Source organism: Mixophyes fleayi, chromosome 6 (assembly GCF_038048845.1).
Source record: "Mixophyes fleayi isolate aMixFle1 chromosome 6, aMixFle1.hap1, whole genome shotgun sequence".
NCBI lineage: Eukaryota > Metazoa > Chordata > Amphibia > Anura > Limnodynastidae > Mixophyes > Mixophyes fleayi.
In genome coordinates this window covers 47727451-47799539 of record NC_134407.1, presented here as the reverse complement: position 1 = coordinate 47799539, position 72089 = coordinate 47727451, and the positions used below count along the sequence as shown (strand labels likewise).

The 72089-nt window shown below is 38.3% G+C and overlaps 1 protein-coding gene across 3 annotated transcripts; it reads right to left on the bottom strand.

Annotated features, from left to right (window-relative positions):
* Positions 1–12420: 12420 nt before the first annotated feature.
* KIF20B (kinesin family member 20B) lies at positions 12421–71850 on the bottom strand. 3 transcript variants are annotated; one of them, XM_075216417.1, is made up of 34 exons: positions 71705–71850; positions 67189–67365; positions 66605–66808; positions 65512–65650; positions 59659–59843; positions 59113–59188; positions 53915–54124; positions 52688–52799; positions 52364–52435; positions 51806–51952; positions 51118–51280; positions 50558–50845; positions 50308–50447; positions 49166–49319; positions 47910–48117; positions 47732–47793; positions 47513–47632; positions 46074–46200; positions 37684–38776; positions 37260–37398; positions 35666–35788; positions 32974–33034; positions 29223–29348; positions 28687–28823; positions 27368–27523; positions 26386–26562; positions 24882–25013; positions 24314–24430; positions 23703–23906; positions 22168–22236; positions 15462–15557; positions 14096–14216; positions 13854–13984; positions 12421–12745 (listed from the first exon to the last, which is right to left on the bottom strand). In XM_075216417.1, the coding sequence occupies exons 2-34, from the start codon at positions 67348–67350 to the stop codon at positions 12668–12670; spliced, it is 5529 nt and encodes a 1842-aa protein (XP_075072518.1). In that variant the 5' UTR covers positions 67351–67365; positions 71705–71850; the 3' UTR covers positions 12421–12667. The 3 variants fall into 3 exon arrangements, with proteins under 3 accessions (XP_075072518.1, XP_075072519.1, XP_075072520.1); XM_075216418.1 differs by having other exon boundaries at positions 47910–48069; XM_075216419.1 differs by lacking the exon at positions 22168–22236.
* Positions 71851–72089: the final 239 nt, after the last annotated feature.

Sequence of the window (72089 nt, the reverse complement as noted above, 5' to 3'; positions counted from 1 at the left end):
AGTGGCAGAAATGTCTACGTTTTCCGAGTCTGGTATTAGGCAGGGGTGAAGTGGCATTGGCTTTGCCATGTCTAAAGTTTAAGGTTTTTTAAAGCATGGGAGTCCATGGTATGTGAGAAACCATTGTTTAGTGAGTGCAAATGAAAAAGACAGGATGAGCAAGGAGGAGCATTAGTGCGGTAGGGTAGGGAGTGGGGGTTAGTATCAAGTTATCTAAAACAGAGTGATCAGTGCATTACTAATTGTTATTATTATTATCATTTATTTAAATAGCACCACCAATTTCACAGAGCTCTACAGAGAGTATTTGTCACTCACATCAGTCCCTGTCTCACTGGAGCTTACAGTCTAAATTCCCTAACACACACACACACACACACACTAGTATTAATTTTGTCAGTAGCCAATTAACTCATCAGTATGTTTTTGGAGTGTGAGAGGAAACCAGAGCACCCAGAAGTGCTAACCATTAAGACACTGTGCTGCCCTGTGCAAACATCAAAATTAAATCAACTGAATTTAGTATACACTAAGGTGTAACTTATCCAATTGCCATTACCAGCATTTCTTTAGCACTTGCAGAATAATTAAGCAAGTTCCTAGTCTGTTACAGACAACAGCAGACTGGGGATGCTCATGTTCCTAAGGGCAAACAGAAAGCCACAGAAGATGCAGTGAAAAAAGTTCCATATATGACCCACATTGGATATTAAATGTCACCTGGACCTGGTTAGCAGCTGTCTATTGATTCCTTGAGAAGGACCATGCACATGTTTAATGGATGAAAGATTTAATTATATCTGATCTCCAAATTGGATGCACTATGTCTAAATAAACATACGTGTGTGTGTGTGTGTGTGTGTGTGTGTGTGTGTTAGTTTGTAAGCTCCAATGGGGCAGAGACTGATGTGAATGAGTTCTCTGTACAGCGCTGCGGAATTAGTGGCGCTATATAAATAGCTGCTGCTGATGATGATGAATAAACCTCAGGGATATCCCTGATTTCTAATGAATGGACAAACGTATGTCAAATGTTTGTTCCACCTCCACTGTGTGAGTGTTATAGATGCACTAACATATCTAACTCAGTGCTAATAGTGACCCCTGCAGGCTTAGTATGGTACTGTAACCCTTACTAAGAAGTTTAGTCACTGACTAAAATCTGGCTCTAGACAGGAGCAGCATTAAAGACACTGGTAACAAATTATTATACTAATTTCATTAAATTAAATTACATATTTCCAAGCAATAGAAGACATTTTGTAATAAGTGCACAGTGTAGTGCTGTATATGTGATTTAATATTTCATCTCACATTTCACAAAACTGTAAAATAAAAACAAGTATCAAATGTAACTTTCAACACTTTTAAGTCCGCTGTGAAGGGTCTACAAGAACTGCATAGATTGCCTCTGTGACTGGCAGAGAATCATTAACAGTTTTCACAAATGAGAAGGCAGAGCTGCCCTTACAATGGTTTATGAAAAGAGTGAAGCTCTTCATGCTGGTTAACTAAATATTTTATTTTAATTTTTAATGGAAACATAATTGATCCAAATGTATGGTGTAGTGAAACCTCTAGAATTCCATTACACACAAATGAATATGAGCAGCAAAAGTATAATTTCGCACACAGTAATAACTTTTAGAGCTCAATGCTTAAAGAGTGAACAAGCTACATTATACTCATTTCAAAAAACTCCACTAATAGGATAGTGCTATTTGTGTTGGTTTGATGAGTGCACTTTCTTTTAGTGAGCAGCAAATTTGCTGCAGAGCAAATTTATACAATTATAACACCTTGGAAATAGATTTTCTTGTGCATTTTCGTCTGCAGACCTTTGCTGTTGCCTTAATACGAACAACAAACATTTTTAAAAAGTGTATTTTCTATAGCAAATAGCTGTTTATTGTCCAGTTTAAAGTTTATTTGAAGAGTTGTGTTTGTTTAGATATATGCAGCTTTAGCTTCATTTGTTATTCTGCCAGCTTGTTGTTCTACACAACTTGTAGATTGTAAGCTCTTTTGGGCATGGCGGTTTTTACCTAGTGTTTCATGTATTTGTATGAAATTGATCTGTGTTATCATCCCTTCAATGTACAGTGCTGAATAATATGTCAGCAATTCATAAATAAAGGATAATAATATGGCCTGATACATTAAGGATCTTAAATGAAGAGGCATCTTATTTCTCTCCCTCTACTCCTTCTCCCCACTGTCTTTTTTATCAATAAAATCTTTGGTTTGTGCTTCCCCTCCCTTACCCCCTCCAACCCATTCCCCTTTCACAGCTTGAAGTATTATTGAATGTAATGTCTATTTATGCACCCTTCCCTTTGTGTTTGTCCTCAATAAAAACTTTTTGCTCGTGACTCCCCCACCCTACCCCTCTCACATCCAATGTTTTTTAGTGTAATGTAATATAGTTTAAAGTTTGAATGGTTAGTGCAGTACTTGATGTATATAGTGTAGGATGTCATATCTTGTACTTTATGCCCTGTATTGTACTAAAATGTATGCATGATTATGTCTTACGGTGTACTGTGTACACTTGAATGAAACGTATGACATGTGTTTTTTGAACTTTATACAAATAAAGTTACTTTTTCAATCAAAATCAGTATATCTTACGGATTCTTGATTTTGCCATGCACTATCCGGAAGCCATTCCATTGAGCAATATCAAGTCAAGTACTATACACAAAGAGATTCTACGTCTTTATATAAGGATGGGAATGCCAAAAGAAATTTGACTAACTGACCAAGGCACTCTGTCACGACCTGCATCCTGCAGCTCCTGTCTGCAGGTACTTTAATGGATCTTTGTATATATTTGTATCCTGCCTGTAGTACTACTGTCCACCAAAGGGGCCACTGCTCTTACCTGCCTCGTTATTGCTGGAAGCTTAAACACCTGCTTCTGGCCAATATAAGCCTGCCTGTCCCAAGCAACCTTTTCCAGATCATCTGTTGCATTTACCTGTTTTGCTGGTCCTGTTCCCTGTTATCTGAGTTTCCAGCACGTCTATCTGCAGATCATCTCAGCCACTGTGTCTACTACAGTAACCTGTGGTAACGCTCTGCAGATTATTGCTACCCGTTGTCTGAAGTTCCTAGCACATCTATTCGCAGATCATCTCGGCCACCGAGTCTACTCCAATATCCTGTGGTAACGCTTTGCATATTATTGCTACCTGTTCTCTGACTCTTCAGTGCCTTGCTCCGCAGACAGTCGCACCTTGTGTGCCATCTCCCCAACTTTGTGGTAAAGTCCTGCGGACCACCGCATTCTGCATCTCTTATCCACTGTGTTCTTTAGCCATTTCTGCCATACCCTAGCGTACTGCAACCTGAAACCTGTGTAACCGGTGTTAATAAAAACCACTTCATTTCACTACGTTCTCTCTCTGGTTTTTATTGACACACTCCTTCCATAACAAAGTTAATGACAGAATTAAGTTAATTACTTGGTGTATAAGCCCTCTAATGTTCACAGTACTATAAGTACCACAAGCCTCTATGGGGTTTAGTCCATTTCTGAGCATGCGCATAGCAATTTTATGCAAAATACAGCACGTATCGGCATTTATGTTCCTTTATGAAACAGGCCTTCAGTGCACAGTTATATCAAGAGCTTTAAGCAGTATAGTGTAGTCAAACTAATACCTGATTGTTGCTATGGGTACAGCATATGTTCTGCTTGCACCAATTTCATAAATATTATTATATGTTATTATAGGGTATATTATCAACTATATAGTGCCACCAATTAAATAGTGCTGTAAAGAGAATATTTCTCTTTCACATCAGTTCCTGCCCCATTGGAACTTACAGTGTAAATTTCCTACCACACACACACAATTTTGTCAGCATCCATTAACCTACCAGTATGTATTTAGAGTGTGGGAGGAAACTCGAGGACTAAGATGAAAACCATGCAAACACAGAGAGAACATGCAAACTCCACATATATAAGGCCCTATTCATGGATCTAACCACATCGCTGTGAGGCAGAATGCTAACTACTGTGCATAGCATCTGGACATTGTTTGGATGGAACGTTGGAGGAGCTTATTTGTTACTTGTTATATGTCACTTATTAATTACTTTCACAGAATTCCACTTCTCTGCTAAATGTTCAGCCAAATTAGAAGCTATTGTAAGTGATATGGCCACAGCCACTAAAGTAGTAACATATGTAAAAAAATTACGATATTGCTATTTGAACCCTCAATCTCTGGGCTCCAATGCATCTAAGCTGGACACATTCAGACTATATTTCACTCCCAGTCTTAAGAGGTTATGTATATTGTATTTATCCATTTAATTAAAGTTTAAGTTTGTTAATTACTTATAATACCTATGATCTAATTGGACTGGTTTACATCAGTATATCATGTCGACACTTCTCAGTCTAACTCACCACTTGGTGATCAATTGTCATAATCAAATTTGTCTTCTATGCAGAAACTGAGCTATTTACATAGGTTTCAGGTAATTTTGGTCCCCATTTGTATAACGTACATACTGTACAATAGAAGTTAATGCATCTGGCAAAACTTTATTTAGGAACTTCTCAGCAGAATGAACAAACCAGGAGTTCTACTATTAATTCCTTCATTGTTCAAAACCATTCTCATGACACAAGTTACTTTAGCGATAGAGACAGATTTCTGCATGCTGGATGGTGGGTGGGTGTGGTGTTTGCGGCATGGGAGAGGTGAGAGACACAGGTCCCTAATATTAGATGCTGTTTAAGAATATTTAGTAGTATACAAACACAGTAAGAATTTTCTCTTAATATGTCTTTGCATTTTATTAAATAGTCTGAAAAAGTAAACGGAGGGCTAAAATGAATTGAAACTCAATTCAAAATCCTTAAAGATTTGGAACTAGGCAGCCCATACAATTCAGTTATATTTACCACACTACCACTAAATGTCCACTTTGACCACTGCTTATGACTCATGGATCTCTAAGAGTTTCCCAAAATATATATATTTCCAAAAGTTTAAATTCATGTTGCAACAAATGAGTACAGATATGGGACCTATTATCTGGAAACTTCTTATTCTGCGTAATTCTACAAAGAAAACAAAAGTTGAAAAAGTAAATGCCTGGTGATAATATCATACACACTGCAATAATCACCGTGAGGAGCACTGCTAAATAATTTAAGAAGCTAGGGAAAGTTTGGAGAAAGACAGGTGCAATTTTCAATGTATATTTTAGGAATGGTGCCCAAGTCCCAAGCTGTTTAGATAATGGAGCACATACCTATACGTTTTATTGATGGATTTCTGACAAATATATTAAATGTATAAGTAAAGCACTTAACATCCCATTCCTAGTTTTATATATTCAAAATGTATAATGCATAGTATAAAAATTGCTGAAACAGTGTAATGAATAAATATCATGTTGGCCGCTGTTCTTGCTTATGAATCAAATAAACACATATAATAGTTTCCTGTGTACTGAATAGTGCTGATGAAGTTCTTATACATTCTGGTTGTAAATTAGTACCATTAGTAAGTTATAAATGCAACAAAATGAAATGCTGTATTTTAACAATTGGAGCTCATTTGTGTCCATACATTGATGTGTGACTATGGAGCCTTCGCTTCCTCTACAGCTATATCTCCATTCCTCTGAATACACAAACATTTCAATTGGAATTTCTTTAAGTACATAAGATACTGCCCTTTATACATCAACCAGACAATAAAATTGGTAAGATTGAGCTGTTTATACTTTGATTTTGGTAGCCTGTTTAAACAACCTTCATCCTTAGTATTGTATGTGGCCTACCGACATCCAATAAGGTATGATGGGAAACTGCTGAATAGTGACCCCCAATGCCGTGTGTGTCTGGTTTATTACTCGATTATCACCACGCTGTTTGGGGACTTAAAAAAAATAGATTGGTGAAATTGGTGATGTATATCATAGGCAAACCGAGGGGGAATTTCCTAGTGCCTGGAAACCCCCCTTCAAGCCTGGGGCACTGTACAATTGAGGTGGCTGGAACCTGCTCCCGCTCACACAGCTCTGCTTGAAAAGGGAGAGATGCGTGCACCTAACAGTAGTGAACGCAGCATTGCCTATGTATATTATGGGGATAGAGTTGGAGAGCAGCCAAGCACTGTTTAAAATTATAGCCACGCCCCCATGCATGCTGATCACGCCCACTGGTGTGGAAACCCCCTTCTACAAATCCTGCGTTTGTCCCTGTATATATGAGGACACTTCAGACGATTTCAAGGGTGGAACATGGAAGGGAAGGAGCGTATGCACGTAGTCAATGTACAGTAAGGACGTACCAAGGTTGACTGCCCCCACATCTGTCCGATTCAAGCTCTGGGCATCTCTCAAGTACATGATTTTCAGCCGTATCACTTGCAATAGCTACAGTGGGGGGGGTGTAAATGCCAATTTATAGTGATGATGGTTGCAATGCATACTAGAACATGTGTACAATCAAAAGCAACTGTAAAAAAAAAAAAAAAAGAGCATTTTATGGACAGTAAGCATTAAGAACATCCTGATAAATGTAGTCTACATTAAAAAATCAAACGTTTTTTCATTGATTATAGCAGGCTATTGAGAAGTGTTTATGTATTTAAATACTTTTTCTGTGCGTCCGGATGGGACTTTCTATATACATATGCATTGTGCGTATCATGCAGTGCGTTGTGTCTGTCTGCAGGAGGCAAGTGCCACATAGGAAGAGGGTACTTATGTTCGTATTCAATGAGAAACGTTTCTTGAGAGCCACTTCTTGTTGAATATGGTTGTACCTATGTAAAAGGGTTACGGAATAGATTGGAGTAAAATATGGTACTGTAAATAAGGATATTACAAATGACTAAGGATTATGACCATATCAATGGAATAGAACAGGGACTGTTAGTTAGTGGCAGGATAAGTGGATTTAAAGATTGCACTTGTACAATACTGGGGCGGATTCAACAGTTTGTGGTGTATGGCAAGTAGTATAACCTCCTAATCTAACAAAGCTTTGGTGATAGCTTGAACTTGTCTGGTAGTTGACCAGATGTACCATGAGCTGAGAGCTGATCGCAGAGATGGAAAGATACATTAAGCAGAGTTCCCATTGTTAGAATAGTGCGCCCAGCCTTACCCTGTTGAGAAAACCCATTGTGTAACATTGTAAAGCTTGGGAGCCCAGGCATAACAATAGAGCTCGGGCACATGTAATCTATGTATTATTCCAGTAAAGAGATAAAGCAGGCCTGTCCAACCTGCGGCCCTCCAGATGTTGTGAAACTACAAGTCCCAGCATGCCCTTCCAGCTATCAACTGGTTGTCTACTGGCAAAGCATGCTGGGACTTGTAGTTTCACAACACCTGGAGGGCCGCAGGTTGGACAAGCCTGAGATAAAGGATCACTTATGCTTAGAGATGCTCACTGACCCCCGTGAACTGGTTTTGGTTTTAGATCTGGATTAGCTTTGTGTTTTGGTTTTAGCAAAACCACCCTCGTGTGGTTTGGTTTTAGATTTTTATTAGAAAAATCCTAAAATATGCTAAAGTCACATCAAATTAACTATTCTTAACCACCAGAAGCTCCATTGGCTTTATATTTGCTGACTTAGGAGATGACTTCAGTAAATTGATTTCAGTTTACCCAGGAATTTCCTAGTTCTGTAGCAGAGAGCATTATCTTGCTGAAAAAATTCCAGTTGCAGATGGGTACATAGCTGCAGATTAGGTACATTCTTTAAACGCATACATGTTTATATATTCTGTAACATTTAAACTTTGCTCTATTTGTTAAGATATCCATTGTGCCATGAAAATAAACCAAGCATGATTACACCACCAGCCTACATTGTTGAAATCCAGCAGGATGGACTTGTGGTTTATACCATCGTTTAGTGCTCCCACCAGCATGAGGACAATAGGAACCAGGATTCATCAGGCTAAGGGATGTTTTATCTAAAGCACCTGTATTTCAGTTTCTCAGCCCACTGCAACACACCATCTTATTTTTCACTGACAAAAGTGGAACTTGGTGAAGATGTTAGCTCTTAGAGACGGAGAATTGAACATGCTTCTATGTCTTTCAGCACCGCAATTGTTCCCAACTGTTAGATGACTGTAGGCTGCCTGTTATCAATAGTGTTTCTATGTGGCTCGTTCTTGATAGACCTGTGACAGTCATATTTGGATACCCCAGCAATGTTTATAGATCTACTTATGTGACCCTGTCACAACCAGTTGTGACAAGGTGAAAATCTCAGACACTTATAATAATCACTTATACCAGGTTACAGTACTTAATGTTCATGGTATTTGTGTTTCCTCACTTGGGATTACTTTTGATACCTATTTTGTCTGTCTGTTCCACAAGTTTTAGTGGAACTAGTGAATTACTCCCAGCATATCATCATAGGTAGAACAGTGAACCCCAAATAGCATGAAGGACATTTGTTTTTCCTGTTGGAAGTACCTAAACATCAATTTACATGTTTGAACAAGTGAAGAGAATAGATTATAATCACCAATAACTCATTTTTCGAAAGACTGTATGGCAGCAACAACTCTGGGTAGATTCCCTTTCTAGCTTCGGTAGATAAAGGTTACAAAAACACAACCTGGATGGTATATAAAGTGTCCCTCCTTGTTATATTGTTTTGTTTTTTCATTAAAAAAAAAAGCTTAGGAAGTACCTCAAACATTGGAGAGTAATCAGGCTGCCATGGAGTCTTCATGGAAAAGGAATTATCAGTAAGTATATTGCACTCTTTTCTCCTTTGGACTCCATGGCAGTCCTAACTCTGGGATGTACCAAAGCAATAGAGTAGAGGGGGCACACAAAAAGCCAAAAATAAAAACAAACAGTCTGTATGCTACAAATTAAGAGTATGAACTTAGCATATGTCTCCCAAACAGAGAATCCAATTCTGATAGGATATTCAGATAATGACTAGCGAAAGTATGAACAGAAAACCACCAAGCTGCTTTGCAAAGGTCCACTGTGAGCCCTGCTTGTCCAAGATGTTGTCACTGCTTGTGGGCACTGATAACCTCTGGCAACTTATGCCCATTACTCTTATACACCTGTTTAATAACATCTCTGATCAATTCAGAAATGGTCTGTTTAAAAGAGTAACCAATTGTAGGTCAGATATAGCGAAAATTGCTCTCACTAAATCCAGTGAATGGTTTTCTTTCATTCTTATATTTTGGATGATGCAGACAGAAAGATGGCAGTATAACTTCCTGGGTAATGTGAAAAATAGACATTACCATGCCCATATAGACATTAAGAAAAGGCTCTATATGCACCAGAGTTTATAAAACAAAGAAAGAAGCACCAAGCAACAAATTCAAAAGTAAAAATGAAAATAAATAAATATTTGGATAGAATGTGGTAGAACAAAAAAAAACAAACATAAAAGTAGGGCTCTTAGCTCAATATAAAAAAATATCCAGTATTTGTTACTATAAGACTAGTTCACAAAACTACAGCATTCTAAAATGACAGTCTCATAAGGGTAATGACCACACAGTATACGGCATTACATCCAGTATATTGACCACTATAAGAGTAATGATCTAATTAGCTTGTATTACAAGAACATTATCAATGTATATACAAAAAACGTATTTAATGCATATATATTTAGAACTTGCTCCAATGCAATTCTTAATGCTGGAATAGAGACAGACCTCAGATTAAATGGTTCGTTATTCACTCACTGCACCTCTGGGAACCTTGATAGTAAAAACGGAATATACGAAAAGTGTGGGGTATGTAGTGTGAATGGCCAGTTCCCCTTACTCTATGTTAATGTCACAGATAAGGGAAACGCTCTGTCCTAATTAACATCCACAGGTAGCTTCTTACGGACACCTTGTCTCACTATAGATGAATTATGGAAACCTCTTTTACCCTGTGTTGTTTATAGCACTAAAGTAGGAAAATAGCAGCACTTAGGGGCATATTCAATTGTCCGAAAGTCCCGCAGCATTAAAACTATTACAGTTAATATGGTAATTTGTAGCTGGATTTCAGCTCACGGCTCAGGGTTCTGCGAGCTGAAATCCAGCGAGTAAATTACCATATTAATTGTTTTTCCGCGCACGATTACCATAATAACGCGGACCGAGATTTTCGGCGTTTCCGCCGACAATTGAATATGCCCCTTAGAGTTGTTGTGCGTCCCGACACAGTATCCAATCTTCCCTAAGCAGGATCCCTGCTGTCGGCTGTGCCAGTGTAAAACTTCAGATCAATGTTTTTGAGCTATTGGAAATTGCTGTGAGTGCTCAATAGATGTTATAACGAAACATCCATTCTCCATTGTATCAAAACCCAGCTGAGGAGAAGTCACACTGACAATGCAAACGATAGAAAAAAGTTCAAAATAAAACGTCAAATCTCATGTAGTCTTGCCTCATAAGTTATCGTTCATGTTTCGTCACTTTTTACCCAGTGCTTGCAACTCATCAACTCAGGGGTCAGATGTAATTGTTTTCCAGAAAACCACATTCAGTGTCATCCATCTCAAAGAAACTTTTTGCATAGGCTCAAAAAAAGGGTCCTACCTCAATTACCTAAATTAGGATCTCACGAGGCCATGAAGGATCTGATAGAGAAATTAATCCTCTTTACTGCTTGGAAGAATCTCGGTCAAATCTTATGAGGCTAAATATAACAAAACAACGATCTCTGCGCACTAACTATCTAAATAGATAACTAATAAGCGTGCAGCTGCAGTAGGAAATCCCACCTTCCTAAAACTGCTATAAACGATTATCGTTTAAATCTTATGAGGCTAACTTGCTATCTATGAATATACTTAATGCAGACACTTCTACCTTAAGGGTACCTACTGCAAGGTCTTTGCTGAAACCATCCTGGAGGAAGTAAAGGATCTGTAGAATGTTAGCTGCTGCTGGATCTAACCTAGAGGCGCACCAAATGCTATAGAAGATTTCTTCAGATATCTATTTTCTGAAACAGCATATCGATAACCGGATCTAAAACTCCCTTTCTCTTGAGAAACATCTGATAAATCTCAATGTATCAAAGCCAGTCTTTTTTGGAAGATTAGGCCTTGCTTGGTCCAATAGATCTGACTGAAGAGGCAGAAGGCTGATCTCTGAGCATATCTAAGGCTACTGGAAAAACACAGAAGGTGAGGCCAGTAGAATTGTGGTTACTTCTGCCCTTTCTTTTCAGATCTTTCCTATAATACGAGTGAAAAGTGGAAACAGTAAAGACGTACTCCAGATGGAATGCCCATAGAACTCTGAATTCCCTCTGATTCTGGAACCCTGTGGCGAGCAAATAACCTGTGTACTTTCACATTCCTTCTTGTCACTGTGTCGTCTACTTGAGAAAGGCCAAACCTTCCCCTCAATAGCTGAACACTTCCTGATGAGGTAATCTGCTAACATATTGTGTTCTTGTTCCATGTAATGCCAAGAGTGAATTTAGGTTCCTCTCCACACAGGATAGAATTGCAGTGTGCGACCCCTTTGAAGGCTGGAATGCCGCCCCTCACTGTTATATACCTTCTGGTATGAGTTTTTTGTAACCCGTCTCTACCAAAGCTAGAAAGGGAATCTACCCAGGGTTATGGCTGCATTGGAGTTTGAAGAAGAAATGTAAGTGTTCTGCCGATTCAGATATTTTAATTAATTGGATTACATGACAAACAACTGCAATCAATGTCTTGCTGCTCACAGTTGGAAATACAATGTATGCAGTTCGTTTACTTTATTCCGAATAGTATGGAATAAATGTAGATTTGAATGTTCTAAAGAAAAAAAACTTTACAGAAATTGCTACTGGTCTTTACAATACAAATAGGAGTACTTCTCCCCCGACATTAATAGGGCATGCCGCATAGTTTATTGCCTGTCCACGGCAAAATCAATAGAGAGCAAAATCCTGTAGTAACCTCGTGCAAGGCGATACTGTACACTGTATCGTACAGAAATCTGCTCATTTTTGTTCGCATCTCTATGCAGTGCAAGCAAAAAGGAGCGCAGATTTAAAGCAGGAACATGCCATGGAGTATGTATGATTGGATATGAAGTGTTTCAATTACTATAGGAAACTAAGTTCTGATTTTATATGGGGAAAATCGCTTTGTTAATGCTTTTGGCAGTTTAATAAATAGTCTAATGTTGGCATTAGTCCTATAGATTGTAACCTTGCGAGCAGGTCCCTCTTACTTCCCTGTGTGTCTATTATCCAGTATTGTTTTATTACTATTGTTTGTTCCTAACTATAAAGTGCTACGGAATTTGCTGGCGCTATATAGAAGAAAAAAAAAAAAAAGACGATGATTGAGAACTACACACTGGGTTCCTATGGGACTTTGCTCTAATAGTAAAATAAAAAACAAAAAAGCTTTAATAGTAAAAACAATGTTGACACTGTATTACAGTTTGGTGTTTATTAAAAGTAATGTACCAAAAAGTAAATTTAAATGTTGTGTACTTACGAATATATAAGGCTCAAGATATACATTTACATACAAGATAATACTCATGCTTTCATAAGCTTAAAATTATTTGTAAAATAACTATCAATTTGTACAGCAAGGCTCGAAAATAAGCAGCATAACACATATCTACATATTCTTCTATATACCACAGGATAAATGACCAAGAAATAGTTAATTTATTTGGCCGTTCTTGATCTTAGTCGTCTCTTCATTATAAGGTGGTCACTTTCCTTTTCATTAGTGTCCATAATAATCTGAAAGAAGAAAACGTGGTTCAGCTTAACTGAAACATAACAGTAGCCAAAAGTTGGATTCTAGACCATGAGTCATCAATTCCAATTATTAAGTACCAACAGGCCATTTGTTCAGCAAAAGAGATAAGGACCCCTGTTCTCGACAATAGAACCTACCAAATTGCGGCACATTTAAAAAAAACATTAAGAAAGTGGTGCTTGGGGGAAGCCAAATTTGACAGCTCATTTTAAATAAATGGAATTGAGATAAAAGGAAAAGTTTGACACATGTGGATGAAAACTCAAAACTGCACACAATTTCCATAATTCTTCCTTTCTTAAAGAAGCTGATGTGCAGTTTTTATGTATTGGGGAGGGATCACTATTAAGTTGCATCATAAGCACATCCATAATGTTAGATTCTATAAAGAGTGTGTGAGTTAACGAAGGAGTCACGAAAGAAGAGAATTGAATGTATAGTGAGACAATTGTTATTCTTTATAATTGTTTCTAGCACCCAAGGCTAAATACAAACTTTTAAAAAGCTTGGGCAATTGCGTAAGGTACAGCACAAGAGAGATAATTGAAACAGTTTGCGTACTTACAGACCTTCACTTTTGTAACTTAGCTCTTTTATTCCTTTATTTTTGTTAAATGACATAATGACTAAGGTGGTAATTGTAGGTATAAAAACCAAGCCCTACGCACAATCCCCAATCACTAGAACAGACTTTTCATCTCTATGTGCTATTTCTCTACCAACTTGGTGTAATATAATTTCAGTGCCCTAGTGCCAAGCCTTCTTGTTGACGCCTTGATTCTACCTCCTGAAAAAAATTGTTGGGTATGTGATTTTTTTTTGTCTTGCCACACTCTCCAGTAAAAGTAACACTAATTCCATACATTCTCCAATCAATAGTATAGTCTCTACTACAGACAAAAGCAAAAATTGCCCTATGGATCAAGCACGCAGCCACAATTAAGCATGCATGAGGAAAGCAGTTAGGCAGTTTTCCAATATAATTTTTTTTAAGTGGGGATGTTGGTATGTATGTCATACTACCATATTATTTACCCTTCAATGAAAGTACATTACTGTGAGTTTAAATTGTCCATGCCACATACTTACTGAATAAGCAGGGATATCTAGTGGAGCTGAGATTTCAGTAGTGTATAACTTTCTCCTATTCTTCTTGGGCTTATTTTCAGCCTTTACATCTGAGGTCTTTGGAGCCCCAATCGTTTCAAGTATTTTCTTAGCTATAAATAAAAAAAAACAACAAACTTTAAAATGTGTATATTTTACCCATTATAATATCATTCAACATCTATTAAGAACCAAAAGGAGCAAAATCACAAATAGAACAATACCTTTGGTCTGGAATATGGAAGGAGAACTTTGTAAAAATTCACCGAGCTTTTGCAGGGTCCCTTCTTTTTTCCGGCTTGATGCAGTACTTGAAACAGATGGCTGTTTTTTCAATGTGTGTTTCTGAAAATAGAAATTAGAGATTGGAGTGTGTCCATATGTAAATGATAAAGACTTTTTTTTAACCTGTGTAAGAAACAACAATAGCATTTGTATTTATTATTTTCCAATGAAACTTTTTTCAATTACATGTGTCTTGTTTGAACCTACTTAAAAAAATAAATAAAAAAAAAGCAGCAAACAAAACCTATATAAATAAAAGATATAGTATTATCATAAACAACTATAAAAGTAACAGTTTTGGGAAATGATTACAAAAGATTTAAAAAGGGATTCTTTCCACCTTAAGATGACTAATATACTTGTTTGTAAATGCCCTCCTGCAACTTTAAAAATAAATAAATACATAGCAAGCTGTATTAAATAGTTTCCTGTAATAACTTTTCACTATTTCTATCATTAGGCAGAGTTGTTTCTTTTTATTACTCTTGGATACAACACAAGCTGCTCCTTGGGGTGAATGTGTGTTGTGTTTATGGGGATATATCCTGTTGTGGTTCCACAGCTATCATTTTGTACTTGTAGAAGGTACACACAACAGCTCTAGCAGAGTCACACAATGTTATGAGCATCTAGAAAACTTGTTTTTTTCTTTTTAAAGAGTATGAATGTAATTTTTGCACTAATACACTTGATGTCACATTGCACAATGATAAAGATCAAATCAATGCCAGATATGAACAAATACAGAGGATGAACACATGTAGGGTACTGAGTGTGAAAAGAGACCCAAAATTACAGGTGGCAGAAATTTAAAATGTCAAAAATATTAATGTTGTATGGCAGTGCAAAGACAAACCATACATTTTACTAGAATATGCATTTATGTAACTTGGGCACAATGTGCTGACAATTTATTACACTATTATAAGTCACTATGGCAGCACGGTTGGCTTAGTGGTTAGCACTTCTGCCTTACAGCACTGGGGTCATGAGTTCGATTCCCGGCCATGGCCTTATCTGTGTGGAGTTTGTATGTTCTCCCCATGTTCGCGTGGGTTTCCTCCGGGTGCTCCGGTTTCCTCCCACACTCAAAAAAAACATACTAGTAGGCTAATTGGCTGCTGTCAAAATTGACCTTAGTCTCTCTCTCTCTCTGTCTGAGTGTGTATGTTAGGAAATTTAGACTAAGCTCCAATGGGGCAGGGACTGATGTGAGTGAGTTCTCTGTACAGCGCTGCGGAATCAGTGGCGCTATATAAATAGATGATGATGCTGCTGCTGCATGATTACAAAATATATACAGACCTTTGATTCATAGCTGTTAATGGCAGGACTTGGCAAGGGTGATGGGGCCATTTTATTTGTTCTTGTGTTTTTTCTATTTTCATTTCTTACAGAATCCTAAAAAAATAATAAAATACAGTTAAATGTAAAAACCGCTTTCACAAACTGCTATTTGTACAGAACAGTTACATTAACAATAGGACTGTAAGGCAATGACAAGCTGTGCCAAAGATTGTTGCAGCACTATTGTCTGCTTCCTCATGAAGATTATGTAGTGCAGTAGCCCAAAGACTTTGAAGGCAATTTAATCAGATATGTTCACCTTTAATATTTAACTATATAAAAAAAAAAACCATAAAGACCCAAGGTATTCCATTTAGATGAACCAACCTATCTAAACTAGAGACTAACAACTGTAAAGTATCTACAATTAGCCCGTGTTGGGGATGATAACTACTACTACATGGAGACAAAATTTCTACTACATAACTGTGTACCACTGACATAACCCAACATGTCCAAAAGGGACTTTACTAGTCCTTTCAACATTAGTTTTATTTAGAGAAAAAGGTATAGCTAAAACCATTTTAAATTCACGCTCTTTGGCTTTTTAACGTAAATTATCTGATTACTTTCTCCTTTTTTTCATGCCATTCTGAATGCTATCAACTTGATAAGCTGAATTTAATTCAGTCCTTCAAAAGCCAAAGATGGCTGATTCAGAAGGAGATTCATGGATTTAAAATGGTGAAAAACTTTCCTCAAAATGGACATTTGAAACTGGCATTTTGGGGGCCACATTCCTATAATTTGCAGCCCTCAATGTGAATTCCCTGTTGCCACACATTTTTAATATGTTACAGTATATAGTATGTCTTACTGAGGATAGATTAGGTACTCCAACTTAACTTTTTTCCCCATTTAGCCAAAAATAAAAAGAAATCCATATTTTTTGGCCTCTGTTTAGCCAAAAGGTGAGCAGATACCATTTGTCCCTACTGTAAACAGAAAGCCATACTCAAGGTCCCTGTGGTATAGTCACCCTGTTTTCCCTTTCTTTTCACAACAACTGCCTGGTAAAAAAAAGTCTATAAAAAAGTATTTAATCAATTTGGCATTTTCCACATTTTAGGGCCTTACATCATGGAACCAAAATGGATATATTCAGGCATTGCTCCAACTAAGACACAAAATACTCTGAATTATATATTTGTAAGAATTTTTTTTTTTAATGTCAATACAAACATTATTGGGCATACTCAATTCTCACCATTTTCTGTGGCGTTATTACGGTAATAGTAAGCTGGATTTAAGCTTGCAAGCTGAAATCCAGCGTGAAAGCTACCGTAATAACGGTATTTACGCGCACTATTATCCTAATAACGGTGATAGTGCGCCCACCACAGGATTTTTGGCTTTAAACGCCAAGAATTGAATATGCCCCTAGGAGAACAAAATAAGTCAGCGCTTGTTATAGCCCATATTATATATGGTACCAACTGCATGGTAATAAGCCTGTACTCTGTATATCCCATATTATAAATGGTACCAGCTGCATGGCAATATAAATGCCCATAAATGTATACGAAAGACAGTTATCAGCGTTCATCCCTAACATTGCATTTCTGTGTGTATCTAGCAAAATGAAAACATGGAGGTTTTCATTCATATTTTGAGCAAAACATTTAAGTCTGCATCCCAGTGTCAAGGGCACATTACTAGTTCTGCATTATCTTCTCTCCTATCCTAGACTTATTACAGACTGCTTTAAAGATGTTAAATAAGCAGCTGTTAAAACAGGGAAGCTGCCATGTCCCTTGAAATAAAGCAATAAATAGTTAAAGCAACCAAGAAAAGAAACAGCACTGACTGTATCAAGGACAACAATAGATTGTTACTTGGATTGTTTTTAAATTCTGTAGATAAGATTCCCAATGTGTAAAAAGCCTCATTAATTAAGTTTGTGTAAATAACATATACATCAAGGGGTAAGTGTATTAAGATCATATTTCTGCAAATCGACGGAAATCGGCGACTTTGCCATCACTGCTTTAAATTTCCCCTGCAAACTTGCAGAAATCAGAACTTGACACGTTTACCCCCGGTCTTCACCATATTCACTTTTATAATCTCTAACTAAATATATTGTATATACTGATGTAAGTATTGTGTTTAAATGTTGTAATAAATTCTGTTTTTAAACGAGCCAATTATAATCTTCTTACACACACACAAACGCCTTGATTTATAAATATTTCTAAACAATTTTTTTTATAGTCGCTTCTCCCTTTTGAATATTACGGTCAGCAATGTAGTCTTTGTTATCTTTCTAGCTGACTGCCACTGGCTTTCCTCCAGGATTTCCTCCATCCATTTTGCCCTCTGTTCTGACAAGTTTTACAGTTCCTGACGCAGGGAGACATCCCCATAACAGTATGGCCCTGCCATGCTTCACAGTAGGGATAGTCTTTTGATGTTACACCAAACACAGCACATTACACGGAGGCCAAAGTGTTCAAGCTTTTTCCAGTTACACCACAGAAATTGCCTCCACTTAGGATCTGCCACACGATTTCTCAAAACTCTAAGCAAGATTTCATGTAAGTTTTTTTCAACAATTTTTTTCTTCTTGCCACCCTCACATAACGTGCAGGTTTATTTAGTGCCCAGACTATTGTTGTACCATGGACAGTTTCTTTCATTCCTGCCATGTAAAACTAACTCTGAGAGCTGCCACAGACCTTTTGGTGGCTTCCATAATAAGTGCCCTTCTCGCATGGATGCTCACTTTTGAGTTCTAGACTAAACACAGCAAGTTCTAGACAAATTCACAGATGTGCCATATTCTCTCTGAATAATGGACTTGGTAGTGTTCCAAGGGATATTAAAAAATCTTTGGAATCTTCAGTACCGTGATTGGTGCTATTGAAAATCTCTTTATTGGATTTGCTCCGAATGTTCTTTCATCTGCAAGATGAAGCATCTCTTTGCAAATGCACTAACCACCATGTAACTTCTCACAGACAGGTGTATTTTCTTCTAAATCATTAAAAACACTTTAATTGGTGGACTTCTAATTAACAAATTATGTGACCTCCAAAAACAGCCAAATTGCATCAGTATTTATTTTGATTTACCTTAGCAAAAAAGGGTTAATACTTATATGACCAATTACTGCATTTTTGTTTTCTATTTGGAATATTTTCAGAAAAAGCCTTAGCGTTTTTTGTTTTGTGCTAGGCAGTGGTAACAATTCCTGAATAAATCCATTTTGATTCCATGAATAAATATAATAAAAAAAAAATATAAGAAAAAAGGGTAAATACTTTTTATATTATTTTTTTGCAATGTAGTTCTAACACAGAACTTTCAAGTAAATACAAAGTAGTTCAGCCTGTGAGTAGCAGCTGTGTGGAGGGACAGCGTTTTGGTGCAGGAAGAGAATGGTAAATCTAAGAACAGTGAGAAATGGAAGATGGTCAGGTGTCTCCTGTAGCCCACAACGCTACAAAAACAATCCAAGGTGTAACAAAGCTTGCTGTAGAATATTAATGTAAATTATTGTTCACAAATCCTTTAATGAAAGCCTATAGGAAAACATTTAATAAACCTTTAACACAGGAATATATATTATCAATTTACAAAGATCCCAGTAAATTCTCAGGGCAATGATAATTAGAACAAAAGTGTAGATGCAGAAAAATAAAATTCAATTTACTTTTTAGGATTGCCTCTGCTGAACACAAGAACTTGGGAATCTGTATAGCGTTTCTTGAAGGAAAAGCACTTATAAGCAAGACTTAAGATGCATTACAAGATTTTATAACAAGCACTTCTAAAATGTATTTGAAATGTAACATGACGCAATAGGCGTTTGTAAGAGGAGTATAAATAATAAAACAGATGGAGTATATAGAAGATAACAGGCTCTAATGGATAGTGATGGAACACTATGTTCTGTATTAAATTGAAAGGATGAAAAAAACTGCAATTGAAGAAAACCATTTCTATATAGAGTGGCATTAAATTGGACATGAAAAGTGATTTGTAGGTTAAATATATTCGGTAAACTAGCTGCCTCAATCAAAATGATCAACAGCAGCCAAAAATGTTTAGCTTATTTTAGGACTTGTTTAAACTAGAAGTGTGGGTCTATCAAGAGTACCCATTAAAGAGCCAATAAAAACAAAAGAGGCCACTCACGCGGCAGGGCGGATTCTCCGCCGCATGCGGCAAGGTATAAGATACAAGCTGGCAAAAAGCACTAAACAAAACGTCATGAGGGACTTTTAGAAAACTGTTGAGGTGAACAATCTGCAGTAACCCATAGTAAATAATTGGACACATGCTTAATTTTGTAGACTATGTTAGAAACATTGACCTGGCATTTAGTTTCACTTTGAGAGATACCTTTATACCAGTTCTTATAAAAATTTCCATATGATTATTCTATATTAATATATTCTGTTTTCAGAATAAATAGTTTAAGAACAACATCCAAAGAAGAAACTTTGTGCATGTTCATCCCCTGACAGACAAAGTTTTACAATTTGCTTAATTTATCCTGCTGCCAAGCAGAATAATTATTTAAGAGGAGGATATTAATCCATATGAGATTTTGGGGCATGACTACAAAGAGTCTGTACTTCTTAATCTCTGCAAGTGTTTCTCTTAATTAACCTTCATTACTAAAATAATTCTTTATGCAAAACTGTAGGTGATCCTCAATAGATGCATTTTAGATTTTCCACAGTAGAACAGCCAAATATATCTTATACCGCTAATTAAATCAGAAATCATGCAGCTGTTTGTTACAGAAAAGTTTGCATAAGGTAAATTTAGTATGAAAGAGTAAGCTCACCATACAGTTAGTAGTGGGAAGAAAAGATTATATTCAAGACCCTTCACAATAAGCCATAAAATATGGGGACAATTTATTGAATGCCAAATGAAAGAAGTTTATGTCAATTTGTTTACTGACGTAAACTTTTAAAAACAAATTTGCAAATAAATTACTTAATAGCTAAAGCTTAGCAAATTTGTTGACAAAGAAGAAAAACATTGCCAAGGAAAGAAAACGTAACGTGACACCACAAACCTAAGGATGGAATTGATGGGAGTGGAAACGCTGGAGTCAACCATATTGTTGGTGGACGCCAAATTCAGCCAGTTTACAAAATGGTGACATCAAAAGACACTGGTGAATTGATGAACCTTATTCTTATTAAGTGTAGGTCAACAAGTCTACTTTAAAGGACCACTATAGCTAAAATTAGGGTTTACTTACATCCATAAACACACAATGGTGCGAGTTTATATAAGCTACAACTATTCTGTGAAGGAAACAGAGCGTTGTACTGGAACAGTGCTGAAAAATTGGCCTATCCTGGCTCTTGGGTCATTGTTCAGTTTGGCCTCACACTTACATGCAGGTTTATTGTAACTTTTTAGTTGGCTCGCAAGATGACCAACACATGGAGAATAGTGGTCAACTTTCGATCACATTTTCTGCCATATCAGACAACAATTATATTCATTTTCAAAAGATGATTATCTGGCATTCTGGTAACTGTATAAAACAAAACAGTATTCGATTGTCCGGCGCAAACCCTTACTTGCAGCCTTTCACACCAAGGATCTCATTCAATAAAATCCAAGATAGCAACATACAAAAAACTAGTGGAATGAAAGAGTGGCGCTAATAAGGAATATAAAATAAAACTTTTGTATCAAAAACAAGCGAATAGGTAATCACACTGTAATTTGATTGAACTGACTTGAATTTGACTTAGTTTTCTCCGTTCTGTTGTGAATTTTTTTTTTCCAAAAAGTGATTGATTTAATCTTACCCATGATTTCACTGGAACAAGAATAAACAATTTTGCACAATCACGTAGAAACAGTCCTGTTAAATCAACAGTATGCCAACAGCTGCTTCACGGACCCCCGGATCAAGTGATCACGCTCCTTACCTCCGATCCACGCCAATGCGTTTCAATTGTTAAATCTTTAACAAGGTTTAGGGAAAATGCTAATAGGAGTGGTTTATAAATCACTCTTTAACCAATCATCGCGTGGAAACATCATCTGCTGCCAATCACTGTTCCTCTGCAGCGCAGATACTGTGTTTTGGGACAGAATGTTTAGAAGAGTGTACCACTTTTTCACTCCATTTTTTTGTACATTGGCAAAACAATTACATTTTGGGTCAAATGCCCAATTTTGACACTGCTAATTTTGTGTATGGCCATCTTAAATCTACTGAAGGGCCCATCAGAACATTTAAAACCCTAATGGAGCATCAGATGACATGCAGTTGAGCAAAATGGGGTGTTCACCCCTGACATAGGTTGAATCTGTGCTTTGTAATTGATCCATGAGCATAACATTTGCTTGGAGAACTTAGATACGATGGCAATGTTTTTCTACGTGCATATAAACAATGAAGCTAATAAACCATTTTTTTTTTTGCAAATAAACCAATATTTTTTATTTTTTTCTACAAAGGTAAGATACAGTCTGGAAATGAACGGTATATTACTTGATGTATCTTGGATATTACCACTGATTGCAGGATTTTTGTGTTTCAATAAAATAATTCTACATATTGGCTTTAGTCAAGGACCCTTTAATAAACAAAGCAGTCATGTGAAGAAACTAAAGTGGTCTACATGAATAATGATCTACAGGTAATGAATTCACCCACACCATCAAGGACATTCAATACCTGACAGAAGTCCCCAGACCCAACTGTCTCTTTACATGTCATTTTCCAGCAGCTTGAAAGAATTTTATTCTTGAAGAAAATCAATTAAAGAAACAGACATTTATTACAGTGAAAATGTTTGAGACAATGTAATTTCTTTTTCAATAAAATTAAAAAAAGCATTTAACGTGTGACTTTGATAATCTATATAATCCAAAGCAGACAGACAGTGACATTTTGAAAACTTGAGTATTTAGTATTTGTGAATACAATTACAATCATCTTCTTAAAGGACAGCAACATGTTGAAATGCTCTTATGGAATATGAAGTAAAACTGCAGCCTGGCCAAAGGAATGGTGATGGCACCCGAAAAGCATAAAACGTAACACATGCATGTCATGTATATGTCTTCTAGCTTACAGCGACATCACTGGCCCTGTGTGTATTCACCAATTGGTTCACTTCTCTTATACAAGAGACTGCAAAGCATCTACTCAGACTTCACTTGCTCTCTGGTAGAAATACAATAAGCCCAGTGATGGGCCACCTGATGCACTTCAGGGCCCTAGTGTCACCTGTGGCCCATCACAGCCTGTGGGAGATTTATATTTTAAGCAAGATGAGAATAAACTAATTTTATTGAGATGTGGCAACACTAGAATTAAAACACAAGTAATTTCATGGTGGTTGGTCTACTTTAAATGACCTTGGCACAAAAATAAATAATATATATATATATTTATACATTTATACAAGGCTATTAAGGTAATACAGAAGAGACATGATTTTTTGAATGTTCGTAATGTGCTCAACTCACTGCTGGAAGAATTGTTAAATAAGTGCAATAAGGAGATATGTCTACTTTAAGGGGCATATTCAATTCTTGGCGTTAAAGCCAAAAATCTTGCGGCGCGCGTACCATTACTGTTATTACGGTAATAGTGCACGTAAATACCGTTATTACGGTAGTTTTCTCGCTGGATTTCAGCTCGCAGCTCCCTGAGCCGCGAGCTGAAATCCAGCTTACTATTACCGTAATAACGGTAATAGTTTTAACGCCGCGGAAAACGGCGAGAATTGAATATGCCCCTAAGGGGGGTATTCAATTGTTAGCGAGATCCCTGGAAAAATGAGCGCTCAAAATAGATTAGCGTTAATACGGTAGTTTACTCGCTGAATTTTATCTCGCAGCTCAGGGAGCTGCGAGATGAAATTCAGCGAGTAAACTACCGTATTAACGCTAATATTTTTAGAGCGCTCGTTTTCCGGGGATCTCGCTAAATTGAATACCCCCCTAAGTGTTCAACAGCCAAGTGCAGAATAATCACTGCAAGTTATTTAGAAATTCATTGTCACACAATTATTAAATAGGCATTTCACTGAAAACCCAAGACAAACCTATGAGCCGTCTCAAAATAAATCAAATATGTTATTTACAGCAGCCATTTGTGGGGCTGAACCACTGTTCATGAGAATACAGCCTATATAGTTCCACTAGGCACCAGACACATCACTGGGGGCCATAAATATATAAACAAAAACCAATGAACGTTACCTGATCCATCTCATTGCTCTTCCTCTTTCTGGTCGGTCGTGATATTTTCACAGTTATTGGTGAATCGTCCCCATGATGTTTTACTTCCATTCTGTTAGGCTTCACTGGACTGAACCGGATTTCCATCTGAGGCTTTGGAAACCTGCTGGGTTTTCCATTCTCTGTAGAAATCATAGAGGATTCCAACACTGTCCCTGATCCATCCTGTGATTACAAAAAAAACAAGCTGCAGACTTTGTGTAAAACTCATTTACCTCCATAGTTTTCACATGCGTTCATCTTTAGAATATATATGAATGTGGTCAGGAATGAAGGTAGTGTGGACATGGGGGATAATCCGCATTCCAAGAGCTCACCAGCAGCCAAGAAGATTGGGGTTAGAATTACTTCCTTGTCTTGGGGATCAAACATGTGTTGTGAAACCCTTTACATATTTCAATCAGCTGCTATAAACAAATGTGGAGGCTTCTCAACTCTAGAAACACTCCTCTGGTTCTACTGGATTCTAAGAAAAGGGTCTTTAATTCTACTTATGTTAGCTAAACAAGGTGTAAAACCATCACTTTTATTGCTATATCTATTGTCAATATGATTTCTCTCCACATACTGACCTGACTGTCACCTGCAGAAACATCACTGCTTGTGGAAGATTTCTCTTCATGGCAGTTAGTATGTAATGTGTTGACTGTTTCAGATTTTTCAATGATTGTGGTTTGTGTTTTCACCACCTGTGTTATAAAGATGCCAACAGATCAATGTTAAACATTTACTAAAGGACAGTATTGCTCCATATGTTAACGATGTACAAATTTTTGCAATTACGGGTAAAATCCCTTTTTCTTTATGTCCACTTTGGGTTAACAGATAACTATGTATTAATCTCTGTCACTACATGGCAGAAAAATGTTACAGTCCTTTCACGACTGGGACTGAACCCTGTAAATTAGCACAGGGCCTCCCCCATGGCTGTACGACAAATGACTTCATGAGAAGCTTTTATGATTCTGTTGATATTATAGTCACTGCCCATAAACCCAAATTGTTTTTCTTCCATGTCTTTGTCCTAAAGATTTTATCCTACACTATGTTTTTGGGATAATAGATTTACCAAAATGTGCAATTTGCACCAACTGAAATCCAAATGTAGAGATTGTACAGCTTTTTAGATTGTACACCTACCTTTTCCTCTTGTGTTACAGGAGCAGATGAAGATTGTGCATATTCCAACTTTGCTAGTTTGTCCTGTAACTCCTTGACTGTGGCTTCGCTTGCAGCCAGCTGCCTCTTCATTTCTTCCAGGAATGAAGTCTCCTAAGGTTAAAAATTTAAAAATAAATCAGTCAACCGAACCCAAACAAAGGATACATTTAAATCTGTATATAATAATTACTTGCTGTGTAAGCTACACAAATATTAGTCAGGTGACCCATGCTATTTCCATTACCAGTGGGTATATACAGATAACTTTAGAATTAGTGCTTGTGGGGGCAAGCATGATAATATACCTATATTCATGATGCCGATTGTCAAGAGCCTTTCAGTTGCTATCTATCAGCAAACTCCTGGTATGGAGGATACCCTGGAGTTCCTAGGCACGAGTGCTGCCATAGTAACAAAATTACAACTCATAGTTTCCCAGCACTCTGTTAATGCTGTGAGCAGCCTGGCGCCTTTGCAAAGACCATGTATGACTTCCAGCAGGCTATATTATATTATTACGTAGCCACTTTTACGTAGTAACACAGGCGTCTCTCCGCCATGACACCAGATCACCAGCAATAACAGCTGGAAAGCTGCCGGGGTCCAATGTGTGGGAGGTAAGTATATTTTGTGTATTTTAATAACTACCCCAAATGCACTACTTAAAAAAAAATCTAAACATAGTTTTGGGTGAAGAAACCCTTTACATTTGATGGTAAGTAAACACTGTATAATGGATGAGAAATTTACATGTTGTATTTTATTCAAGGCATTAAAAAAGAATGGTAGGAGACTACCTGCGAAGAAGGCACTATTGCTAAAAGAAAAAGGTTACTGACTAAAAATCACATTTCCAGGTCTTGTACCAGGATAAGTTTACCTCCATAATAACAAACCTGCTGTGGTACAAGTTTATGGGCATACCAATATTTACAATTTCTGATAGCATGCAAGAAAGAGAAACCGTATACTTGGATTCTACATAGTGGGAAGAGAACATATATCATTTACTATGTCGCCTTTATTATTTTCAGAACCAAAACTATACACCTAAATGAAGCCGATTCTGTTATAATTATAATGTAAAGTGCACATTATTTACTGAAGGTTTATATAGTTAAATGGTTAAAAATACTTGGCAGAAGTTTACTTAACATTTATATTGTGATTTTTATCCCTATTGTCTCCAGAGGGAAGGGGGGGGGGGGGGGTCCACACATTTTATTCCATAGATACCTTACAGCAAAGTGGTATAAGAACGTGGTATTAGAGGTCACTAATATCAAAGCGGATTTTAAAGCATGAAAACACAAAATTAGGAGCATGAAGGTTTGGGGTTCACGTAATTGGGGGTTGCCTGTTGTGAAATCACCAGGGAATCCCACATTTCATCAAACTTAATAAACATAGAGATCCTCCCTGGACTGGCAGACACTGGTGGCACTAACAGGAGACCTCCAGAGCAGGAAAGTGAAAGTCTCACCCCTTCTGTGTGCACGTTCAGCGATTTTTTGAGATTTTCAATTTCTCGCTCTCTCTCTGCATTGCTGGAGAGTAAGGTCTTCAGCTGCAGCTCCAGTGCCGAGAGGAGGCTGTCCCGGTCTTCACGCCACTTTTGAAGAGTTTTATCTTTCTCAGCCACTTGATTGGAGAGTTGTTCCTGGAATAAGACATGGAAGCAGTGCTGGTTAGAAGCTGGACATGAATTAGAATAAATAAATTAAAAAAAATCTTACCAGAATTTTGTTATGGGATTGTTACTATGATTTAAGCACTGTTGCCAATATATTCATGGGAAAATCTGTTTCTTTTATATTGCATTAGGTGACAGAGAGGTTATGTGATATAACCAATCTTACTGGGGAGTTGGACTATAAAGTTACAAATGAGTCAGATATAAAGTCCCAGGAGCATCAAATAATGCTGCCAGGTTTCTGAGAAGATGACCCAACTGACTGCACCCATACACCATCATTTTATACATTTGTTCTGTAGACTAAACTGTATCTATTATCAATAAAAAAAAAAAAAGCTAGATTCCCAGTGAAAGCTTCTGTTCTCTCCCATTATGAGATTATGTGAATTCATTTTAACTCACCATAAATTACAACAACGGTTTTAGACATAACGCATTAAAAAAAAAAAAAAAAAAAAAAAAAAAGTTTTATCAGAAAGGGGATTTACAGCTGGCAAAGCTCACTATCCCTAAAAAAATAAAAATAAATGAATGAATAAATAGAAACTGAGAATTAAAGAGTAGATTGCCAAAATATACAAAGACAAAGCTCATATAGTCTGGAAATGCTTTAGCTTGACTTATAGTCAATATAAAAGATAGGACAACTACAAGTGGTTTTGGAATAAAACCTTTTTACCACTGAAAATCCTGGTAAACATTTTCCCATATTTCCAGGATAAAATGTAACTGTGTCACAGGTTACAATCTCAAACAGGAATAAACTTACCATCTCTACCTGCTGTTTCACATACCGCTCACGGTCATCTGCAAACTTTCTCATCTCCCTGTTCCGGTGATTCTCCGATTCTTTAGCTTGGGCAATAAGAGACTTTTTCTCTTCTAACCAGTTCTTTCTATCATTGCTGTATTTTTCTTCATACTCCTATACAATAATAAAGAATATACATATAAAACACACAAATTTATCCATACAAAGATAAATAAAATAAAAATCAGGTCAAAAGTACCCCAGACAAAGTCAAACTGTAAATGCAAGGAGATAGTGTTACATTCGTGACATAATGATTAGTCAACATGACCAATTATTAAGTGACAACTTAATACAATAGTTTATCTGGCCACAGGAATAGCTAGCTGTCAAGGCTGATACACACATTAAGCTACGTGAGCTGCAACAAGAAAATACTCATCATATACATATAAGAGAATGGCAAGAAATTTTTTTTTAGTGTGTGCCAAGCAAAGTATTTTGAGTGAAACGTCTTTCCCTGTCCTAGAAAATGCATTTTGATTTGGCTTGCATTACAGATGGCATAGGGGAGAAGTGTTAGGAGAGCTACAGACAAGCAAGGCAACAGGAGGGTCAGGACGGAAGATAATAGTATGACAGCACAGATCACAGGGATTGCTGGACTGAAACAGAACACGCAGGGGAAAGTGCACTTCTATTACACATTTACATCTCCGCAAAGGATTTTAACTGGTGGCAGCCCAAAAAAAAAAAAAATTGTAATAAAAAAAGAAAAAGGAAAAAATAAAAATAAAAAATTAAAATAAATAAAAGCATTTAGTTAATAAGTGCTCACAATTTATTATAGATAATCAGTAAGTTTCCAGTATTTTGTTTTATATAGGAGGCCTTTTGCAAGTTGTATAGGTAAGAGATTTTATATGCACCATCCACCGGAGACAGAGCATAAAAGTAACAGGAATGCTATATAAAACCCCAGACAGTACAGGGCCACATACAGATCTAAACTCAGGGCCAGGTGGATACTTCATTCAATGTCTCCAGAGACAGGGAAGCTGTGATGTAGGAAAGAGGCTGCTCTGGAAATTGCATAGATAAGTATTGAACCTAACTCTGAAGTCAGGGCAGTCACATACAGCTATATTTGTATGTTCCCTCCTGGACAGAAGGGCATATTATGATCACTGCATCCTTTGATAGATACTGACTGGTCACACCAAACAAATAAGACCCTCTTATAATGATGAATATTTAGACTTTTTTTCTAGGACCATTACAGCATGCCCGACTTGTACTACATATTAACATATTTGACGTAATATTTACACATCTACCTTTATTTGGGTCTGTAGCTTGGTCACTTCTGCACTAGCAGTGTCTGTATAATTAGTTCCACAGTGTAGCTTTGTCAGAGTTTCTTTGCAAGAAACCTTCTCGAGCGTTCTATACTTTTGCTTCCACAATTCCAATTCTGTAGAGACAACAGGAAACATTACATGTGGTATAAAAACAGCACAGAGAAAGCAATATAGGAGGATCTCATTTTCATGTGGTCTATGTCATAACATTGTTATGCTGGTACGGCTGGCATAGTGTACACACTCTGGAGGCAGACATTGTGCGCGGAAACAATATCCATGAGATGCGCACTAGTGACTTCATTTAATCATGAAGCCCACACAATGACTGCCTCCAATGAGTTGCAGGACTGGTTCACTTTAAAACAAAACACTACAAATGGGACAGAAACACTTCAATTGCTTAGTGAGCAGTACACACAATAAATGCAGCAGTGTTGTCTGACATATAGTCAATAAAAGAAAACTCGCTCCTGAACACAAATTACCCTTTTCCCAGACAACACACTTACGTTCAGATAATTTTTCTGCTTCTTCTACTTTTGCTTCAAGTGCTCTCTCTTGTTCTTCCTGAGTCTGTTCTTGCTCAACAAGTGTCAGCTTCATGTCTTCAATTATCTTTTCTTTCGCCTTTACATCTATAAACACACAGAAGTCTCAGCTGCTATATGAACATTTTCATGCCTCATAGTTTAGGAGCAACAACATCTGTCCATATAAACAATATTATATACATAGTGTAATTAAGCCTTCTGTCCACACTGCAACGGTTTTAATTAAGAAAGATGTAAATGTGGAAATACTATAAATATACTTTTCGGAAAACATACAATTTTAGATACAAAACAGCCAGAACCAGGTACAAGAACAGCACCCAACATGTGAGTATTGTTGAGAGTCATTTTGATTATTCACATTTACAGTTAAATGTCAGGTGGTTTTCTCCACTGCCACCTTTACATGCCCAATGCTTGATTTAATGGATTTACTGTTGCCTTTTGTGGGAATTACTACATCAATAGAAATTAATCAGGGTTATCACTTCACTTGCCAAATGTGGCTCTGTCATATCTCTGGAGACCTCTCAGTGACGACACGAATATAAGGAAAAGGAAAGCAAGGTGTGTGGGATAATAGAGATTTTTAGATGGAAAAAAAAAATCTGCACAATTTAAGACCTCTGCATTTTAGCAAACTCTAAAATGTATATTATTTAATTGTGCCTATTACAGGATAACACACATGCCAGACAGTTTTAAGCAATTCCTCTGTACAACGAGCAAACCTGGGGATTGTTGCTGCCTCCCCTTTGCCTGCAGACTGTCATATTTCAGACCTGTAATTTAGCCATGTCCCAGTATATCAGACCCTCCTCGTTACTACAGTGTGACCCCAGATATTTGTTGTGGAACATACATTGATAAAATTGATAAGAACATAGGAATTATTGGAGAGACTGTAGCACGCCCATTTAGTATAAAACCTTTGTAGCCGATAGTTTATCTGATACAACAAAATTACATACAAAAGAAAAAATAGTTTAAAAAAGGAAAGTGATCCAACATCCACAAGATATTCTAATTCCCATTCTATTTCCCCAGTAGCAGAAAAACCAAGTGCACACTATCTCACTAACTACCATAGAACTGATTAATCCCAGTACACAAAACACAAGGCTGGGAATTCTGGAACGGATGTTTACTGCAGCTGTCATATTTCCAATGCATTAGATCAGCTAATGCAAAAATCAACAGATTGCTGATACATGCATGATTGAAATACAATCCCAGGTTTTCATTATTTATTTTAATTAAAATGTCTATTAATGTCAGATGCAAGGTAAAATTAGACACTATGGTTATTGGCGGTTTTAAATCCAAAAGAAATACAAATTCTGTACACTTTCATAGCTCAGCCATACTTGGTGTGTCTAGATCATGTGTGTCAGTTTACGTTTATGTACCTTAATGATGACTTCGTGTCCTCTAGAAAAATCTGGAATGCATAAAATGCTTTCCATGTGAACGATAAACTTATTTTGGGTGAGGTTATCTGGCAATTTTCTGAACCTAACATCTTGCCAACGATACTAGTTGATCTTTCATTAGAAACTACTTGAAGTTTAGTTAATACACCAATATGTTATTACGTACAGACCAAGATGGCCATATGTTGCATTTAAATTATTTTTAAGGCTCACATTCCAAAGTTATCTTCATCTGTCAAGGGAAATCACATTACAGAGTATTTTGACAACTGTAGTAAGCATTTTGTCCCATTGATGTAAACACTGCATTAATCTTACAGATAGGAGAATATGTAACTGAAAGAAGAAATATTGAATGGCTTATTGTGAAAGTCCCCTGTGACACTTGCAATTTGTAACTGTATTCTCTCAACAAGCATAAAATGCATTAAATCAGTGTTTTATTTCCAGCACCACTCATGGAAGTCAAGCCTCCTGAATCTAGACTGTAGTAAGCATTTTGTCCCATTGATGTAAACACTGCATTAATCTTACAGATAGGAGAATATGTAACTGAAAGAAGAAATATTGAATGGCTTATTGTGAAAGTCCCCTGTGACACTTGCAATTTGTAACTGTATTCTCTCAACAAGCATAAAATGCATTAAATCAGTGTTTTATTTCCAGCACCACTCATGGAAGTCAAGCCTCCTGAATCTAGACATTTAAAAGACTTAACTCTGCTGGTCTAAGAATACAAGACATTCAGATTTCTGAACAAGGAAATGAGCTTGAGATAGAGGTATATGACAGCACGGTGGCTTAGTAGTTAGCACTTCTAGCTCACAGCACTGGGGTCATGAGTTCAATTCCCAACTATGGCCTTATCTGTGCGGAGTTTGCATGCTCTCCCCGTGTTTGCCTGGGTTTCCTCCGGGGTTCTCCAGTTTCATATCACAATTGAAAAACATACTAGTAGGTTAATTGGCTGCTGACAAAATTAATACTATTGTTTGTGTGTTGGGGAATATAGACTAAGCTCCAATGGGGTAGGGACTGATGTGAATGACAAATACAGAGAGTAGAGCTCAGGCGCTACATAAATGGATGATGAACAACAAAAACATGACAATAGACACTGCCTCTCCTGCAGGCCTTTCATATGGTGGTCTCCAATTCATTAATACCTCCAGGCCAGGATGCAGACAAGAGGAGGTTGGACATCTCTTTTCCCCACACTGCACAATCATTCAGTCTTTTGCCTCCAAAACTACTCACTCTAACATCTTGGCTTCTTTTTCTGATCTTGTTTTCTACAGATTTAGATTCAGTCTGATTTCTTTAGCACATTTTCCTTTCTCAGACCATCAGCTACACGCTTTCCTCCACCACTTTAACCTCTTTGCACTATTACTCTAAAGAGCCTCCTAAAACCCGCAGAAATCTCAACTATACATTTTCACATCTTAATTAAAACCATAGCAACAGTCCTTGATCAAGTGGCTTAAGCTACTCTTTCCCCTCTGTCGATGCCAAGCTCAGCTTCGACGCACTAATGAAACGTGCTGCCTTCAAAAACTCTGCCACAGATAGAACTAATTCCAAAAGCCTCTTTAAATACATTTACATTTCTTCTTAATCCTACCAACCTATACCCTCTGACCACAATCATTGCCCAAAACCTTGCTTCTTGCGTCAAGGACAAGATCAGACATGAAACGGTATCCTCTTCCCTGAGAAATAACCAGGTCAGTTATTACGGTTTGTGTATACAGCGCCAATCATAGTACACAGCACAGTTCACATCAGTCCCTGTCACATTGGAACTTACAGTCTAAATCGCTACCCACACACTATAGGGCTTATTTTGTCAGGAGCAGTGGTCCAACTGGAAATTTAGATGTGACTGTGCGGAGAAAGTAAATTAATGTAATTTACCTATCCCAACCCACTTTCACCATTGGTCAGAAGTCAAAAAATCTGCCAGTATGTATTTTTGGACTGTGGGAAGAAACCTACACAAACATGGGGAGAACATACAAACTGCACAGACATAGGAATCAAACTCATGACCCTGCCTGTTAATACTCAGGTTTGCCATTATTGTTTATTCCAAATTGAATATAGAATACAGAATATAAATAGAATATGCTGGCTATATATATAGCCATTTGTAGTATGCATATTTGCAGTCTTTGGTGTAAAAGCATAACCCAGTTTTAGTAGATCATATTTTATTTTGCTTATGTAAATATCACTTGTCGGTAGGTGTGTAGCTAGAATATCAATCTCATTACCTTCACATGCCTTCTGGTAAAGCGGCTTTGTGTCTTCATTTTTCTCAGGATCACGGTGTTCCTATAGAAGGAAAAAAAAAAAAAAAGGTTTATGAATCTCAGCTTTTCTACAGTAACCTTTTACGAGAACATAAATCAAAGACTGATCAGTAGGTACAAGCTCTTCCATGTCACAATGATTAACCAGCATTATTTTAGAGGATGCCCTAGTTATAAAGTAACAATTTGTAAACTGGAAAAAGAGCGCACAATGAGAGAACATTATTACAATCTGAAACACTCATAAATCATTGTTGTTCTGATCTGTCATTTTATACAATAATCAGGCCTAGTAACCTGGCTCTCCAGCTGTTGTGAAACTACAGGTCCCAGCATGCCTTGTCAGCTTCTAATATATAGAAATCTATACATTTTTATTATTAGGTTGTTGCTACTTTGCATAATGATTTGTGTGTGTATATGTAATGTATGTATATTATATTATAGCAAAGATCACTTGAGATCAATTGGGATGGGGGGGGGGAGATGGGATAGCAAATTCTGTTCTAAACTGCAATTTAGAATGTGTGTGATTTTCAAACTGTGAAATTTAATAAAGTAAAAAAAAATCATCAAGTCACATTTTTTGATCTGGCAGATTCTTTTGATCGCACTAGTTTTTATGATGGTGTTTGTATGCCTGGTTACAGATCTCCCTTTTAGTACAGTTCCATTCATTGGAACTTTCAATGGAAATTGTATATAGAACATTGCATTTTCCTTTATTGTAATCCAACGTTTGCTTTCATTTTCTAAACATTACTAGGAAAATGACGGAATTTAATTGGTTGCTATGGGCAAGCCACATTGTCTGCAGGTACCTGTGGAAATGTCCACTACCATTTATAAACAAGGGCCATGAAATAATGTGTTTTGTACTGAATGTATTAAAAGGAAACATACAATTATAAGCATTTCAATAGATTGGTGCAGACAAAGGTAAAGCTACAAACAGCATATGTACTATTTATACACAGTAAACATAAGCCATGGCCAACACTATATAATGGCTGAAGAATGCGTTCAACAAAAATATATGCTCTGAACAATAAGTTCAGCGACGTTGCTATTCCTTAATGCAGTCAAACTACAAGGAGACATTATACCACAGAATCAAATTTTAAACCAAATGTGGATTCATGGCTTACTAAAGCCAGCTGCACATGATATGATCCACACACAGTTTGAGCCCCACTGGATGAGATCCAGCCATTCAGCATTGAGGCCAATCAGCTGGCTTTGTTCCAGAGACAATGGATCCTGTTAGTCCAGTCAGATGATTACTGCATACACAAGCCTATAGCAGACATCTGCGGCCAACTTCTGACAGCATTTTCCTAGCTGTCCAATAAATTATCTGACCAATTTTGATACAATTTCTATTAGGAATGAAGGTCATTTTATTACCACACCCATTGCAGTACCATGTGAATCAGCCAATATCTCAGTATATGGCCAGCACTCCACAGATACAGCCAGAGATGGAACCCATCCATCCAACTTACTGAAAGTCGTTGAACTTTCATACGTTTCATAATCATCAACAGCTATTTATATAGGGTCAATAATTCTGCAGCGCTGTAGAGAGATCTCATTCACATCAGTCCCTGCCCCATCGGAGCTTAGTCTAAATTCCCTGACAGACCAAGATCAATTTAATAGCAGCCAATTAACCTACTAGTATGTTTTTGGGGTGTAGAAGGAAACCGGAGCACAGAGTGTGTTGGTTTTACCTTCTGATGAAATTAATGGTGTTCAGTGGTGTTAATGCTGATGTTAAGCCACTATGCTCCTGTAACTTAAACAGGTTGCTGTTTATTAAAGATAACACAAATGCAGCTTCTCACAGTTGATAACTTGTAGTACAGCAACCAATAGTTTATGCAGACCTGCTTATACACTCTTGTACTGTAGATATGCAGTTGACACACACACAGCATGTCCATGCAGGAACTTATGTGGGCACAAACTCTCCTCTTATATTAGGAGAGCGACTTTTAGAATATACCAAGTTCGCATCTCCCAACGCTGCCTCAGTTTACTTCAATGATCTGACTGGAAGATTGGCGCGAAAAGCTGAACTTCAGGTTTTGGACATTCGCGCATGCGCAGTAGTGCAAAACATTCCCGGTTTCCTCCTAGACCACCAGGGATTACAGCGGTAGCCATAGCAACCCGATAAGGAGATGGAGCAAAGCGCTCCTATACTAACAGAGCGCTATGTACAAACGGCTTCAGCAAGCGTAGAGGCTTTTACGCTATATGTTACGCTGTGTTTGCATTTTGACTAAAATAATAATTCGCTGAGTTCTGCTGCTTTGGAATTGTACTGCTTCAAATAAATCATTTATTCCCTTTGGGAACAGCGTTTGAAGTAGCTGTTCAGACAAATACAGTGAAACAACTTCAGGTGTTCTCTCCACGTGAGCTGCTGTGATGTCACTGCAATGTGATTAATACCTCTGCAGTGAAAAAGTCTCATATTCCAGACAGCAGAAGGCAGGACTTGTTACCGAAGAGATAGCAGGAAACATTATACAAACATTACTAGAATTAAATAAACATACTGCAGACCCATTGTCTTACCCCCGTTATGCCCTGCAGTAATAAGGATATGCAGAAGTCAAAACGTATTAGAAATATTTATAATAACCTTGCTCAGCTGCTGAATTGTCCGCTGCTTGACATCTAGTTCACAAGACATCTGCTTCTTCACTTTCTCATATTCATTGATTTTGTTGGTTAGGGTCTTCTTCTCTTCACGCATTGTAGAGATCTGAAATGTTTTTTGATAAAGGTTATAAGTTAAAGTAGTTTCCTGTGAGGTCAATGCTTGCAACAGGATTTCCACACACTTACAAGAGCCATTTTGAACTAGTGTTTTTTATGAATGTTATGGATTTAAAGCAGCACGTTATCTAATGCTGGCATTTTGTGCATTATATTAGCCCACAAATGACTGTCTGGATTATCTCATAAAAATCTGATAAAAGGTGTCAATTTAGGCAGAAAGCTAAAAATAGGTCAGGCGATGACTAAAATTTGTGTTTCCGGTCACTGACCCATCTAACTAAATTTACCCTTATGTGATATGATCAGTCGACCCACACACTAAACAGAGATCACTCCAAGTTGGCTATGGATACAGATCTGCTTTTCGACAATCATGCCTGAAAATGCAATCTTCATGTGCGACCGAATTTTCAGGACTTTACTAGAACTAAAAATGTACGAGAATAGGTTCTCATGGGAGAATTTGGTCTACACACAGTAAGGGCCGTTTGAAAAAACAATAAATGTAAAAGTGCAACTGTTTTGCAACAATGTGTGCCTACTTTTGCACACATGACCTGTTTTTAAGGTTAAGTGCATGGGTTTTTAGGCCAAACCTAAGATGTCAACTTGACTGCCTGGGAAGATTTGTGCTGATTAATGGTGTTCTTTGGGAATGTGTATTATGTAGATAGGGACGAGCCTAGTTTTGCATAGAAATGGTAAAATGTGATTGATTTTGTGGGATGGGATTATTTAAAAACAGCTGTCAGGGCAGAGGTGGTTAATTTAGGGGGTTGTTCCCCATTGCACAGGTGAATGCAATTTTTCTCCTCATGCACTTTTGCGGAAACATGCATTTCTAAATGCATTCATCCAATGTAAAAACACAACGGAAAAAAAACCTACATCACTTTGTATGGAGTTATGCTTGAGTAAGGAGAAGTTATGCAAAAACCCCATTATAGCCAAAAAAAGGAGATGATTTTGGCACTTACATCTAATCTTGCTTTGAATCCATCTGAGGGACACTGCTACCATAGGGGTTTGTATGAGGGCGCACACACATCTACATATATATCTATATATACACACACATCTATATCTATATATCTCTATCAGCCCAACTCCTTGGGCACTTAAATTAAACTGAGGCTAGCAGGGGTTGCAGAGGGGAGGAGCCAGCAGCAGTTAGTTAACTATTTAAGTGCCAACTCCGTGCGCCCTCATACAACACCCCATGGTAGCAGTGTCCCCCAGATTGGATGACTGAGAAATCTACCTTTTTATATGTGATTATTTTGCATCTTAAAATGAGGGTCAGAGTATCACATCTTGCTATACAAGATGTTTGCTATTGTGAAGGTTACAGGACTAATATCCACAGTTCTACAAAAACATTTCTCTAGTTACTTAATTCTGTTAACAAAATGTGTACAAAAAAAAAAAAGGAAGAACACAAATAAATCACTGACCTCTTTCTCCACTTGCTGTATTTGTTTTTTGGCATCAGTCAGTTTATCTCTGAACTCTGTGTAGTCCTCCTCTTTTCTCTGAAGTTCCAGCTGTACCAGATTTAGCTGACTGGCTTGTTGTAAGAGCTCTTTCTTTAACCTTAATAACACAATGCGTAAAAGTGAAAGGAAAAACAGCTCGATTATGGCCTTGGTAAGACCGATAAAAACTGAATTTCAACCCTTCTGCAGCAGCAACACTGTCATTGTTCTATAAAAGAAACATTTCTCATGATCTCATTGGAGTCTATTTACTGTTAAAAGGAAAAAACATGAATGAGAGAACTGCATTAGACTACAAAAATCAATAACTAATTTACAACAAATTAAAAGGTAAATTTTGGCTAAAGCTTAAACTTGACATATCAGCTGTCATTAAACTTACAGTTCAGTTTTTTCTGTTGACTCTTTGACTTGTTTCTCTCTCTCGTCCTTAGCGTTTTCAGCAGCTGCAAGCGCTTTCTGTACATCTTTATTCTTTTGTTCTAATTCAGCCATCGCATTGTTTAATGTCTTTTGGTTCTTTTCACAACCCATGTGTTCCATCTGGAGTTCAGCCAATTTTTCTTCCAATCTTTGAAAGGCAACAGATTTTTCTTTGCTCTCTTCTTCTGCAGTGCTAAGCTTTTCACATCGGTCTTTGTAAGAATCCACAAGGAGTCCTAGGTCCTTTATCTGTTTACTATTCAACAATAACTCATTCTTATAGTCATTTTCTTGCTGTTTATGTCTTTCCAAATGGTTGGCGATTTCTAACAATTGTTCTCCGAGCTGGACAATAAGTTCATCTTTTTCCTTCAGAATGGATCCTTGGGAAGACACCTCGCTCTGGTGAACCTCCTTTGCATTTTGAAGCACAATCCTCTCGTTTTGTAGGTCATCAAGTTGTTTTTCGAGATGTATGATCTGCTTGTTCTTTTTGACAGATTCCTGAAAAACTTCTTGACATTTTCTCCACAGACCTTCTACGGCAGTGTAAAATGCACTCTCTCTGCCTGAAACCATTTTTTCAGCCCGATCCTCGCTTCCGCCAAGGATTCTCTTGGATGATTCCTCCATCATATCATCTATATTGAAAAACTCTACCTCAGAGTCCTCCTTTGGATCACTCTTGCCAAAGTCATCCAACTTGCTCTGAATCGTTCTGATTTGAGCAACCTTGCTGGCAACGTTTAATTGATTTTGATCTACCTCCTGCTTTAACATTTCAACAGTTCCCTCTAGTTTGACAGCGAGATCTTTTTGGGCCTGCAGTTCAGTGACCACGTTTTTTTTCCCAGATTCCAAAATAATAATCTGTTTTTTAAATCCGGTAAGTTTTTCTTTCAACTCAGCAATAGTCTGTGTGAGGTTGACTATCTCAACTTTATATTTCTCCTGTTCCAACTTAACATCTTCAAGCTCACGCAGAGTGCTCTGCAAGGCACCATTTGGCTTGTGATTGCTTTCCATGTTAGTGTCATTACTTGCAGCAAGTTCTACAAAGCATAAATTACAGCTTGGTTAAAAGAATCATAATGTTAGAAGATTTTGGATTGTAGTAGAATATAAATCCTACACAACGGACAGTTTCCATTATGTAAAATGTTATGAAACTTTAAAAGAAACGGATTATTCAGACAAATTGAAAGATATTTAACTCTGGGATTCCCAAAGCTGCTGTCAGATACAGTTACATAGCATTTTACAGATCTCCTATAAAAAGTATAAGGGCACTAATTAGTAAATATTTATAAAGGTTCTTCTTGTGCAGTGTTTTATTACACTGGTGAATTTGTGAGATCTGGAAAGCATTGTATAGTTGTGGGCCCCGGAGAAATAGATTAACTGGAATTTAATTTACTAACACAGAGGCTAATAAACCAATACCCCTCAGTTAACTGCTACGGAAAATTGGTCACCTTACTGGGAGAAAAGACTTAAATCAAAAAGAAATATTTGTACACTGAACATATTGATATGGGATCTATAACATCAAAAACAAGGACTGAACACTAATTTTATATTATAGTTAATTTTTATGTTTGTTTATATAAAAACCCACATTTCATTTTCATAAGTGTTCCACAATTGGCAAGGTTATACTAGAAAAAGTATAACCTGTATTCTAAATGTATTCATCATCATATATATCCACACCTTATTAATACTTTATCCAACTTGTTGATACAGAACACAAACCTATCCATACTAAACATTCTCTCTTGAATCATCTTAGATATGTATTATTTTTGCACCAAAAGATACCACTACTTACAGAGCGGACAGGGAACACTAAATACCCTATAGGCAGCACATATGTCATCTCTCTTGAAAACTCCATTATCAGATATTAACTCACTTTGAATCAAAATGTGAAATTCCCACTTTAACTGATATCTATATCTACATATATTAATTAATTCCAACTTGTGTCAGGTGAGTCCCAGGTCTCCAATATCCGTTTTCATATATATATATATATATATATATATATATATATATATATATATATATATATATATATATATATATATATATATATATATATATATATATATATATATATATATATATATATATGACAGACTGTAAATCAAGGAACGTTATACTTTTATAGGATGGAACACTACAGTAATTTATAGTATCTTCATAATATACAATAGGGGCAATATATTAAACATAAAATGTGTACCTGAAGGGTCCAGAGATGGGCAGCTGAATGATTTATTTACGGTGCAGTTCCATTTACGCAGCTTAAAACGGTGCAGATTTTTTTTTTTATTTTTTTTTTAAATGATTGACTAAAATGACTGAAGATTAGAAGATAAATACATGCTGTGCACAAGCAAAAATTGCTGTGGCTTTATTTATGTAACATTTATCTTTTCAAATATATTTAGTAAAATAAAAAAAAGAGTGGGGCAGCACGGTGGCTAAGTGGTTAGCACTTCTGCCTCACAGCGCTGGGGTCATGAGTTCAAATCCCGACCATGGCCTTATGAAGTTTTTATACAGATTTTACTCGCTCATGACAGATTCCATATTAAAGAGGACTTGTCACATCCGAACCAATAATAAGCAATGTAACATTTTATTTTTGTATGCTAGTTTAATTAATTGAAAAGGGTACCACCCATTTTAAATGAAATCAGTCTAATAAGCTTAGTATAGAAGCAAGCTGGCAACATATTAACTGCTGCTACAGACTTCATTAGAAGCGGTGCTCTCTCACCTTGAGCACATTGGCACAGACTTCCCAAAGATGTTACATTCTCCTTTCACCATTATCACTCCCAGTTCCCTCTGAAAGCGAGTGGCGACTAAAAGCAGGGAGCCTAACTGTGGACCACAGACATTTCCCATATCAGACTGTAATAGATAGTCTAACAGAGGTTAAGTGGTCAACATTGATTATACAATGCTCATCTGCCAACTAGCTACCATTGCACCTGCAATATTTTATGACATTTAAAACTTAGCAATTCATTTTAACCCCTGAAACAAAATCACATTCTTTCGAGAAGCAAATATAGATATAAACATACAAACACATGTACATATACACACACTGTATATGTATGCAGAAACAACCGATGACCAACATTCATTCACACATGTTAAATGGTTTTTTGAGTTAGATACCATTTAAAAAAAATTTATATATATATATATATATATATATATATATATATATATATATATATATATATATATATATTTTCACATGTACACACTTAATTTCAATTCTCCAAAACGCAGCCACCTACAGAGCGTATGTACCCAAACTCAAATACTAAAAGCAACATGTTTTTCTTCTTAATAATGCTTGATGAGACGCCATTATAGCAATAACTATAAAAAGGACATTCTGTCCTTCACAATGACTTTACTGCAGAGACGAGGCTTTACAAAAGCTCAGGAAAATTGCAATGCACTATTATATATGGAGATATTATATGTAAGAGTGGACAATTTCCACAAAGGGCACTCCATGCACCCAAAAGGCAGTACAGAATATACAATTGTATTGATCAAACAAAAATCTTCTTTTACATACAATGTAAAAAAAGGTTTGCTACCAAGAATTACCAGTGCTTGTGTAGGGAACAACTTGAAATGCCAAATTAACAGTGGCAAAACGTATACATAAGGTGTCACAATCATGATTGATTCTATTCACAAGAGAATAGAATATAAAAAGTGCCACCTAAAGTGCTAAAAACAAGCCACATGTTTACATATACGTTTTCTCGACTCCAGTCACCACCTTTACATTCCCCTTCTGTACTTCATGGTCTATTATAGAAGAGCCATCAACCACCAGGATCTGTTTTTTACATTTTACCAATTTTTTTTTTTCTAAACAATGCGCATTTGTACACTCAATCTTCTATGTTCATGACTACCTTGATTGGTAAAAGTGGTTTGCAGCCTTTCAAAGTTAAAGGCACACCAAACCATCAAAACCAAATCATCATCAGTTAGGCGCCACAAGGTTTCCGCAGCGCCGTACACAGTACACACAGTAGACCATACAGGGTGACAAAGTATCAATACTTCAGAACTCCAGGCAGACATATGGGTAAAGACTGAGCAGAAGAACAGGTATGGAGACAGGAGGGGAGAGGGGCCCTGCTCATACGAGCTCACATCCTAAGGGAGGGTGAATAAACAGGCACAAGAGGGAGCCATTAAAGTAAGGGAGAGAAAGGCGGGGGCTAGGGGAGAGAGGGAAGAACGAGAGAGGGAGGTTAGCGAAGGAGCAAGAAGGTTAGGGTTAAGTGAATGGTTGGTAGGCTTTGAGGAACAGGTGAGTTTTAAGTGCCCGTTTGAAGGAGCAGAGACTGGGTGAGAGACGGATGGAGCGAGGGAGGTCGTTCCAGTGTAGGGGAGCAGCTTGGGATCAAAACAAACCAAATTGTTTTGATCCTCAAAACACTCAAACCTAAATAAAAAAAAAAAAAACAATTTTCAATTAAGGTAGTTTTGAGCGATTTTACTCTTCTAAGCAAAATTAGATTTTTTTTTCCCCTCAAATTAATTTAAAAATGCAATGCATTGCAATGGTAGTGGAAAGCCCATTGAAATGAATTGTCATACACATATATAGCAAAAGATCAGCTTGTGCCTCTGGCAAATTCTGACACCGCTAAAGCCTTTTGAAAGAATAATATTTAAATATACTAAATTTCACCCACTTTGTTTTATATAGCCCTGGATTGTAGTACACAGGGGATGGCCCATGATGCATATCAAATACAAAGTTAAAAGGTCTATAAAATGCTCACGATAGGACATGCAAAGTTAAAGAACAGGTTAATATACATAAAAAACAGTATTAATAGCATTAGTAGAACGAAGCACATAGGTATGCACAGTAAATATGGCATATTGATAGAGCAAACCAGTACCTAGAGCAACAGGGATGGATATACGGTTTTATAGCCAACAGAGATCAACATAGGGGCAATTTTATGAAAAAAAGTGACAGCAGCAGCAGAGTAAAGCTGTATTTAGAAAACCATCACTCTCTCTTACCCATATTTTGGAAAGATGTTCAAAATTTTGTGACATAAACTTGCCATTGAGGCCTCCTCAAGGTTTACTATTTGGAATTCTAAAAGCCACCAGGTTATATTGCTAGACTTTTCCCATCTGGTTTCATTATGTTAGATGACCCATTAATCTTAAATGGAGAGCTACAGAATCACTTATTTTTCGGAGAAGCTAAGGGCTATTCTCCAAACAAGATGCGTTTCAAAATCAATGTGGAAAGACTCAGGTATCTACTTTTGATAATGCTTTTCTTTTAGTGCACTTTACAATCATACATTAAACACAGACCAGATCATGACGAAGAGCTACAGCCTTCTAGGTTATTCTCAAGACATCTTAGGGAATGGTTCTGGGCTCCTTCACTTATGCAATGATTAAATGGGCTACAATGCAGGAGGTGCAGAGATTTATTTGGGCACTTAAATGCACCCCAACAGAACTTGGCAAGCAACAGGAGAGTTTGTGTCCTTATTTTTCACTGGTGCCGTCTGCAAAGCAGTAAAACCTTTACTTGTATTGCAGCTAGCGTAAATATATTGAATATATTTGCAATCTCAAAAACTATGCTTAGAGCTTAGATAAAACAGTACATGCAAGTTATTCAATGAATTTACATGAAGCTTTTCACCCTGCTCTTAACATTCACTAGCTTGTCACTCCCATTGTCAAGTTTACTATTCAGCCCTGCTGTCCAGGCAGCATAGCAAGGAAATACATTTGTGAGAAGTCCCCACTGTCATGTAAGCAAGAATAAGTTTGGGCCATTTGCTACATGAAGTAAATCAAGTCACATTTGCAAACACCCTTTAAGAAAAGGAAAAAAAAAAAAAAAAAAAGCGAAAGGAGTGGAGCAATAGTTTCCTTATTGATTATATATAAATAGGGAGAATCCTTACTTCTTTTATCCCTCCATGCAGTCTAACTACAGACATTGTCCTCACTTTAACAGAGCGTTATAACATGGTGCTGCAGGGAAGCTTAATTAGCATTCCCATAGAACCCTGTTAAATTTTCAAGAGCATAAACTTCTGAACACTGCAAGAAAAGTTGAAATTGACACATAATGCTAAGCAAATGGTTGCCGGAAAGAGTATGTTACATGTCTATTCACCAACGGCCTTGTACAGGCGTTAATTTGAAACGTCTAACAAATACTCAACATGCATCGATAGCCCCAAAACAATAAAGTGAATGGACCTGCGCACACACACACACACACACGCGCTACCATACCATTAATAAGATTTAACACTTAACATGCTTTGGCGTTCTATGCCTACGCATAGAACACAGTACACCATGCCTTCAAAGTCCTGTTCAAAGGTGACTAAGTAGCAGGCTTGGCCCTAACTAGCCTTGTGTTTCCAATGCCCATGTGTCCAAGCCCTAGAGCAGCAAAAAAATTGCAGATCATTAGTCATTAAAACAAAATCTGCAAGATATTAGTATCCAGTTTCACTTTTAAAAATGCAATTTGTTCGAAAAATCCAGCCAACCTCTTAATCTAGGCCGTCACATAATCCAACCTACTCCTGGATGAGATTATTCTTTCATTACTGGACGATTGTTTCAGCCAGTTTACATCACCATAAGTTTAAGTGGATTCTTGTTACATGCAGATTTGTACCTGCAGTCATCTTTCACATTTGTTAAAGGGAATGTGCAGCTTTCACTTCTGAGTGTTGCATAATTTCAACCCATTAACTAGGAACACAGCAGTTTATCCTTTCAACTGCTTTCTATGTTATATAGGGGCCTATTTAGCAATCAATTTTTTGCTGCAAATCCCCCATAAACAGCCGTTTCCAGGGAATAGCCGCAAGTCCTCTTCAAATTTATTATTGGTGCATCGCAGCAGATATCAGATATCTGCTGCTTTGCATTTTTCTTCAAAATACATAGCAGTCCCCATAGATGTCTATGGGGACTGCTATGTAACGCAATTTATTAACTTTTGTAAAAACTTTTACACATGTGGTAATGTACACCAGCTCATGCTGGTGTACATTAGTTTCTCATTGCTTTCAGCACTGTAAAGCTCTGCTCCGAAGAGCTTTACAGCGCATGTGCATCCCTGTCACATGACCCATGTCCTTCGGGTCACTGCTGTTTGGATGCCTGGAGGCAGGAGGAACAAGGAACCCATCCAGGATCACATTACAAAGATCGAGTGGTAACTTTTTTTTCTTTTTCACAGGAGCAGCAGTTTAATCGGAACTGCTGTACCTGTGTTGGTTTTTTAATAAATTTGAGAAATGGTTCAATCCTTATCAATGCGATAAGGATTGAAAACTATTTTTCATTTTTTGCCAATATTGATAAATGTGCCCCATAGTCACCACAGTTTGAACAGGTTTAGAAGTGAAAGTACTGTCAGGTAGTTATCCAAACTTCCAAGGATTGAGAAAAGAACATACCAGGGAATATTAAGACTAGTATATTTTATATTTCAAACTGTAGAAATCCCAAAAACAAACAAAATCAAAATAAATCGGAACTTTCCATTTAACATTATAAAGAAACTAGGTTATTTTTACGTCTTTCTACTTCAAAACACATTGAAGCTCTTTAAAAACCGATCTCTTTTTTAGAGGTGACCTTATCCCCGATAACACTACTCACACTAATGCCCCCTCACAACTGTCCCAATTCCACTCTGAGCCACACTCGCTCCTCTTGTTCCACCTGTGCCCTCTTCCAATTAGAATGTAAGCTCTCTAATGAGCAATGTCCTCCGTACCCTTTGTTTTCATGTCTGTATTTATTTTGTCTACCTTGTATGTCCCTGTTTTATGTTTTGTTTTCCCTACTGTACGGTGCTGCGGAGCACTGTGGCGCCTTACAAATATATGTTATTAATATTAATAGAAGCAGTTTGTTTATATAGGAGAAAGTTTAAAAAGCTGGTGAGTGGGGTAGTTAGTTTAAAGAGATTAGAAGTCAAAATTTTCCAAGAAAGATGTTAACGCTTAGGGACATGCGGTTAGTTCATGAGCAGAAAAATTAAAAGAAGTAGCAAGTACAAAAGTAAGAGTTTTATTTTAGGTTAATATACAAAAGCATCATTGGAAAGTCCGGCAGTTCAAGATTACAGTTTAGGTCATCTCCATTTTACATCGTTGGAAAACCCAGACTTTCTTCTTTTCAGACGATAAAGCCTGCGATTTGCAGCATTCTGCCTTTGCATTGAGACATAGGGAAACGGGTCTCTGCCACTTGGCTGATCTGAACAGATACCTTTCTTTTTTGATGGAGGTTGTTCCTCAGGGCAATGCTGGTCATCAGGGGGTCGCTTCCGGCTTGTGGAATCTGCATTGCTGCTGTCTTTAACCATTTCTTCTCTAATGCTAATTACAGTTTTCTCCTGTGTAACAAGTAACATAAAACTAGGTGATTTCACAAGAACTGGTGGCGCCAATACACAGAAATTCATTCTACACAACCTACCAGTTTTTAGGTGGCACTGATGACCCTTAACCTTTCAATATATTGGCTAAGTTGGGATGACCAGCAATGTGTCCGAATAATTATTGAAAAGCATTGGCCAATATCTAGTCGCTATATATATTTAAAGGGTATAAGATAGATTTGGATAACCATATTCACATTATTTCAACTTCCTATCAATGAATCAACGCAACATCCTAAGCCAGTGATCGGCACCCTGATACATAAAAGGGCTGTACAGTACACATACATTTCAGTAATACGTTAAAACAATACATTAAATCAAAGACAGACACCATTCTCTAACAACATATCAGCAGGCATTTTAAACAAGTTGTTGTAAGCTATAACGAACAAATCTGACATGAAAGTAAGGATCTGGGGACCGCAGGTGAAGGCTTGAAGGGCCGCTTGTAGCCCATCTAATCAGTAATAGTTTAGAAACAAAGCAGCACTCTGGATTCTGAATACTGATAGAAATATACACACACTGGTTTTTTAGCATTTTCTGGTCAGCGAACCAATGAATGGCTGCGCTCATCACACCCATTAAAAAAAACTGGGGTGCAAGAAGGGTGCCGCATATTACAAACAAGAAAATAAACCTCTCCACTTACATTTTGAACTACAGTAAAGAACATAAATGTTATAAAGCCACTAACATATATTGCAGTATATAAAACGACTGTTTGTTTTAATACAGTGTGCATTTCAAACTAACTAGTTACAGTTTTCCATAACCTGTTATGTCCTTGCACCTATACTAAACTAAATTAGAGACCAGAGAGTTGTCAGAAACTAAAGATCCAATGTCCTGCGGCTCCTTGCAAACGGGCAGTGCCCCATGTGTTTCAGACACTGGTAAATCATTCGCCCCTGTCTGTCCACTATGCTGGAGATTGCATTGCTGTTATAGGCGATTGCCAACACGTGAAACCTGGATTCCTATTAGGTTATACAAAGATTCTTCATTGTGTACTCTACCGTATACAAGAACTCCCCTTTGTAATGTTTGCTATATTTCTGGCTTGAAATGGGTTCTAGAAGAGAAAAGACTTTGCATTTAACAATGTATAATATGTTCATGGTCCATATATGAACAAGTGAATGTAGGGAGTTTAACTCTCATTTACAAGTGGATCAAGGTTGCAGAATAACAATTGCATGGATGTAAATGGTTACAGAAGTGAATGGATGCAAGTTTCTCTTTACAAATGTTGTTTACTTACATGTTCTTCACATTTAGCTTCCAAGTGAGAGACAAGGTCTTTAAGCTTCTCAATTGCTGTATCCTTTTGTTCAATCATGTCGATAAGTTGATCGATCTGTTGTCTTTGTGAGGATAGTTTCTTAAAAAAGTTAAAATGCAAACATACAAGAATTAAAAACAATTATTGTAAAATAAATGCTGCAGCAATAAATCTGACTGTTTATATACCAGATCTTACCTTATCAGACTCTTCCAGTTGAAGGACTGTTTCTGTGCACTGGGCAATCTGATTCTCTAAAACTACAGGAGAAGAAACGTTAAATTATGCACAAAAGCATACCAAGTTCTACAGCTGAACTAGTATGCATGTATACATACACTAACTAAACTATTAGCTCTCCAGCTTTACAACTTACCAGCAGATTGCTTCTTTAGTTCTTCTTGCGTTTTATAAAGATCAGCTGCACCTTGCTTTAATTTCTCCTGCAGGTCCGTGATGGTTTCAGGATCATCTTGGATAGCTGCAATATGATTATGAGCTTCCACTGCCTGCTTTTTGATTACAGTCAGATCATTCTGCATAGAAGAGAAGAATTCTTGAAGAGGCATGTAGGGGTCATCTACCTGGTAAGGAGAAAGCGATATTCATCTCCCACCAGCTCATCTAAAAGACGCTGCAATATGAAAGGTGTCTCATATAGAATAGAAATGTTACAGGGCTTAATCTGTACGTAGTTTTATCATTTTTTTTTGTCCTAAGAAGCTCCTGCCCAGGCATGTATTAATAACAGCAACTTAAAGGACAGCAAAACAACAAGCATTGCACACAGACTAAGAAAAGAAATGTAATAAATGGCATCACACAGCAATCACATTCTTACAAAGTAAAGTTTATCAATGGTTGCCTTTAAAACTTTATCGTGACGTTGAACACATTATACACACACAAGTCTACATACATATATCTTCCTAATGCTCTGTCCAACTCCCTCTCCTCCTCCATGCTCCCATCAGAGGTGGTAGATGCTAATACAGTAGAGCAATTTTAATATGCTTGGGACAGACATACGGAAATCCTTACAAAGAAATAAGGCTCATATAGGGCTGGAGGTTACCATAGGTTAAAAAGTGGGTAGACTAGAAGGGCTAAGGGGTTCTTATCTTCCATCAAAATCTTTTGTTTCGTACACTCAATTATCCCACATCTTCTTTCCAATGTACTCTTACCCCTTTTTCTTCTCAACCTACATCCTAGACCACCGTTTCCCAACTCCAGTCCTCAGGGACCCCTAACAGTGCAAGTTTTCCAGGTCACAAGTGAAATTAGTACCACCTGGGGACCTTTCAAAATGTGTCCGTTAGTAATAAACACACCTGTGCTCCAGCAAAGAGATATGGAAAACATGCACTGTTAGGAGTTCCTGAGGACTGGATTTGGGAAACACTGTCCTAGACTCCACCCATGCATTCCATTGCCTATACCAAGTGTGATGCTGTGAAGCTTCAACAAGGATTGGCAGATACGCAGCAAATTCGTTACAGAGCTTACTTGCCATCGCTAGAGAAGGATGGACACCTGTAGGTGGGCAGCACATCTTGTGGCCCAACTGCCTCAAGCCTAGGGGGCAGAGCTTCCCCGGTTCAGAACCATTGATCCATACAATCTGTATACCTTGACAGCAGGATCTTCTACACTGCACAATTCTTTGGAATCTTCTTTTTCTTCATCTGTTCCACTGGAACATTTTCTCACCAAATCCTGGAAGATCTCTATTCTTTCATCACACCTTTCTTCCATCAGTTCTTTTTCCTTTTGCAAACGTTCACTATTTTACAAGGTATAGAAGACTAATAAAATAGCAATAACTGACGAATTAGCTATGTGCAGAGAACAATTCCAATTCTTTTTATTCCTTTTTTAATTTATAGTTTCAAGTCAAACCAAATGACCATTAGACAATATAGGACTTGTTCACGTGACACTTCCCAATACAGGTTCTAGAATACTGGACATAAACACACTAGCCACCAGAGACCTAGGGAATCCAAATCCCTTTTGTTTGCCGACATTCCCAGATTAAAGTCACACATGGTTAAGATGAACAGGAAGGACATACAATAGTAATAGTTATGTTTGAATCTTTAGTGATGGTACATGTAAGGAAGCAAGCTTTTCAGCCCAAAAACCAAAACTTTGTGTGTAGGTGACAGAAGGGCAGTAAAAACAAAAACAGCAACCTCAGCAAATCTCTATTCTTATATGCAACAATGGACCACAAACAGAAGCATGTTTTTAATCTCAGATAAAAGGCTCCCTAGATCAGCAGTTCCCAAAGTGTGCGCCGCGGTGCGCTGTCACAGGGGTGCCACGGGCAAGCCAGCCCCAAAAAAAAAAAAAAAAAAAAAAAAAAAAAGACTTACCAATCCGTGCGGCTCCCGGGACCCAGCATCCTCCTCTCTCCCGCAGCTGACAGCTGGGTCCCGGGCACCGTACGGATTGGTAAGTTTTTTTTGTCTTTGGCTGGCAGCGTGAGAGGGGGCAGCGTGTGTGGAGATGGAGGGCACAGTGTGAGTTAGCTGTCAATTATTCTTTGACAGAAATAGAATTGACAGAAATAGAATTGAAAAAAATAAAATAAAAATATTATTTTCCCTTGGATTTATGTGTATTATTTTTGCATACAACTAAATAAGTATTTCTGTCCTGACCTAAATACTTATTACAGTTTTTTGAACCAACTACTTCTAAAACAGGACTGCTCAGTAATTATTTTGGAGGGATCAATATTTCATTAATCTGAATGTAGCACTTACCTGAAGTCGTTCTCACGCTGCATGAAGTGTTGCGTAAACTCGTTCGCAACCTCTTCTCGTATTTTAAGTTCCATTAGAAGTTTATCTTTTTTCTCCTTAACCAGTTTGGTTTTTAGGTCTTCTACAAGTTCCAGTAATTTCTGGGTAAATAGATTTATATTGATTTATAAAAAATTTAAAAAAATAATAATCTGCAAAAAGTTAACCAAAACCACATTCGAATAAATAGAACATTTTTAAAGTGACATACCTCATAAGCCTCTTTTTTAATGATGATTTCATCTTCTTCATCATCATCATTTTGCTCCTCTATATTGGTACAGTCAAGACACTCATCATCATCATCAGCGGCGTCTTCCTCATAGTCTCCATCTTCTTGAACATCTTCCAAACGGGAATCCCATAGCACAGTGGCTCGTTTTCTTGATACCCACGTCTTGTTGTCGGCATTATCTATTATAAAGGAAACTTCCCGAGCACTCTTTCTTTGAGCATATGACTCTTTTTCTGAAACCTGGCTTGAATCCAGAATAAGAACCTGATCGTGTGGAGAGAAGATTCACCATTAATAAGAAGTAGAATTAAAAGCACTCACCAAAAATCTTCATTCTACTCCTTGGATTCAGCTCAGACAGAAGCTGGCTGTGCAGATACCCCTACCGCATACCTATGGCTTGTCCTCTCCCCTCCCCAACCCCCCTCACCATTTTCCTGTCCCATTTTCACTTTTTAACCATTATGCAAAAGTGAAACCCCTCACCGGTACGATTGGTGTCAGGCAACATTTTATTGTTTTGTCACTGTACATACCTTCTGTGCAACAGCTGAAAACTTGAGTACGTTAAGAGTCTCATCATAAACAGAGGAAGACTGACTGATATTGACAATCATGGACACTTTTCCTTTGCCGCTGAAAAAGCTTTGAAGGTAGTGCGTTAGCTTGCTTTCTCTAAATGGCACGTGCTGCTGGGTCCTAGGCAGATGCAAGATGAAAGCGTTAAACTTATTACACAAAATACACATAAAAGTTGATCATAAAGAAGCTACTTGTAGATTTAGGCCAAAATTAAATGGGTTTGCTATTGCTATGCTGGATTCCTTTACCCTCAAACACAGACATGTCAAAGCTAACCTTTCATAGCCTCTAAAACTGCAATGAATCAAGTATTTGGAGGTTTATAAAAAAATTCTGCATGTGTAAAAGCTCAAAATGCACATTTACATGCAAAGAAAGTCTGCAGCTATGGAAAGCATTAATAATCCCTTCGATTACACACTGGTTGAAACAGGAAGGAGATGCCACAAAGTTTCATCTTTACTTTCCAGGTATATATTTACACACACACACACACACACACACACACCACAGATTGAAAACAAACCTCTTTGTTTGTAAACAGTGTTTTAGAGATAGAATACACTTGTTGGAGCAATTGCAGCTAGAGATAGGAAAATACAAGTGTAAAAAAAAATGCCAGTAGTCAGAAGGCGTACTTACTTTAAGTGCTGACTGTTCTTCAGTGCATTGATACATTTGCCAAGAATCAGTAAGGAAGTATTTATGTTCCCACTCTCTTTCAGCCTTTCACCCGCATGTTGAGTTTTTGTGCATCTTTCAGAGCCAGCCAAGTCACACAGCGCCAATCTGGAAACAGCGTACATTTTTGGGAAGTCAGAATTGAAATAAAATCTTGCCCATCGAGAAACAAGATGTAAAGGTGAGCAAAGGGGCAGCGAAATTTCATGCAGGTAGAGTTCTGCGGCTTAACTGGCCGCTTCACAGAGGTGCAAACGGCCAGTTAAAGCCTTTGCTTTGTTATTCTGCATTGCACTTGTAAATTCATCGTTGACGTTTTTAGTCTATGAATAGAGCTGGGGTGACAACGATCAATATTTTTTGTAGTGAAGTGGAAAGTGCAAATTTTTGCTTCAAAAGGCGACACGAGGCAACTGTTCTTACAGATGTAGACAGATGCCCAAGTTACTAAACAAATCAATAGTATAAAGGGCAGCACTAAAACACGCAGGCTGGACATTAGAAATTACTCTCACTTACTCGCTGACTTTTACTACTCGAGGAACATCCGCGTCTTCAATTTTTAATAGGCGAACAGTAAATATACTGTGACTGAAAGAAAAAAAGAAAGCCAAAGTTAAAATAATATAAGTTACTGTTCTCTATCTAGAAGGAAAGACCTTCATTTATCACTGTTAAATTATAGCCTTCGATATGTGAAAAACTCATAATTCAGGATTGCAGAACCAATTGTCTATAACACCACTATCAACACATGAATGTTTCGGCTTTTCTCTTTCTTAAAAGTTTCTAAATTGCAAGTTTCAGAAAATATATCGCATAACTAGAGCAAAATCAACTCACCTCCTACTGGAGGAACTATTTAGCTTTGTGAAAGCAAAACGTTGGAACTTTTTTCCCAAAGCAAGAATCCTGCATGCCTCTCTAGCGTCGGAAACGTGTATCCATTGGAGATCTGTAGAAAGAGTGAATACAATAAGGGAGTATACTTCTATACTTTTTGTGCACATGAGGCAAGCCATAGATCACATTTGAGGTCACTTGACATTCAGAGCAAGGTGCCCCTCTGCAGCTGGAGATGCCTGATCTAGAAGGTGGGTATTACTGTAAAGCGGACTGACAACCAATGAAGTCTAAGCATCATAGAGATGCACACTAATGCACTGCTTGGACTGTTATTAATTGGTGTGCATATTTTGAGGTCATACCGTGATACAAACATATACTGAGGCTTCTCTGCAAATGACTAAGTGTGGTGTCTTCGAGAACAAAGTTTACTATGGGAGAATTTTACTTTCTACTATTTCACTAGGATTGCACATTTTCAGTAGGACTGGTTAGATTTATCCATGAAGGACTTCGATAAAAAAAAAAAAAAAAAGGATAGATTTAAATATTTGTTCAGATCAAGTTTTAACAGCCTGATGCATATGGATATACAGAATTATTGGAAAATAACTTCACAACAGTGCTTCAATGTCACAGGTATGAGCTGTACAGAAGATACAATTTACCTTGTACAAGTGATACTTGTTCACATACCTCCACTGGTGTAGTATTTTACATTTCCAAAAAGATTAAATGTGAAGAGCGCAAAAACTAGCAGCCGCACTAAGCCATCCAATGTGGATTTTACCCTTGCACGTAGAATCTCTCCTTACGGCTCCGTCCTGGACTCTCTCTCTTGCAATGCTGATACTACACTTGCCTTAACTAAAAATTTCCATTTTATTACTGCAGTCACCTGCAGGAGAACAATACTTTTCAGGACCACCAAAGCAGTCATAAGTTTAGTCAATATATAGGGATGCATAGCCACAGGCTAAAGTGCTTATTTCTATACCACTGAATGATTAAGAGTGCCCCCCCTTAAGAGTGCACATTTCTATTTTTATTCTACTGAAATGCTTATGCAGCACTGGCAAACCCAGGAAGTTCATGGTTCTGCAAAGAAAATAAGTCTACCTGCTATCCAGAAAAGAACAGAACACTACAGGAAATAGGAGTGGGGAACACACATGAAGTTTTATTTATAACACAGAAAAATATTGTAGGACGACAGTAGCTCACCTTTAACATAAGAGAATCCTTTAATATCCTGGGCAAGCTTTAACGTTTTTCTTTTTAAAAACTTGTCTCCTGCTATGTGATCCAGCAGATCATAAATACACTCATTGTATATTTCACAGAATGAAACCCAAACAGAGAATTTCATACATCCATCTACATCCAATTGGAACTCTTTAGATTCTCTTAAATTGCCTTCAACTTCAGAATGGACTGAGGATGAAAGAAAGAACAAATTCAGAATCAGAAGAAAAGCTTTTAATAAGCCCAGATGACTAGTTCCTTAAAAAAAAAAAATAATCATATAAAAGTTAGAAATTTGCCTATATTGCCCATTTTAGTTTTCGTTTTCATTTTAAAACATTACGGGGGCAACATACACCCTTCTGATGTGAATCATTTTTCACTGTGGCCCTGTACACATTGTTTGTGACCCAAAAGCAATCTAAATAAAAAGGATCAGCCTGTGGTGACGAATCAGCTCTGCTGGAGCATCGAATGGAGAACATTTAAATTTTACCATTCAAGTGTTTGGACAAATTAGTTATATATGTAAACACAAAAATAATAACCTAACTGCTACTTCAGAATGAGGTTACATGTTAGGCATCGGGTATACAAGAGTCTTGAAAACACTTTATTCACCAAGTGGTGAATAGATCACTAAATTAACATTAGGGATCATTCATTCCTGCACTAAAAATAGAACTTTGGTGTACACAGTGTTTATAGATAACATGATACTACCATGCGCTTTTGAAAACTCCTGTGTACAGTAAATGGTTGATAAAGGGATCAATTAAGTTTGTGGTTTGTTTTTAAAAAGGTTAATAAAAAAAAAAGTGGGCAGTGTTCAGTAATCACCTAAAAAACGAGTCAGGTTTATCTAATGAAAGATTTTATTTCATTTGATTAAGAGGACTGCAGCAAACAGACAGTGTCATCTGTACTTTGTTTACATGTTTGATTTGTTGTGCAGGGTCTACTCAGTGTAGCTGAAGAGAAACCTAGAGAAATAACTGCAGCAAAAGTAGGCCCCTCAAATAAAACAAATTACCGTATTTTACGCACTATAAGGCGCACCGGATTATAAGGCGCATGCTAAAACATACAAAATTCTACACTACAAAAAAAAGGTAACGGAGGCAATACAGTGAGTGATGGATTTGTGGGAGAAGATTGATTTAAAAATAATGTGAGTGTATTGTTAATAAAGTTCAACTCAAACTCCTCATCTTCTGTGTCTGACTTGAACAGCTGGGCAATTTCGCCATCAAACATACCGAGTTCCCTCTCATCATTGTCGGAGTCAGTCTCGTTTGTCAGGTGGCTGTTCAGCAATGATGCCGGCTTTCGCGAAAGCTCGGACAACAATTAAGGCAGATACCTTAGCCCAGGCATCCACAATCCATTCACATATGGTGGCGTAACTCGCCCGGCGCTGCCTCCCAGTCTTAGTAAAGGTGTGTTCACCGTCTGTCATCCATCGCTCCCACGCCGCTCGCAACTTCACTTTGAACGCCCTGTTTACACCAATGTCCAGAGGTTGGAGTTCTTTTTTGTTAAACCTCCCAGAATGATGGCAAGCTCCGAATTCATTTGCTTCACGTGGTTTTTCACAGTAGCGGTGAGATGGGCGCGCATGGAGTCGCAGATCAACAGGGACGGTGATGTGTGGAAAAAAACATCCGGTCTCTTTACATACACCTCTCTCAGCCACTCATTTTCTCCTCGTCCATCCAGCCCTTTTGATTGGCCTTAATGAGGACTCCGGCTGGAAACTTTTCTTTTGGCAGCGTCTTCCTCTTAAAAATGACCATAGGTGGTAGTTGCTGTCCATTACCGTGGCAACCAAGAACAACAGTGAAAGTCGACTTCTCATGCCCCGTGGTGCGTATCAATACCGTGCTGGTCCCCTTTTTCTCCACAGTATGGTTCACGGGGATGTCAAAAGTGAGGGGGACCTCGTCCATGTTGGTGATGTGGTTGGGCTGGATCTTTTTGTCGGTAATCTTGCTACTGCAGTAGGTGCAGAAGATGGCCAGCTTTTCTTTGTAATCCGCTGGCAGTTGCTGCGATACGGTAGTCCTAATGCGGATGGAGAGATGACGCCTTTTCATAAAACGAAAGCACCAAGACGGACCTCCTTGAAAGTGTTCGATCTTCATGTCTTGTGCTATCGTTGTTGCCTTTAGTCGAATGGTGACTGTAGAGACTCTTCTCCCGGCTGTTCTTTGTTCAATAATCCATTGCTCAAGTTGGTCTTCTAACTGTGGCCACCTCGCTTTGTTCCCGCGGAAACTCTGTTTCGTCTTCTTAACTTGGCCCAGTTCATTTTCTTGCTTCCTCCACTTCCGAACCATAGATTCATTTATGTTAAATTCTTTCGCAGCTGCTCTATTCCCATTTACAACCGCGTAACTGATGGCCTGTAGTTTGAATTGTGCCTCGTAGGCATGTCTCTTCACTGGTGCCATTTTCGGGGGCCATTAGACAAACCAGCGTACGTAGTGTACATATTACGTCCCTGTGTCAGCCGGAAATGGTCCGACAGTCAATCAAGCGGAGCACTTACCAAAGTCGCAAAACAACATTTTAAGAGATTTTGGAACTCAGTGCACACATAGGGCGCACCGGATTATTAGGCGCACGGCCGTTTTTTTGAGAAAATTTAAGGCTCTTAGGTGCGCCTTATAGTGCGGAAAATACGGTATACATAAGTATTGTATTGTGGTAGTGCTGCAACCCCTAACACAAGAAAAGTCGAACCTAATCAGAGAGTGGGTGAAGGTATCCAGTGTTCTCCCTAGAAAATGTTTCAGCTGGGTGGCATTAACAAGCAACTGGGTGGGGGAAGTGTAATGCTTTGCAATAATAATAAAAAGGATTTTTATACTTACGATAAACCAGTTTCTCCGATTCCATCTGCGGGACACTGCTACCTTGGAGTTGAGAGCGGAGGTGGTGTTGGCACTTATACCCCTGCCCGCTGCAACCCCCTGTAGCCTCTCTAGTCCAAGTATAAAACCCCAAGGAAGGGGAGTCAACCAACCAGACACCATACAGCAGAAGAGCAGAAGGGAGGGAATGCAGTGTCCCCCAGATGGAATCAGAGAAACGGATTTATCGCAAGTATAAAAATCCTCTTTCACCCTGAGGGACACTACTACCATGGGGACGTTCTAGATCAGTCCCCTTAAGGGAGGGACCACTCTGACAGCCCGACAAGTAAAGCACTACTGCCAAAAGCAGAGTCTGCAGACGCATATACATTGAATTGATAAAATGTGGTAAAAAGTATGGACTGAGGACCACATGGCTGCTCTGCACAACTGGTCAGCTGAGGCCCCATTTTGTGCAGCCGAGGGCATTCCCACTGAACGGGTAGAATGGGCTACAATACAATCTGGCACCAACATAAGCCTGCTTAGTAGTAAGCCACCTAGCAATCGATTACTTAAAGGCTGGCCATCCTTGTTTAGAGGAGTCAAACAAAACAAAGACCCAGGACCTGAGCCATAAGGGTCTCCTGACCGCTACTGCGGTTGCAGAAATAGATGAAGAAATGGACGCTGCATTTCGGAGCGGCCTCAAATAAGTATCCGGAAGCCTCCTTAAGATGCAGGGCAATAGGGAACAATTCAGAAATTTTGCAAACCGGCTGCTAATTGGTCAGCGCATGTTTTCTGCAGTTTTCCTGCTCCTCCTCGAGTTTTCTGCCATTAAAGCGATCTGCTACATCTATATTATGCAGATTCCTGGTGGCCCTTTTCCTAGTGGAACAAGTGCCCCCCTCCTTTGCTGAAGATACTTGGCGTATTCAAATATGGTGGCCCCCGGCACTCCGATTACCGGCGCCCTTTGCCGTTTCTGTCAGCGCCAGTATATCAGCCTTTAATCAGCGTGGCAGAAGCTGTAAGCCGCTTGTCAGCGCGAGTAGTTTTTAAAAGAATAAAAGAAAAATTAAACTTCGGATGTTAGTGAGAGCTCTGGTAACTAGTGTATATTTGACAGAGCACGCTGCTGCAAAAATTAAAGTTAAAATTTAGTAGAAAAAGGAATAATTTCATCATGTCATTCATTGCAAGTTCAAGTCCCTTGGGCACTTAACGAAGACTGGAGAGGCTCCAGGGGGAGGGGTTCGTCAGTTTTGATACATTAACAAATTTAACCTGTTAAGTGCCACCTCCACTCACAACCCCATGGTAGCAGTGTCCCCCAAATAGGATGAAAAAGAAATGTTGGAGATTATTGAACACACCTGCCAGGACTGATCAGACTGGTGGTCAGTGGCCTAACACACATTGCTGGATGTAGTGCTCACATAGTGCCTATTATAATAGGAGAAACAGTGGTTTATTCTATCATAATAGGACTCTGTTGGGCGGCTAGTACAAACAGCTCCACCCGGGAAATAGGTGCTGGGGAGAAAACTGGGTATCTAAAAGTGGTTCTCAACCCCTTATAATATTTCATTGTACAATAATAAAATGCAAAGCAATTTTGATTACTGGAGAATCATGGAAAGTGATGTAACCATAGATATTAAACAAGTTGGCGATGTGGCTCTCTCCTCACCACCCTGTGAAGGCAAATATTACACTATATCCTGCTGTAAGCGTCACCCTAAGATTTGATAAAAGCCCAGCAAGTTTCTCCATCAGCTAAGCTAAGTTCAAGATCCTATATATTTGCACAAGATTTGTTTGTCCATTTTAAACAAAGCGCACACACACACAAAAAAAAAAAAAGTTACACTGTTTCAACATTTTTTTAAACCTCAATCAGAATTCAAATTTAAATACAAACACCCACCCTACTGAGTACCATTCACCAGATCTCCAGAGGTTTTAAGGTACAGTCATTTTCTCTCTGCGCTCTTTGATTCCTCCAACTGCCCCAGCTGAAAACCAATGGCTATCGGATGTTGCAGACGGGAGGAACAATCAGAAACAAATCTGCGATATCTTGGGAGTTTACAGCTTCTGATTGGTCTTCCCGCTCCGCCCACCACAGCCATCTAAACTGAAATAACGCCCACGGATATGTGGGAGCACCAATTTACAATGATTACTCAAATTGTCACTTTCACAGCAGGGTATTATATATATATATATATATATTACACACACACTGTGTAAAAGAGCAAACCATTAGCACTTCTATTCAAATTCACAATTAGAAAGCAAATCATACATTACCTTCATCATTTAGAAAGTAGGCTGTATCTGTGGATGTCCAACTGTTGTTGCTCCTAATGCTACATTGAAAATCAGCCTAACATAAGAAAAATAGAAGTTGTAAGTGAATGAAGCACTCGCTTACAATGAAGGAACGTGTTAGGGAAGGGGGGCAGGTTGTGATCCTATTGATGACACAATTACACAGATAACCCTGAAAAGTAGAAGCACAGGAGAACACCAGTTACACATAGGAGGTGTGGAGAAGAAACTAGCTGGTTAAGAGCCAACGAGTAGTTTCATTGCCATATGAACAGAACTATGGGGGCGATAGGGCTGAACATAGATGTACTGATCCGTAATTATATAAACAGCACAGAGCTTATAGCATCAAAATGATGTCTAAAGAATTTCTCAGTCATCTCCATACTGCTTATTTCATTTGTTAGGTGTTGCTTGGATGAGTACTAACAGCAAAAACAGATACAGTAACACAAGAGACAGAAAAGCCAGTGCAGATTGAGACACAATGTCAATATTATCCAGATGACGCCAAAGAGCGCACACCTCTTTTGTGTGACGAAGTACAGCATTTTTAACTGCAACTTCTCTTTTCAGTTCTTCTATCGATAGCCGTATATAGTCTCTACACCGGTGAGGTTTTATATCCATCTTGTTATAAACCCTTCCTTCAATAGTATTAAAAAGCATTTCCATCGACCTTGGTAAAATACCTGCATCTTCCCTTGTGCCTGTAATAAGCAGAAAAAGCAAACACCACAACATGAAAATTCATAGCAAAAATCTATGGAAGCTTGTACACAGGCTAATTTCACATGTAACATGAATTCTTGAATCCTATTACACACAAATGCTGATGGTCCCAAAAAAATAAAGTCGTCATGTGAAAGTACACATTCTTTCAAATATGTGCAAGTCCTCACCAAGTCCTAATATTTGATGTACCTAACCTCATGTGATCATTATTAATTTAAAAAAAAATATTCCATGAAGCTTTTTCTCTATTGGTAAAAGCAGTAAGGCAAAGTATGAGAATTGGAAACGGGGTAGGTAGCCCATAACAAAACAGAATGTATATACGCATTTATATATATTTTTAAAAACATTCTTTTAAATGTGCTAAAGCTGGCGTTGAAGGACAAAAATTGCAAAATAAAATAAAAAACAGTTTCACAAAAGAAAGCATGTTAACAAGTGGATTTAATTCAAAATAAAAAGGCTCATGATGCCCTCCCTATCCTTTTCAAAAACTGACCCAAGATACATGCAGGTCTCTGGTTACTTGAAAGACATCCTCAGAAGCACAAAACAGCTCAGAATACTTGGCATGGGTGCTAAGTTTGCAAAATATCGACAAGCTTGAACAAAATTCCCAGCCGCTAAAAAAATAAATAAAAAAATAGATTATAACTGATTGTTGCTGGAGCTTTGACAGAACATAATGAACACACAGCAACTTTCGATAAAAAGCTGTCAAAGGGTAGAGAAGCAGAGTTCAAGACTCCGATTAACAGCCCACAGTTGGATAATTTAGAAGCCTGATTGTGTTGTTTGTAGTTCTGCTCTAGAAAGACAGCTTTAAATAATTTTAGGAGTGATGTCTCACTTTACAGCTCTGCTTGAAGATGAATTACCTTGTTTGATCTAACAAGCTGCGCCACAGTATAAAAGAGGGAAAAACTACTTTTAAAGTATAAAGCAACTTTGTGGTTTTATATTTTGCTCCCTATGTATCAAAACAACTTAAAAGAATTCAAGTGAAAAATGCTTTGTAGACGAACAGTTGTAACTGAACTGAAGCATACATACACCAAATCAAGCGTGTGCCAAGGGATCTCCATTAAAACAGAAATAGCCAAAGTCCCCCTTTTTCCCCCATTCATGGAGTACACCCACAATGCAGACAAAAATGATTTTAATATGGTGTTAAACACAAATCGAATTATAAATCGACAGTGGTCATTCATTACCATTGGCACAAGGGTCTGAGAGTTGGACACATTTTTATCTGGTTAAATCTACAGATTACTTAGAGATCCTTTGTCAGGAAGTGTGCAATCATCTCTTTACAGGTGGAAATTTCATCACCAGTTTTTTGTTACCCTCCTGTAATTGCATGTACTATGAAAAGCCTTAGGTATTGTTAACTGCCAGCCATTGGAAAAGATGCAAAATGTGTCAGTACGTTGTGATTACAAAGCACCCCCTGCGACGAATGTTGGACTTCAACATAAAGTGGAACTGATCTCATAATTGTGCCAACCAAAATCAGGAGTTATGGAATCTGACCAATGCAGGGTAAATTACATATGCTCTGTCTACTTACAAGTGCTCCAAAAGAATTGAGAAACAGACATATTAAAAGTGCTGAACACCGACAAGTAACATCTATGTATTGGTCTCTGAAAACAATATGCTAATCTTCTGGACCCTTCATTGAAAAGGAAACTTGCTGCAATGTAACATGACAGTTTTCTTCTCACCTCATAGCGGTGTGCAGAAAAATCAGTGATGTCGGCAGCTTACTGTATTTCCCCCTTGAGCACAGCATAACAGTGTTGAATTTCACCCATTCTTGATCTGAATGGTGCCCTGTGACTGTCTTCTGGAAGCTGGCCTTATTTAAGATACTCCTTCAGGAAAACTGTGCGTGGATTAGTTAATATTTAAAATTTTGAAAGTGTGATGAATTGTGAACATTTAATCAGCTGATTCTCTAGATGTACACATATGCCTTAATGTTGCCATTTTCTTTTTGATGGAATATATTTTAAGTAGTTAATACATCAGATGTTTCCTAATTCAGCTGGTTTTTTGTTTGGTTTTTTTGTATCCCATTTGTCCGCTGTATATTTGAGGGATTTGGTATTGCTCTATTGAACATCAGCAGAAAGGATAGATAGAAATAAGATGATTTTTACTCAGCGTAAAAGAAATTTCTCTTACTCCATTGGGGGACACTGCGAGACATTGGGGTATAGTAGGGACTAGGAGTTTAGGCACTTAACTTCTTTGTTCCCTACACTCCTCCCCTACTGTGCCCCTCCTATCCAACTTAGACCTCAGGTTTTTTTAAGTGCCTAGGAGATATGACACGGTGGTATAGGCTCCTGCCTATACCTTGTCTAGTTTGGGTTTTTACATGTTTTTATTTTATCTGGAGGTGCCACGCAGGGATCGATCCCAAGAACCAGAGGGGTGAACAGCCTATCGGCTTCCTTCACCCTGGGTCCCTGCGAAGGTAAGCAGCAGCCTGGCTCACTTGCCTTGCACCTCTTGTCCGGCAGTCATCCCCGAGAGATGAGCTTTTGGCCCCCATGATTTCTATTTCTGCAGTTAGGGCTCTAGGTGGCCCACATAGGAAATAGCCACTAATATGCCGGCAAGTACCCTCCCCCTAGACGAGCAGTACACAGTACCAGAACAGCAGCCCCAAAACATCACTGAACCTCCCTTAGGTTTCCTGTAGGGTAGGTGTAATTACATAGGGATGATGTACTTTACCAAAAATCTGGTCTCATCTGTCCACAGGACATTTTCCCAGGAGTTTGGCTTGTTCAGAAGTGTTTTGGCATACTCCAGTAGGGCTTTTCTTATCTCTCTCTCTCAGCAGTGAGGCCTCCCTTTCCTTGAGTTGGTGACGGATGGTGCGAGCTGAAATGGCCGTACCTTGTGTCTGAAGCTCAGCTTGAATCTATTTGGCAGTGATTTAGGCGCTTTCATCATTCAAACAATTATGTGCTACAATTTCAATCAAGTTCTCTTTCAAGGAGGTTGGATACAGCGTGGGCCTTACACAGGTCTCTGGAGATTGAGTTGTAGCCTTGAGATTGTCCATGCTTAGCTATAATCTTGTCTGAGGATCTCAGACAATTCCCTGGGTTACTTGCTTTCTTTTCTCCATTCTTATTGCAGTACAGTAACACAAAAGAGGAGAATGAGTTATTTTATTAATTCAATCTTGTTTAATGAATGATTAATATGTTGCAGGCACTTGCTACTAACCACGGGTGAGTTCATTTTCCAAAGTGAAGAATCACCAGCTTAATATATAATTAAAGGTATCTTCTTGCAAAAGGTGCCAATAATTTTGGCACCTTTTGCAAGTACATATTCCACATGGAAATCCTTAAATAGGATAAAAGCAGATTTAGTAAATGTGTCTGCTGTTTGTGTTTTACACCACTGCAAACCAAAAACATTGTGCACTATTAGAAAAAAAAAAAAAAAACTGCGAGGAAGGGAGAGGGGGTAGATAGAGGGAGAGGTAAAAATACTTCTATTTCAAGAACAGTCTGACTATATTATAATGAAATATTAATTAGCTAGACAAAATCATTTTTCTCTCCTCCCCTTCAAATATCAGAATGGTGGGCGCTCTGCTGCCTGGACCAGAGGCCACAAACTCAGCATTCACTCGATAGCAATTTCTGCTATTATAGGGTCTATCACAATCACACTCTACACAATGCCATCAACCCCAAGTAATTTGATAATAACAGTAAATATGGGGGGGTGAAAGATGCATTATGGAGTAAAATAGGTCTCATTTACGGATTTTATATTGGCTGGGATAAAAGCTGCAGACCACACAAAGGGAACAGAGCCCCTAGTGGGAAATTGGTAAAATGCTGCATACATTAAGTGATTTTGCAAAAAGCATTTTTCTGATAAATTGACCTTTGTTGAAAATCTCAAAATGGACAAACCCTCAGGTTTAACATGGAATAGGTTTGTTTATTTGTTTTTTTTATCATCAATAATCTTTATTAAAACTTTTCAATCATTGGGTACAGAGAAAAAAAAAAAGGGGGTAAGCAAGAGGGAAAGTCAAAACAAGGAGACGCAAGAGGGAAGGGGGGGGAATCACTCAGTTGAGCTACTGACTATGGAATATGGTTTAATCTGTGTAAAGAGCATAGGAACACTTAAATGGGACAAATGAATAGTAGAAGATATTTGTTTGCACACAAAATGAATAAAATATACAATCCTAAAATGTTTTTTCTATATACAGGATTAAGTTTTACTATATTACTACAAGAGATGTCTACATGCAAGCTTGTTTTTCACACCAACTGCATAGACGAAGGATGCTCATGTGCTGAGAGCCCAATATAAGATTCTATGGAGACAGAGTGACATCTTGTGGTTTTACAGGAAGCTAAGCAGTACCAGATTGCCCTACATAACATCACATCCTCTTCTCTGTTTAGACTTGGTCATAAATTATACACACCAAACAAGAGGACACAATGTACCATGAAAAGGAGATAGTACAATGCCTAGGTAGAAGGGAAGATTATAGAAAGAGGGATTTTTCTGCTGTCTAAATTGTTTGTCATTGTACTTATCAACATTTATCTATATAGTCTCAGCATACTCTGTAGAGCTTTATAATTGGGGACAAAGAAGGCTGGGTATCAAACAGACTTAGGAACTTTAATAGATATTACTCCTATTTAAAAGCCATAATAAAAAGGCACTTTGCATACATTCTAGGGAGCAATATGTAAATACTAACACTATGCATTATGAATGTCCATATTATATATGGATATGAACACCTCAAATGGTGGAAATTCAATTCAGAATGTTTTTTTTTTACGCTGCGTTAAAAAATGCAAAACGATCTGCACGGGTTTGAACATACAATCGCGGCTGTTTTCACTTAAAGCAACATTAAAAAATCGTGGTATTCTATTTGAAAACCGGTAACTCCGCCCTTGCGCGTTAACCATTGGTGCATGCAAATCTTTTAGGGTAGTGAAGGGGAAGGCTTAACGCGACCATCTAGAATAAAAAAAAATGCATTGGCATACATTTGTACTGCATTACACAACCATCTATTTTATATTTACACTATACATATTAGTACATACATAAGTGATTGTGTTAATTTTAATTTATTTTTTTGAAAAAGAATCACCTTTTCCATGTTATACAACACTGAGAAACAATTTAATTTTTTTACATTACTACATGATTAAGAGTTTTTTTTTTTAGGTTTTTAATTTTTTGCACAACCATGAGAGGTGCGAGATAAAACTGCTGATTTGACAGTTTACCGTGCCGCATTAAACAAGATAATTGAATAGCTTTAAAACGCTTCTCCCTCCCTATACTTTCAATGGATCATCCACTTGTCTGCGATGGGACCGTTTTCGCAAACAAAATGGTGCTTTCAAAATAGATTTGAATAACGGGTAAAGTTAACACACTCCAGAATGAGTAAAAACAGTTTCAAAATCACTTACCGCAGCGTTAAAAATATTACTGCTAAGAATTGAATTCCCCCCAATTTCTTTAAAGTGGAATTATTAATTCTACCAATGCCAAATTCATCTTTTAATAGTAAGTTCATACACCATTAAAATATACATGTACAAAAGTTATTACCTTGGAATGTAAATGTTTTACCAGCGTTGGTAACACCATATGTAAAAATTAGTCGATTTTGACCTTTCATAAAATCTATCACTTGCTTCTTCAAAGTACCCTCAAAAAACTGACTTTGTGTAGTCTCGGGGCCAAACACCTATTTTAAAAAAAAGAAAATATTTGGATTAAACACACATTGGCTAAACAACATGTCATTTTTATGTACACATTTCCTAAAACCTAAAAACAATACGTAATCTCCCAGACAAAACAACATTATGTACTTGTAATTCAAGAAACCCTTTAAAACATTTGGGGGTAAATGTATCACGCTGAGAGTTTTCCGGCAGGTTTGAAAAGCCAATCAGATTCTAGCTATCATTTATTTAGTACATTCTACAAAATGACAGCTAGAATCTGATTGGTTGCTATAGGCAACATCTCCACTTTTCAAACCCACCAGAAAACTCTCAGCTTGATACATTTACCCCTTGATCTCAGAAGGCAAACCTAGAAAGTGCAGCAATAGCATACCGCATTAAGCATCAAATTAAAAGTAATTTACTGCCAGAATCATGCAATCTGCTGCTACAATTTCATTGTAGGAAGCTTTTTTTTAATATTAAAAATTATATACAACAAAAAATAAAAAAAACATTTACATTAACAAATTGGTGTCAATTACATCTTGCCATTTATTAACTAGACTCATCCAGAACACGTGCAGATAGATGTATTAGTAACAAGATACAGAAGAGGGGCTAATACTAGCTTTTTGCTTTCATTTTGTGGCCAAGATTAAAAATTTTTTGTTCTTCTATAGTCGGGCCCACGTGGACATTAGGTAGCAGATACACCTTCTGAATAAGTAACTATGGGACAGTGGAGGGATTTGGAGCCATCCAATACAATCTAAATTAAAATATGGCATACTGGTATTAAAAAAAATTACATTGGAGATTGTTTTCAAATTGGTTAATAATTTAATAGCTCCAGGAGGGTGAGAACTGTAGAGGTTATCAGCAGCATATTAATGAGACCAAGGAAAAGCAAATAAAATCAAAATAAAGAAACACACACTAATGGCAACATTCTCCAACAAGGGTCTTACCTGAGTAAAGGTGAACGACTGAGCCACTGAACTATTGCCTTTATCACTCAGTCGACATGCCTGTGAACTTAGTGGGGCCTTCACCAAGACACTACAGGTATCAGGAATACTGACACAATCCTGTGACTCATTTTGCTCAACTTCAAATGCAGTAAAGGGTCTGACACGAAGGTATACATGCATTTGCTCTTTAGAATCCAAGTTCTAGAAAGAAAGAAGGATTTACAATTATCAACTTTCCAAAGCCTGGAACTGGCACAGTGCCTGCATCCATGAACGTGGACCTCCCAACAACAGCTCCAGTTTAAAGAACACTACCTTATCTGTAGAGTGTACCCCACACCTCTTAGGTTGTAAACTCATTTGGGCAGAGCGATCTATACTTTCAGGTTCATATAATTTAATATAATTATAATTATAGCAGGTATAGCCCACATCAGACTTTGGTATGGGTTATAATTACATAAATATAAAGGTTAAACATATTGCACAATTAACATCTACAGAGTGAAAATTCTCCATCCTCTAATACAAAGGACGCCTCCTGTGCCAATTCTGAGCATCATGGACTTTCCTTCCCCTACCTGGGTGGAGGCCGTTTCACAGTCCCCCAGTAATGAAAACTTCTCAGAGAGATTTGTTCTGATGTCATCCATTTCTTGAGGTTCATCTCTTTCTGTATAGTTAATTCCCACTCCAAGATAGGAGGGTCTAGGAGGTGCATGATGGTCCCCAGTTGGCTTCATACTTTGTGATGAGAACTAATGGGTGAAGAAAGTATTTAGGATTTTCAAAAATCACAGAACAGCAGCCAGCACACACTAACATTTTTACTATATAGTGTTAACTAAGATATACTACACAATGTCCTTCAGGTTTACCATGAAAAAGCTATATAAACTAACACTTCAAAGTCTTAAACTCATTTAGATTAAGTTACACTTGTGTTAAAGGGGCATATTCAATTAGCTTTCCGGCTCGCGGTAACACGCGCAACCGCGAATCCTGCGCACTATTGCCGTTAATACGGTACCGCATTAACGCGGATTTTCATACGCAACCCTATGGGCTGCGAACGAAAATCCGCATTATTGCGGTACAGTGTATTGACTACGCAGCCCGTTCGGGCGCGATCCCGCAAATCGGAAAGCTAATTGAATATGCCCCAAAGAGTCAAATTAATTTTATATTTTAATTGCCAGATGAAAAGAGGTGCATAAACAGGTTATAAATATAAAATACAAGGGTAGGGAGACGAATTGGGGAAAGTGGTGTTCATATAGTACTGGTTAAATGTGGCATGTATGAAAAAGTTTATGGGGCATATTCAATTGTCCGGTTTCCGCGGCGCGTTAAAACTATTACCGTTATTACGGTCAGTTAGCTGGATTTCAGCTCCTGGCTCAGGGAGCTGAAATCCAGCGAGAAAACTTCCGTAATAACGGTTTTTCCAGCGCACTATTACCGTAATAATGCACGAACCGCGAGATTTTCTGCGTTTCCGCCGACAATTGAATATGCCCCTAAATATCAAAAAAAAAATTGGTCACATTTGTTTTTATTCTATGGCCACGCTGTGCTATTACACGTTCACACCATCTTCACTCCCTTTCCCCCACTACCTGCTCCCACCTCGCTCACCCTCTCCTCCGGCATCTTCCCCTCCTCCTTCAAACATGCTCTCGTTTCCCCCATTCTCAAGAAACCTAATCTTGACCCCACCTCTCCCTCTAACTAGCGGCCCATATCTCTTCTCCCCTTTGCCTCCAAAATTCTCAAGAGGCTCGTCTGTAGCCGTCTCTCCTCCTACCTTTCTGAAAACTCCCTCATCGATCCTCTCCAGTCTGGTTTCCGTCCCCTCCACTCCACTGAAACTGCCCTGGCTAAAGTGACCAATGATCTCCTCTCGGCTAAAGCCAGGGGCCACTTCTCCCTTCTCATCCTCCTTGATCTCTCTGCTGCCTTCGACACCGTCGACCACCCCCTCCTCCTCCACACCCTTCAGTCCTTTGGCCTCTCCGGCCCAGTCCTGTCCTACCTCTTACCTTGCTGACCGTTCCTTCTCCGTCACCACCTCTGGGTCTCTCTCCCCCCCCGTCCACCCTCCCAGTTGGGGTCCCCCAGGGCTCTGTTTTGGGACCCTTACTCTTCTCTCTATACACCTCTTCCCTGGGTGAACTCATCAGCTCCTACGGCCTCAACTATCATCTCTACGCTGACGACACTCAACTTTACCTCTCCCGATCTCTCTCCTTCCCTCCTCTCTAGGGTGTCCACCTGCCTCTCTGCCATCTCCTCCTGGATGTCCTCGTTTCCTCAAACTTAACCTCGCCAAAACTGAACTTATAGTCTTTCCTCCCCCTCGCACCTTGCCCCCCTCTGACCTTTCTATCACCGTCGACAACACCTCTATCTCCCCTGACCCCCAACTTCGCTGCCTCGGGGTCATCCTCGACTCCTCTCTCTCTCTCTCCTCTTTGGCCCCCACATTCTCTCTTGCTAAATCCTGCCGATTCCAGCTGCATAACATCGCTCGCATCCGGCCCTTCCTTTCCCAAGATGCCACTAAATGTCTTATTCACTCTCTGATCATCTCCCGCTTGGATTACTGCAACCTCCTCCTTACTGGCCTCCCCCACTCTCACCTCGCTCCCCTTCGATCTGTACTTAACGCAGCCGCTAGGCTCATCTTCCTTTCTCGACGCTCCTCTTCTGTCTCCCCCCCTCTACCAATCCCTTCACTGGCTCCCCTTTCCCTTCAGAATCCTGTTCAAGCTCCTCACTCTTACATACAAGGCCCTCGCCAACTCCACTGCATTCTACATCTCCACCCTCCTATCTATTCATGCTCCATCCCGCCCTCTCCGATCAGCCAATGACCGTCGCCTCTCTTCCCCCCTGATCACCTCCTCCCACGCGCGTATCCAAGACTTCGCCCGCGCTGCCCCCCTCCACTGGAACAAGCTCCCTCCCTCAGAACTTCCCCTAATCTGTCCAGTTTCAAACAGGCTTTAAAAAACCCACCTTTTTCTTAAAGCTTTCCAGTCTCCCACTTAACTTTCTACCTTTTCTTCCACTTCATTCCCCTTCCCTTATCCTCCGTTCCTCCTTCTCTCCCCCGTGTCTCTCTGTCAGTCTACCCCACCCCTTAGATTGTACGCTCCTAACTCTGCTCTCCAGCTACCTAGCCTTCCTCCTCGATGACCCCCTTCCCCTCTCGCTCCCTCCTCTTCCCCCCTGGGGGTCTCCCTCTTTTCCGTGCCCTTCTTCCTAGGTGCCGCTGTTGGCGGACCTACCCCTCTCCCCTCCCCCACCTCTCTAGCTGTGCCCTGAGCTCACCGAGTTACTGTGATTACTGTTCTGTGGTCTCACCTCGTATTGTAATTTTGTTTGTCCCTGTGAGGCGCTACGGACACCTAGTGGCGCCCTATAAATAAAAATTAATAATAATAATAATAATTTCAACAATTTGTTACTGGACCTGTAAATATTACGTAAAGGAGCACTTTCAGTACCCAAGCTGTCAAACCGCTTTAAAGCTGACACCTTAGTAATCTGAAAGTACTGTCAAGTGCAAGGAAACAACATTCCTAGCACAAAGTACTATATAACCAGTGGAGCACTCCTCTCCCCCATTTCAAAGGGCATAGTTTACCGACTGGAAACCTTTGACATATAAAAATGCCCACATGACAAAACAAGCCTACCCCCAGAGACTTGTTGCACAGGTTTATAACCACAGTTATGTAGTTATTTATTTAAATTAAAAAAATAAAATAAAAAGAAACACTGAACAAACTCTCCAACATTCATACCTCTAAAGCATAAAACAATATCTGAACTGCTAAATTAAATAATAGAACAGATTAAAAGGGTGGGGACCTCATTTATCTCAAAGTCATAAGTGGCCAGAGGCCAAGAAGGACTGAATGCCACCAGTTTAACAGGTGACAACTAGCACTTCTCATCTGCAACAAGCATCAATTTTAAGAGAACTCTGTTACATAGAGCTATTGACCATGTAGGATTTTCTGTGTTGTGAGAAATGAACTATATTTACTAAATTTGTTTCTTTCATTCACACCAAGCAAAACATACTGCCCAGCTGTTTGTGTTCTTACACAAGGCTATAAACATTTGTGACTAAGGCTACCTACACACTGACATTAAAATTATGCAACTAAAAGTTTGCAAACACAAGTTAACCATGCATGGAGAAATACAAATCATTCTACCAGTGAATACCATACATCCTTACATTGACAGGCATCCAAGTTGCTCAACTTTTTTTGTCTACTGTCCTCCAAAAACGGTTTATGAAAAGAATTGCTTTGACAGGTAGCAGAGGCACAGTGGTTAGCATTGCTGTCTCACAATGCTGGGTTCATGGCCAGATATGGGAGGGGGTTTATATATTTTCTCCCCACATACGCATGGGTTTCCTTCCGGTACTCCGGTTTCCTCCTGCACCATCCAAAAACATGCAAATTGAATTGGCTTCTGACAAAAATGGAACCTAGTGTGTGCATGTGGTAGGCCATTTAGACTAAGCTCCAATGAGGCAAGGACTGATGTGACAGATTCCACAGAATAGCAGCTGAGCACAAGATGGCTGTCCAACGCTTTATAATATAAAGTGCTTTGAGTCCTATTGGGGAAAGGTGCTATATAAAGAATAGTTGTTAGAATTATTATGCATCTTTCCTGTAAGAAGTATTTAAGACCCTGAGCTGACTGCACTGTTGGTCTCAATCTGGAGGGTGTCAAACGTTGGTGTTAAAATATAGTAACTATTAATAAGACAAGATTAGACAACCTGTGGATCTCCAGCTGTTATCAAACTACAATCCCATCATGCCCAGGCAGCTTTATAAGATCACACAGACAGATTCTGGGAGGGCATGCTAAGACTTGTAGTTCCACAAGATCGGGAAAGCCTGATTTAAAGTGCAAATGAAAAAACACAAACACTGGTCTGGGGGTTTCATGCCTCTTTTTTTTTTTTTTAAGACTCCTGGCAACCGCTTGTAGACACCCGCTGAAACGTGTACAAATCGCACCCGAACCACAGAGCACATGAAGATAACAGTCAGCACTCACATATCACTCGGGTCCGTTCACATAAGAGACCGGTGCTCGCTATACACCATCCCCGAGACCTCCGGGCTGCGCTCCCAAGGACCTACGTTCTGAGCCGCCGAGTCTTTTTAAATCCCTCCAATCAGAAGCCGCTAACCGAACTGCACGATGGGAAAAGGCGCGCGACTATAATGTTGCCACTGTAAACACCGAAGAGGAATTTCTGACAGTAACTTACTTTTAAACACTAGGGGACGACAAAATATTATCAAGGTATCCTCCAAACAGGGGCCATATTGCCGACGTTTTTCAGTAGGTATCCTCCAAACAGGGGCCATATTGCCGAAGTTTTTCAGTAGGTATCCTCCAAACAGGGGCCATATTGCCGAAGTTTTTCCGAAGTTTT

What these genes read in the sequence shown, in the direction of transcription:
- KIF20B (XM_075216417.1), bottom strand. Translation starts at nt 67,350, where the DNA reads ATGAAGCCAACTGGGGACCATCATGCACCTCCTAGACCCTCCTATCTT. An exon ending in TAAAACATTTACATTCCAAG is followed by an intron (nt 59,844 to 65,511) that starts GTAATAACTTTT and finishes TGCTTATTACAG; the next exon opens with GCACAAGGGAAGATGCAGGT. An exon ending in ACTAAAGAAGCAATCTGCTG is followed by an intron (nt 47,794 to 47,909) that starts GTAAGTTGTAAA and finishes CTTCTCCTGTAG; the next exon opens with TTTTAGAGAATCAGATTGCC.